This window comes from Armigeres subalbatus, chromosome 2 (genome assembly GCF_024139115.2).
Source record: "Armigeres subalbatus isolate Guangzhou_Male chromosome 2, GZ_Asu_2, whole genome shotgun sequence".
In the NCBI taxonomy this organism is placed as follows: domain Eukaryota; kingdom Metazoa; phylum Arthropoda; class Insecta; order Diptera; family Culicidae; genus Armigeres; species Armigeres subalbatus.
In genome coordinates this window covers 264445807-264517895 of record NC_085140.1, presented here as the reverse complement: position 1 = coordinate 264517895, position 72089 = coordinate 264445807, and the positions used below count along the sequence as shown (strand labels likewise).

Below are 72089 nucleotides of genomic sequence, written 5' to 3'. Positions count from 1 at the left end.
TCTTTCTTCCTTCTTCCTACTTCTTCTTCCTTCATCCTTTTCCTTCTTCCTTTTCCTTCTTCCTTTTTCCTTCTTCTCTTCCTTTTTCCTTCTTCCTTCTTCATTCTTCTTCTTTTCTACCTTTTTTCTTCTTCCTTTTCTCTCTTCCTTCTTCATCTTCCTTTTCCTTCTCCTTCTTCTTTTTCCGTCTTCCTTCTTCCTTTCTCCTTCTTGCTTCTTCTCTTCCTCTCTCCTTCTTCCTTTTCCTTCTTCGTTCTTCCTTTTCCTTATCCCTTCTTCCTTCTTCATTCTTCCTTCTTCCTTCTTCCTTCTTCCTTCTTCCTTCTTCCTTCTTCCTTCTTCCTTCTTCCTTCTTCCTTCTTCCTTCTTTCTTTCTTCCTTTTCCTTCTTTCTTCTTCCATCCTCCTTTCTTCTTCCTTTCTTCTTTCTTCTTCCTTTCTTCCTTCTTCCTTCTTCCTTCTTCCTTCTTCTTCTTCCTTCTTCTTCCTTTTTCTTCTTCTTTCTTCCTTCTTCCTTCTTCCATCTTCCTTCTTCCTTCTTCCTTGTTCCATCTTGCTTCTTCTTCTTCCTTTTCCTTCTTCCTTCATTCATCTTCCATCTTTCTTCTTCCTTCTTCCTTCTTCTTTCTTCCTCCTTCCTTCTTCTTTCTCCTCCTCCTTCCTCCTTCTTCCTTCTTCCTTCTTCCATTCTTCTTCTTCTTTTCTTCCTTTTACTTTTCCTTCTTCCTTCATTCATCTTCCTACTTTTTTCTTCCTTCTTCCTTCTTGTTTCTTCCTCCTTCCTTCTTTCTTTCTCCTTCTTCCTTCTTGCTTTTTTCTTCTTCTCTTTCCATTCTTTTACCTCTCTTCTTCTGTCTTCTTCCTTCTTCTTTCTTCTTTCTTCTCTCTCGTCTTCCTTCTTTCTTATGCTTTCTTCTTCCATCTTCCTTCTTCCATCTTCCTTTTTCCTTCTTCCTTTTCCTTCTTCCTTTTGCTTCTTCCTTTCCTTCTTCCTTCCTTCCTACTTCATCACTCACACCCTCTCTCCCCAGTTCTATTCGGCCTAATGGCCATTCTTATGACCGTTCCCTAATGGAATTCCAATAGACCTTCGGCCTAATGACCTTCGGCCTAATGACCCAGCATCTTGGCAATCCTCCAGGCCATCTGCGAGTTGTGGGGCCATGGATGTGGTGGGTTTGACAGTGGCCTGTTAAATTCCTATAAAAAGCTGCATGTATCGCAAGTAGGCCCCATCAAAGCGACCGTGTGCTGCCCAGCGCACAAGCCCAAGTCCTGGTGTTAGGTGGAACGCTACAGCCCTGACACGACGGCCTTCCGACGAGACAGGAGGTGCCCATCGCCTTTAAAAACAACTATTACGAACGACATAGAAGATAATACGACTCGATATAATCGCAAAGACCTAGGCGACGAATAAAGGATCCCGATTGAAGCTTAACACAGAACCTGCAAGTCGTTAGTTTTCGCAGTTTGCGACAGGATGATCTACGATTAATTACATCCCCGCAACTTCGACGTCGGTGCTGCAGGAGATTTTGGACTGGACAGAAGTGTGGAAAAGCGGGCATCGAGCGGCTTCTCTACCGAAAGCTGTGGCACCACTAAACGAGCTGGAACCGGCTTATAGTGCTGGGTAAGATGCGCCATCACGTGATTGAGTGGCAGCAATCAAGCAGGATGTGCAGCTGAGGATTAAGACGTCTTCAACTATAGCATCATCAACGTGTACTGGCACACGAAGGAGACCGATAACGAGAAAGAAGCGTTCTACGTTCGCTGGAGCATATACGATGGATGCCACTGCGAGACGTCAAAATCGTCATCGGTGACATGAACGCACAGGTAGGAAGGAGGAAATGTATAGACCGGTCATCGGACCGGATAGTCTGCACATCGTATCGAATGACAACGGCCAACGATGCATAAACTTCGCAGCCTTCCGCGGAATGGTAGTCCAGCACCTTCTTTCCCGCAAAATATCCAAGGCCACATGGAGATCACTAACCAAGAAACGGAAACCAATCGACCACGTTCTAATCGACGGATTCTTTCTGACATCACGAACGTCCGCACTTCACGCAGTGCGAATATTGAATCCACCACTACCTCGTTGCAGTATGCTGCGCTCAAATCCTTGACGGTGTACAACACGCGTCGAGTCGGACACCGCGGCTTAACATTGGCGGCTACAAGACGGTAGACTAGCTCACAAAGTGGCAATCCCAAGAAGAGCAGCTAGGCGCAGCGTCTCTGAAGATGGTGAGAGATATTCGATCCGTCATTGGTAGACACAACCGCGCACTGGCACGGTGCCCCGGATCAGAGAAACGACTGGTGTGACGGCGAAGTGAGCAGTTGGTGAAAAGAAGAATGCAGTATGCGAGATTGCTGTATCACCACACGAGGGCGAACGAGGACGACGATAAACAGGCGCGGAACAGAAAAACTCGATTTTCGGAGGAAAAGGCGTTAAGAGGATCGAGAACGAAGAGACGGAGCAACTGTACCGCGCTAATAACACACGAAAGTTCTATGAGAAGTTGAACCGTAAGGGCAATTAAAAAATTAAAACTGATATCCCGCAAAATGACGTTTGTTAACTGGTTTCGCAAATTATTTGTTGATTTTCAGAATTTTAACAAAATCCAGCAAAATCATGTTTGCTGGGACATGGCTGTTCGACTCGGTAAAGTTCATCAAATTGCTGAGATGCGGTAAAAAATTAGCATGTGTTAGAAGATGACGAGTTCTGCGGCCATAGTAAAACTAGTCCAAAATGATGTATATACGAAAAGTGTCAAAATAATAGATCGGATGGTAAGAAAACCGAAATTGTCCACATTTTGATGAAATCTAACATTTCGGCGATGCAACACCTAGTGGGACTAACCTGCAATGTAGTATGCGTCTCCACGCACTGCCCAATGTTCATATCAGAATACTGATTCGCCGACGCGTGGTACGTTTTTTCTCTAGACCTGCCAGCTAAAAGGCGTTTTGCCTCACGAGTTTTACGGATACGAAATATCACCACTTTTTCAATATGAATAATAAAATATTATTGAGATTTTCTACAATTTCAAGATGGTATATCAAGCAATATTGTTTAATTGTTGCATGAGATCAAAATACTCAAGAAAATCGCAACAGCTAAGATTTTAAAGAGTTTTGACAGCAGCAAAAAAGGTTTGAGTTCGTGAACCAGCAAAAATACCGGATTTAATTCATGGATTCGACACCAGTCACGTTTTCCAGAACGTTCCAGAAAACGTGACTTTGATCCGAATCCGTTTGTTCACGAAAATACAGCGTGAACTTGTTAGTTCACGAATTCATGAACGCTTTTTTTTGCGTGTATTGATACCGTCCTGTACAGGCTGCCCATAACTACAATCAAAACGTTTTCGTTTGAAGGTGGTTTGGTCGTCACCCTTATTTCAACATTATATTTCTTTTTCGTCAAATTATTTTCTCAATCATTATCGCTGTTGCCCAGTTCTGACTTGTTCCGACAGTCAATTATAGAATTTCAAGCCAACTGCCTGTAACCTATGCCCCAGTATCAACCTAATTTTAAATTCTGGTTCGAGTGGCTCATTCTGTTAAGCAGTCAAAACCTTCCTATCAGATCGGATTTAGTGCCAGTGACCAAACTCTCGAAAAGATTATTGTTCTTAGCCATTCCACTTTGACTCGGCTTTATCGAAGCCTTGCAGACAAGCGGAGAGTTTTCGTTCTTTAACAGACTCAGCCGTTTTAGCACAGCTGCAGTGGGCCTCGAACGTAGGAGCCTCACCGTTCGTCGATTGCCAATCTCAAATCCATTGACCGCATGAGATAAGAAAGCTTGCAGAAACAACTTTTACGATCTCTTTCGAGGTTCACAGTTGGTTGATGGTTGAAATGCGAATCAGAACCTGATATATGTATAGTGCCGTTTCATGACGGAAATATAGGAAATCCTCAAGAATTTCGGGAAATGATTGTGGTCAGTTGCTTTATTCAATGCCTTCATCCTATCAAAACAAAAATAAGAAGCAAAAGGATTCGGTTTTATTGTGAATTTCCTAAGAAGTGAGCTTGTTGGCAAATCTAACTAACTAAATCGATGTGCTCTTGCTTGAGAATAAATGACAATAAATAAATGAATAGCTCTCATAATTCAAAGCCAATGAACGTGTTTTAAAAGCTTGTTATGATTCGAAAGAAGTCTAGAATATAATCTAGATCTAGGTGCGAGGAATTAATTTTAGACAGAACGTTTTTCCAAAATGTCCAATTCCTTGTGATTGATAGACTTTAATTTGACATTTTAGAGTTCTCTAGACAAGCAATTCCAGAGTAAAACCGATTTACTACTGACCAGAACTCTATTGTTTCAAGAATTCTTTAGAATTCACTTCTGACATTTATTTTTCATAAATCCATATCTTGAATAACTCTTTATGAAATACAGCCAGATTTTTCCTAATATGCATGATTTTTATTGAAAATTATTTCATGAATTATCTGTATACAATCGGAAATACATTCCTCTAAAATTTCTCCAGATTCCTCCGGAATTTCTAGCAAGAGTCCCTAACGGAATTTTCAAAGGCATCCCTGACATTCTCAAATTTTGAATTTCTTTTGTACATTCCTCAAAGACCTCTTTCGATCCATCTATGGATTTTAAATCGAAATAAACTCAGATATATCCAGAAATTTCTTTGAAAAAAAGGATAATATAGAAAATTTAAAAATTTGTTCGGAAATATTTACGAAATTTTTAAGGAATTTCTTCAGGCATTCTTTTTGACATTACTTTGGAAATTCATTGAAGAGTTTACTTGAAAAACCTAAGGGTATGCGATAACACACTTTTTCTTAACGAAACGAAACGAAACGAAAATTCAAATGTCTATGTTGATTCGAAACGAAAAATGAAATACAGATTTACTTTTGAGACTTCGAAACGATACGAAAGCAAGGTCCATTTAATTGAATTTTTCGAAAGAAACAAAATTTTTTTCTCCGCGGAATTTTTATTGAATTGGTTTTAAATAATAAAGTACCTACGCAATTTTGATTTTATTTTTCGAAGTCAAATATCTGTTTTTGACCAGTAGAGTATAGTAACAGAAGGAGCATGATGTGATAATCGCCGCGATCTTTATAAACCTTTGGCGATAAGGCAATACCTAGCATTTGTATCGCTTTCAAAGAAATTCATCGTGGAGCGTGTTCCAAGTCTGATCAGATTTACATTCGATCACATTAGACATTCCTCGATGAGATCCAATATCTTGCGTTTTCAGGGCAACTCACTCAATATGGAAGCAAACATCATGAAATACTAAAATAACAGTTGACCTTTGCTTCTATCGAGTGGTGTGCCCTTGAAAAGCGAGTACTTTTGAATTTGATTAGAGCAGTGTCCTAACACTCTAAGCCAAACGTCCAAATATCGAGTCGGATCACTTTTATAAAATAAGATATCCCAAAATGGAGTTTTCAGTTAAACATGTCTAAACACTGTAAACGTTTTATAGAAGAAAACTGAATTGGAGAACTGTTACGTTTTCCATCTAACTGAAATATATTCATCTCATCGCAAACAAAGAAATACAGCACAATTTCGTCGCTCCAGTCTGCTAACACGCGAGCTCACGGTGTAAAAAAATAAAATAAAAACAAGCCAAATTCCTTTTCAGCTTTGTTTTTGATGGATGGAAAAGGAGCTATGGATGAAGTGCGAACCGTTCCCTGTATTTGTTGATTCAGAATGGGTTCATTATATAGCTTAGGTTAGCTTAGCTTTGACTGACTGTACATATAAATGGTTGTTACTCCGTGAGATCAGAATGGTAAATTGCACTTCGATCCAAGTGAATAGTGGTTGGGATTTACCATCTATTCTCGAAGGCACGTTTCAGCAACTCGCAAATCAGAAACAAATATTTTAAGGAATGTATTCAAGTAAGACGAGTTTACTCTTCATTTATCTACTTGTTTTGTTATCTTGCAGGATGTTGATCGAACTGCGTGGTCGTCTTCAGTGTTCTCGTACTTGACCTCGACTTGACGAGACACTAAAGACAACCACACAGTTGTGGTCGAAATACGTATATCCAAAGATAACAAAACATAGTGGAATTAAATGGAGTCTAAACTCGTCTTTCACGTTGAGCTCGCAATGTTGATCAATAACGGCGCCGCAAGTTCTTACAATCAGTTGGGAGAGGAGTGAATGTTATGTGTTTTTTTGTTGCTACTAGAGACCGAGAAACACCTGCAACTCAAAATTACCACGGGAAGAAAGGTGTTAGTTGGAGGAAGTTAGATCAGGACCTACCATGGAAAGTTATGTGACCTATGCAACTTCTACACCATATACGAATTATTTATATTATATATTAATATTATTATTGTATTAGCATTTCTTAATTTGTTCAATTGCTCATCCTTTCTATGAACAATCAATCGCTCTAAGTAAGGATTGTTCATTTAATTACGGATTAGGAATTACGGCACGTTTATCATTTCCTTAACGTGAGAAAGTAAAAGAAACAGGATATCAAAATGAAAAAGAATATTGTATTAAAGGCTGTTCAACCACATTGATAGTAAAAAATGAAGTTACGAATTAAAGTATGCTCTTCTTCATAAGTTTCGTTTCTCAGTTCTATAAACATGGATCAATCGACAAAGTCACAAGTTCAAACATCGTTCTTTTCCATCGATTTTATTTATTTTTTTACTCTTGTAGATTTACTTTTGAGAGTCTTCGTCCATGGGTAGCCAGGATTTCGAGAAGGAACTTTTTAGTCTTCTAAATCGAGTTTTATAATAGTTCAAAAACAGATGATTATTAACATACGAAAAAAATCAAACCAAATCGAAACAATAATGATTAAAACAATAATGGATTTAAAATGCGTGATTTATTGCTCATCAGATATTTTTAAATAAAGTGAGAAAATTAACGAACTTAGTATTCAGAAAGAATATGAAATCGGCTATAAAATTATTATAAAATCCTGCATTCTTCCTTAAGTTTAAGAAAACTAGAACCATACATCTGAATTTCTAAACAACATCCTCTAAAATAATATTTATTATAAAATAGGCAGAAAGATCAATTGCAAGCTTTCTCCAGAATTCTTCGACAATTGCTCCTGGCGTTTCATCCGAAATTCTAACAGGGATTCTTTAGGAATGCCTCCAAACTTATTCGGCAGTGTCGTGAATTCCACCTAAATTTTGCGGAATTGATCCGAAAACTCCACCATTATTTACTCCAAGAAAATCTTCACGAACTTCTTTATAAGTTCTGCAGAATTCTCAAAATTCAAATAATTTCGTGCTGTTTCCATATAAGAATAAGAATATTCGTGGAAATTCCAGAATTGCCAGTAAACATTCTCAGAATTTCACGAAAATCTTCGAATTCTTGTAAATTCCATAAAATTTTTCTGTGAATTGTTCCGATTAATTTCATAGTAATAATATAAAGAATTTCTCCAGGAATTCCAGAAATTTATACAGAAATTATACCGAAAATGAAATCAATAATGGAATTCCTAGATTAATTCGCAATGAAATCCTGAAAGAATTCCGGTGGAAACAAGATTTACACTGGGAGATCCTCCAGATTTTCTCCGAAATTCCTCCTGAGTTCTTCCAGGTTCCAAGGCATTTCCACCAAGAATTTCTCTAGGATTATTCCGGTAGTTCTATCGCAGTTCCTCTAAAATTCTTCCGAATTTCGCAGAATTGAATTTATTTAGGCTTCTTCATGAATTTATATAGATTTTCCACAGAAGCTCTCGAGATTTTCTCTGCGAGCTCCTCAGGAAATTCTCCGGAGGTCCTCTGATGATGATGATGGTCCAGCCACAACCCCAACAAAGGTTACAGCATGACGAGATTTGTCTATAAGAAATCTCTTGTTTCGAGAATGCTTCTGGTAGTTTCCTGGGGTTCCTTTGAAAATTCTCCCAGGAGTTTCTTCAGAAATTTCTTCCAGAAAATTCCTTCGAGAGTTCTTCCGGAATTCCACCAGAATTCATCCGGGAGTTTCTCCGGAAATTCGTCCGGGAGTTCTTATGGAGCTCCTCTGAACAGTTCCTTCGGAATTCCTCCGAGTTTCACCGGCAGTTTCTCCGGTGTTTTTGAAGAGGAACCCGAGGAACTCCAGATACCTGGGGAACTCCTGGGGATTTTCTATAGGAATTTCCAGAGAAATTATCAGAGGAATTCCTAGGAACTGCCGTGGAACTTCTGGAGGAGTTATTGAAATACAGGAAGAATTTCCGAGGAAATCTGGAGAAACTCTCATAAGAATTCTAGGATGAACTCCCAAAGGAACTTTCGTAAGAATTCCAGGAGGAACTCCTGAAGAATTCTTAAAAGAACCTCCGGAGGAATTCTCCTAGGAACTTCTGGAAGAACTTGTAGATAAACGCCTAAAGAAATGCCAAATGAATTCCTGGAAGAAACTCATTGAATTCGAAGGAACTACTGGTGGAACTTCAGAGGAACATCCGGAATACTATGAGGAAGAGAAAAATATTTCTAAAGGAACTTCGAAATTCCATTTCCCGTGAAATTCCTACCAAATATCGTCCAGGAATTTCGTGAAGTTCCTGGAGGTATTAACGGAGAATTTCTTGGAAAACTCCTGGAAGAACTCCCGAGGAACTCCACGCATTCGAGTAATCTTCACATGGAAGTCCTGAAATAATTCTTGAGAAGTTCCTAAAGTAAATCCTGAGTGAAGTCCGGAAGGAATTCTAGAACACTTCATGAAAATCTCGGAGAAATTCAAGGAATTCTGAAAAGTATCTGAAGAAACTCCGAAAAATACCTGTGAGATTTACTGTGAAATTTTCTTACCAGTACTAGGAGAAACCCATGAAGACATTTCTAGAGGATTACTTGGATATTCTGAGTAATTGCGAAAAGAATTCCAGATTGGAATGCTAGATGATTTCTGCTATTGAATGTTAAGTCTTCCCGGAAAATTTCCTGGAAGTAATCCCGAGGAATTAAAGGAAGAGTCTGAGAGGAATGCACTAGAAAATCTAGAAGAATTTCGAAGGAATTCTTATAGATTTACAAGTGAAATTATGAGCTAAATCGGAGGATTTCGCTCAAATTTTGAAGAAACTTTTGGTAGAATTTGGAAGAAATTCGTATGTATTCGATTGAGCTCTGAATGACCTAGAAATGCCGGATTCTTCTATGAAGAGAAATAGCGAAGAAATATCGTAAGTAAATCTTGAAAGAAGAAAAGAAATCTTCAGAATTTCTCTGAATTTCCTAAAAAATTAGTGGGGGTTTTAGATAAGGAGAATTAAATTACATGGAAGGATTTTCGAACGATTTTCAGAGGAATTTGTGGATAACTTTCCGAGGAATTCAAGTTCAGGGTTCTAGGACGATTTCAAGGAGAATTTTAGCAAATGTTTGAGTTGTTTTGAACTTCCATATATTATGGATCCTGGATGCCCTAATAAGTTTTGGGAATCTTTTGAATTTCAACCACCTATTTCTGTATATGATTGGATCGTAAAGTGCACATGTTTGAGGAATTCATTACAGTACCCGTTCAATCTTTCCACAATTTAGGGGGCGACGCCCACCCTCTTTTTTCAGTAAGGTGGGATCTGCATCCAGACACCGGTGGCTACCGGCGAACGGGTTTAGCATTGCCGACCGTAAAACCACTGTTCACAGACCCTGAGTCTCCCGGAACAGTCTTTCGGCATTATTCTGGAGGGTCCGTGCACATGCACGCCCACATACTAGCTTCAAATCACAACTGCCACCACTAGTTCCTCTACCATAACTAGCTACCCACTAGTTCCACTACTTTAACCAACTACCCTTCTCACCCGAGACATTATCTACCCACTAGTCGGCGCTATCTCGACTGCTGTCGCGCGCCAATTTCGCTGCAAGATGCTGAAATCTGAGTGGTAGCGGCGAGACCGTCTTCCACTTTTCAACCTCTTGACACATCCTCTGGATAGATTATCGGAGTAGTGTCCTCTGCACACCCTCAGCATTCCGCTCCCTAACATCGACGAAACGGGAGGACATAGATGTAAGTGCTCGACCCTAGCAGTCCGGGCAGACGGAGAGTCTCATGCCCAAACCTATGTAGTAGGTACTCACTAAAGCAGCCATGGCCTGACAGGAACTGTCAGAGGAAGTGAACTTCCCATGCCTCCTATTAACCCATCTTGATACGCTAGGTATCAGCCGATAGGTCCACCTACCCTTAGAAAGTAATCCAGTCCGTTGCCTCTGATAGTCAAAGTGACTCTAATGGCTTTACGGCTCCTCTTTCCAATGCATGTCGAAACTCTCCTCATCTTCCGTGATGACTAATAATGGGTAATATACACGCAATCACAAGCGGCATCCCGTGATACCGTGCGGTAGGCACTTATCAATCTGAGACACGCTAGCCGTGCACTCTCCAGCTTCTGCAGGTTACGTTCGACGCTGCTGCCGAGGCCCAGCTGGCCGCCGTATCTAGATGATACTGCAACCCGTAATAACCTGCGTCTGCTGGGACCACTATTGGACATCATCCTGATAATGCCACAATAGCTGTCGAAGCTCTCCTGCAGGCGTAATCATGCACTGCCGAAGTTCAGTCTATCGTCATCAGCACCCTGAGGAGCTTCACCTCCGCTTGAAATGATCTCACAGTCGCCCACGCGAGCCACTGCCTCCGTCGACTTACGGTTGTTAACAATAACCAACTCTGTTTTGTGATGAGCTAGCCCCAGCTGCCTTGATCTCATCATTCATCTCTACTATAGCGATCGCGTGGGCCGCTGTAGTTCTCCCCGCTACGCCCTGGTACAGAAGCACCTAGCGGCGATGCTGAAGCAATTTGAGATAATGCTGAAGGAGAATGAAACAACACGAATGGAGGTTAAAGAGCAACAGAAGAAATGATCGAAGCTAAAAGTGAGCGACGCATGTTACAGAGTTGGAACAGTGACAACAGATGTCAAATGCAGGCGGTAGGATGGAGTTATTGGCTATCAGGTTGGTGCTGTTGGAAAGATCGTAAGCTGACTGCCAGCCAAGTTCGCAGATGCAGCTTAAAAGTCGAATTACTGATAATCAACAAGGGCTGGTAAAAGTATACCTACCACAAATGTCTTGGTAAGGAACTGCTACAATGGTCGAAGGCCTCGACCGACAGCAAGTGGTCATCTGTTGGTGTACCTTTCTAAGCCAAAGTCAATTTCAACACGTCAAGCAAAATAAGGAACTTACATTGTTCTCGGAACCGAGGAATGGATGCTTTCCGCTATCGAGCTTCGAGAATTCAAATCAGAGTATGCAGATACAGTGACGAAGAAAATATATTACGTCTGCAACGGAGTCTGAAGGGAAGGCTGGGAAGCGTCAAACGTATTACATCCCTAAATTTATCCGGGTAATATCGACACTGAAAACTCTCTTGTAAGGGGAAATTATAGTTCACTCGTTGGTGAACAAGATCCGTTAAATGCCATTACCAAAGGCCGAGAGATTGCAATCGTTGATTGATTTTGGAGTAGCAGTTCAGAGCGTCTGAGGTACTATCACTGCGTCAGGATAAGACGAGTATATGTGCATTGTGGCTTTACTTCAATAACCAACAAAAAATCTGACGCCATCTTTACTGTTTTCAGCTCGTTGAGAGCCTTCTTTACCTTGTGCAGCTTTGGTGGTTCCACAGCTTGACCGTCGCCGACTTTGCCCATCCTTAATATATATTTTCATTTTCACTGTTCAACAAATCTTCGAAGGCTCCTCCCACCTGGCTGCCACCATCGTCTTGTCTGTCAGCAAATTACCCTCTCGGTCATCGCATAGGGGGAGAAGACTGTCATCGAGAGAAAAAGTAGAATCATGGAAATTTCACACGGTGGTATAAGAAATGAAGTAGGTGTATTTGTTATAAAACAAAAATTAAGAACGTTTCTCAATAAAATCTTGGTTACGGGGTTAGAATTTTAGAAGCACAGAAAATAGACATGATATCTCGATTTTATTTTTTCGAATAAGCAGTTAATGCTAAGATTGTTGAATTTCTAACCCAAAACTAAACATTGTTTGACAAAAAAATCATAACGTTCTAGAGACATTTTAATTTCTCATTTTCATCATGCCATGTCAAATTTCCATGGTTCTACTTTTCTCTAAAATTTCAGGTGGCAGCGCTGATGAAGGAGCCTCCCCAAGAGCACTTGCGCAGTCTGACAGTTGCGTAAACTCCGACATATCGTTGTATCCATGTTTTATATCCAGCTATCCACTCTTTTCGTGTTGCCTTTTTTCGATTCTCTTCTTTATCTTTATTGTTATTTTGTTTATTGTATATTGTTTTATTGCATCAACAGGCTACATTTGCCCCATGATGTAGAGTATTTGAAAAACAGTGAACATCAAAGGATGGTGTCAAGGGATAATACAAAAAGTATAAAACATTTAAACAAGCATAGTCATTGTCTTCGTCTGTTTATGTCTGCGAAGAACGATGAAAAAAACATGCTCCGTGTGGCGTGGAAATCGATTTTTTTAAAGAATTGCATCGGCAAATATTTCATGTTTCTGTCAAACAAATTCTTCTACTAACTTCCTAAGAAATCCCTTCCATAACTTTTACCCTTCTCTAGCTCGCGGACTTTTCAATAGCAAGTGACCCTCGAACTGGGTGTCAAGGTCGGCTTATCCTAATCGAAGGGGCTTCTGCAACAACGTGCAGTTTATAGTCACCTTTCTCGTGTTAGTATGAATTATTGTAGATGAAAACTGTGGATTTATTTAATATACTATTTCTGAAGTGGGTGGAAATTAATTTAAAACTATTGATTTTCAGGGTTGTGGGTGGTTTAGTGAAATTGTGGGATGAGGGACGTACCGGTACTGTGTGTTGAATTCGCGTTGTTGGTGTTCTCGAGACGATGGACGTACGCTCGCTCGAAGATCTGTAGCCGTTCGGTTGGTGCCTCCGGGGTGTGTGTAGTAGTCGGATGGAGAATCTGGTGGATCGGATAGCAGATCGTCTTGGCTTGACCTCTTTATGGTTAGGGCACCGATTCGCCCGAGGAATCGCTCTTGACGAATTATGCCGCGCAGCCAGAGCGTTTCGATGTCCTTTACGGTTTAGGCGTAGTGGCCAGCTAGGGACCACTAGACGATCGTGCTTCACCAACCGTAGATTGGCACAAAATGACGTTTACCGTGAGGTATCCAAAAGGTCCTTGAGGTAACGGAAAGCTTTCATCAAATGCCGTACTGAACGCAACTAGTCATTAGTTTTACGTTAGTTTTGTTAATTTAGTCGGCTGTTACTAAACCATGCACGTACCTGATCGAACTTAATCATACAACGTATTTCAAACCACTCACCTATCACTAGGACACTTTGAAAATTCACTTTTTTCGATCCGAAGCACGAACGCCAGAACTAAAGTGAGGGATGGCGGAATCTGACTGCGCCTCAATCACTCCAAGATGGGATTTTCTTTCTTTATTACCACCTTTGTTCCTCGATTTGCGCGCCTGCATGTCGTGTTGTTGCACCCACCAATGTTCATCATGTCTCCTCTTTGTACCCATAATACACTGTTATGCTAACTCACTCCAATTAAATTTCATAAAATAATACTAACAATACCGGCTTTAGCACACGTAACTGAACGAAGTAATTGATGATCGTCATCGAATGACCGTATAAAGGGGATTTGATCTCCAGATTTCAAAGGGTACTCATTGGCCCCTTGCTGAAGAACTTACGTCTTTGATTAAAAAGTGCCGGACATTGGAATAATAAATGTTTGAGTCTCTTCTTTCTGCATGCCACAAAGCGACAAGCATCATCTATACTATTAAGGCACCCCCAGACCTAAGCGATTTCATCGCCGCGACGGCGACAACTAGCCGCCGCGATTTTATCGTTTGGTCGCTGCAGGTCTTCTTCTTCTTCTTATTGGCTTTACATCCAACACTGGGATAGAGCCGCCTCGCAGCTTAGTGTTTATTAAGCACTTCCACAGTTATTAACTGCGAGGTTTTAAAGCCAATTTTTGCATTCGTATATTATGTGACTAACACGATTATATTTTTATGCCAGGAAGTCGAGACAATTTCAATCCGAAAATTGCCTAGACCGGCACCGGGAATCAGACAGCCACCCTCAGCATGGTCTTGCTTTGTAGCCGCGCGTCTTACCGCACGGCTAAGGAAGACCCATGGTCGCTGCAGGTAATGTTTGATTTAAGCTTCCGTACCAACGGCGACAGAATCGCTGACGCCAAGAGATAGAATCGCGTCGCGACTGTCGCGTTGCCTGTGTTTGGGGAAACCTTTATACTAGTACAATCATAGATGATAGATATGATATCTAGACCAACATTTAAAAAGGGCGTGATTCTTTGTCCACATATAAAGCTATATATGCAAACAAAGAATCAGGAGGAATAATTTTTGGCTGTTACGCCCTTTTCAAATGTTAGTCTAGATATAATGTCACTGTACCCCGGAATTTTGGTTCAATGATTCTGTTAAACTTGTGATTACACCCAATATTTTTTTACACGATTAGTATTCTTTAATTTCCCGGTTTACCTGATTTTTCCCAGCCTTTTAAATACCACCTGATTTTTTTTTGATTTTTTGTGATTTTTTTCATGGGTTTAACTCATAGTTTCATTAACACCAAAAGTCGTAATCGACTAAAACCCACCCATGCAAAAAAAGAACTGCGTGTACACGAATCATTATACGGATAGGGCGAAAATTAACATAATAGGGAGCGGGACCATTTGGGCAGCACCCCTATTCCCGTCCACAACGTTAATAACTTGACCACGTTTCAACCAAATGGCTTGATTATTTGTACATCACTAGATATCAACAGGAACTAACCATGTACTAAAAAAACAAGTAATTCGTTTGTGATGCGCTCGAGTAATGAACGTTGCTGACGGGAATAGGGGGTACTGCCCAAATGGTTCTCTCTCTATGTAATACAAAATTAACCGAAACTAGAGGTGGTATCAAATGTAAGGGAGAATACATTTTATTTATTTATTATCAGACTAAGCCCGGAGTGGCCTGTGCAGTGCATAAAAGTCTTCTCCATTCCGCTCGGTTCATGGCTGCATTTCGCCAATTACGCAGCCTGCGGAGGGTCCACAAATCGTCTTCTACCTAATCGATCCACATTGCTCGTGCACCTGGCCTTCTTGTTCCCGTTGAATCATTGTCGAGAACCATTTTCACCGGTTTACTGCCCGACATTCTGGCTACGTGTCCGGCCCATCGCGAAGTCGTCCGATTTTCGCGGTGTGAACGATGGATGGTTCTCCCAACAGCTGATGCAACTCGTGGTTCATTCGCCTCCTCCACGTACCGTCCGCCATCTGCACCCACACCATAGATGGTACGCAACACTTTCCTTTCGAAAACTCCCAGTGCGCGTTGGTCCTCCACGAGCATCGTCCAGTCTCGTGTCCGTAGAGAACTACCCGGTCTTATAAGCGTTTTGTAGATAGTCAGTTTGGTACGGCGGCGAACTCTATTCGATCGGAGCGTCTTGCGGAGTCAAAGTACGTACGATTTCCAGCCACTATGCGCCTCCGAATTTCCCTGCTGGTATAGTTATCGGCGGTCACCAGTGAGCCCAAGTACACGAATTCTTCAACAACCTCGATTTCGTCACCACCGATAGAAACTCGTGGTGGGTGGCCCATTGACCTCTCTTGAGCCTCTTCCTATCATGTACTTCGTCTTCGATGTGTTGATGACTAGTCCAATCCGATTAGCATCGCTTTTCATTCTGATGTAGGTGTCATACATTGTATTAACGATTGACAAAACTCATAACTTAGCAATTTCACCCCCAAGCGTTCGGATCAAATTACTTATTTCAATGCTTGTGCAGAGCAAGCACATCGACTCTCCCATGCTCAATAAATTATATTTGTCACACGGATCAATACCCTCACGTTTAACCAGTGTAAGCAAAATTAAACCAAAATTGTATATGCGCAATGACGCGAAAATGTAGCAACACATAGCTTGTAATATAAAACACATTTGCACTCTGTAATAAACGTTGTGTTGGTGGTTGGCGTTCTTCGGAACCACATCGTTTTGTGATTAAGGATCCTATCTGCCCCGATTTTGGGTTAGGACACTGTTTTAAAAGAAACTCCCTTTAGGGTCAAGCGCAACGGATTGCGCAGTGTAAAAATCGTGCCACGAACCTGCCAAATTAAGAAGAGGCATGATATGGCGACCGGCCAGAGTTAGTGCAGTGCAACAGTTTACCGAGAATGAAGAAAAAACAGCCATTAAGAAATTGAAGAGATGGTTTGCGTGGAATTGAGTCGCAATCGTTGCAGCCAGTATTTAAGTGCTAGCACAGAGGTTTAAAACCATCGGCACGGTGCACAACAAAGAGAGGAAGACAATTCGTACACTGCTAGTGAAATGTGTAAAACAATACAAAATAATTGTATCGTGCTAGTAAAATGCGTGAACGATCATTACGATGCACGAGAAAAATAGTGAAGTGAAAATCAAACTGTTCGATACACGAGAAAGGATATGAAGAGAATGCAGATGCGAAGATCTGCAAGACAATCTGTACAGCAGACGAGCAAGGCGATGAAGAGAATGCAGATACCAAGATTCAGAAGATAATCTGGCAGCAGACGAGCAAGGCGATGAAGAGAATGCAGATACCAAGATTCGGAAGATAATCTGTACAGCAGACGAGCAAGGCGATGAAGAGAATGCAGATGCCAAAAACACCAGCCCGAGACCAGTGGGTGAAAATACAGCAGCTGGAGTTCTGGAAAATTCAGTAAGGTGAAGTACTCAAACTATTACATCGTGTTATTATTGTTATTATTATAATTATTGTGTATTAAATATTGTACATTTATATTACGTTAGAAACCAAATTCAAAAGTAGATCAAAAAGGCGAAAATAATATTAACATAGTTGAACACCTAGAACAAAATGAAAATTACCATGATAGTCACGAAATTAAACTTTGGCTAATCCTTGCAATTGTACTTATTCAACTCATTTTAGTCTTGAGAAAAACGTTGAAGAAACGCTGGCAGCGTAAAGGGTATGCCATGGGAAAAGCAGCATCTATCGCAAATATAGCTGATGTATAATATTTAATCTAGCTGAAATATTTATCAATGTCGACTTTACAAGACGACATTGGCTTACTGAACACACTTCTAAATAATTTAAAAAAATCCATTAATAAAATTTCACAGTTACCACTCTTCAGGCTAAATTAAACTACGCAAACGAGTTATATAACCAAATTGAAAGGGGGTTACTAGAAGAAGAAGATACTATACCGGATACGGAATTAACCTTTTAATTAAAGCATCTCGAAATTCCAATATCTGAAATTCGAAATATTCTTAAACTCAAATTTGAACAATTAAACACTAAACCACAAGTCACAATGCCGTTTGATTATAAAGTAGCTACATCTATCGTACAGCCATACGATGGAACGGCTGACAGTATCGATGCTTTTTGATTCCGCAAATCTTTTGAAGGATCTAACGGAGCGAACCAACAAGCAACAGCAGCAAGATTTTGAAGACACGTCTTACAGGAAAGCCAGATTAGGTCTACCCGAAAGATTGGCAACGATTGACGATATTATTGCTGACGTTAAAACAAGATGTGAGGATAAAACCACACCGGAGAATATTTTGGCCAAGCTGAAGGCAGTGAAGCAAAAAGACACTGCAGAAAAGATTCTGCGACGAGGTGGAAAGACTTACCATAAAATTGAAGGCTGTCTACCTTAATAGTGGAATTCCTGATACAGTATCAACAGCAATGTCAACAAAAGCTGGAGTAGATACCTTAATTAATGGTATTGGTTCGGCTGAGACAAAAGCTCATTCTTAAAGCAGGTACATTTAAGGACATGAAGGAAGCCACGCAAAAGGTTTTTGGAAAATACCAAACACTTCATATCAATCTGCTCAATTGTTAACATTCAAAAGCAGACAAACGCAACATAACTACAAAGGCCGCTTCAATAGCAACCGAAACGACACAACTCGTTTCTTTAAAGAGGTCAGTATAACGCTCAAATCCAAACTACCATGGAAATAATTTGCAATTCAGGAATAGTTTTCCTCATAATACGAATAACTATTATCAAAATAGAGGACGTGGCGGAAGGTACCATACAAATTCTCGAAGGCAAATCTTTGCAACTGATGCAATACGTGTTCATAACACCTTAATTCCAAATTCCATATCCCAAGATGCAGGACCACAATCTCCTTACACCTCCTGTACCAACCAATTTTCATCAACTGGATCTTTCACGTAATATACAAAGTATTAATAACGATAATTTTTAGATCAACATATGATGCAGGTAAACCCGCATCGTCTAACATAATTTACTTAACAAATGTAAACGCTGTAAATTTTATTACTTTAGATGTACATATGACCAATTCAAAATGTACATTAATAATTGATAGATGGAGCCGACGTTTCACTTTTTAAAAGTGGGAAAATATCTGTTAACCAACCTATTGATAGAAATATTAAATATAAACTCTCAGGTATAACTAATGGAATATCTGAAACCATTGCCGAAACTACTACTAACTTACGATTCAATGACTGTCTTCAAATAAGTCATAATTTTCAGATAGTTGGTAATGATTTCCCAATACCAACAGACGGTATTTTGGGACGGGATTTTCTTATCAAACACAGATGTACTATAGACTATGAATATTGGCTATTAAATTTCAATTACCAAAATCATGTTGTTTCAATACCAATCGAGATAGTTTCCAAAACACCATTATTCTCCCACCGAGGTGTGAAGTAGTACGCAGAATACCAAACTTCAAAGTTACTTCTGATTCTATAGTATTTTCACAGGAAATTTTACCTGGAATATTTTGTGGAAATACAATAGTATCTCCAACGAATGCTATGATAAAATTTATCAACACAACTGACAAACAAGCACAAATACAGAACTTTCAACCCGTTGTCGACGAACTTTGTAATTATGAACAAATCGCGACGAAACCCAATTTAAATAATGAACAGAAACCAAAATTGCTTTCTAAAATAGATTTTTCAAACGTTCCCCACTTTGTACAGAAACCTTTGAAAAATTAATCGAACAAAATTCAGACATCTTCTGTATGTCAGATGAGAAATTGAGCACAAACAATTTTATACTCAAAATATTCATAACGGACCCCGTTCCAGTTTATATCCCGAATTATAAGAATATTTATTCACAAAATGATGAAAAAAAAAAACAAGTTCAAAGATGCTGAAGGACGATATTATAGAACCATCAGTATCGCCGTATATCAGTCAATTTTACTTGTTCCAAAAAAATCGGACAACAATAGCAAAAAATGGAGACTGGTCGTTGATTTTCGCCAGTTGAATAAAAAATCTTGGCAGATAAATTTCATTGCCAAGAATTGATACAATTCTTGATCAATTAGGAAATGCTGAATATTTTCAACACTGGATCTAATGTCTGGTTTCACCAGATTCCATTGGATCCGGAAGTAAAAAATACACAGCTTTCCACTTCATCTGGACACTTCAATTTTAAGCGATTACCTTTCGGGTTAAACATTAGCCCTAATAGCTTCCAGCGAATGATGAACATCGCTATGGCAGGATTATATCCTGATTGTGCCTTTATATATATTGACGATATAATTATTATAGGTTGTTCAGTAAATCATCATCTGAACAATTTACAAAAGGTTTTCGAGCGCTTGAGGTACTATAATCCAAGCTCAACCCTGAAAAATGCAACTTTTTCGAAGAGAAGTTCTTTATCTAGGACATCGTATTACAGATAAAGGGATTTTACCAGACAATAGCAAATTCCAAGTCATCAAAGATTTCCCAGTACCTACAAATGCCGGATGAAATACGACGATTCGTCGCTTTTCTGTAATTATTACAGAAAGTTTGTGCCAAATTTTGCGAATATAGCAGAAGCCCTTGAACAATTTATTGAAAAAGGGTGTAAAATTTGCTTGGACACATTTACATCAAAACAGTTTGAAATTAAAACGATTACTGATATCTCCGACAATTTTGCGTTACCCAGACTTTTACGAAGAATTTATCCTTACTACGGATGCTTCTAACGTGGCGTGTGGAGCCATTCTTTCACAACAACATGACAACCATGATTTACCAATCGCCTACGCAAGCAAAAGCTTCACAAAAGGTGAAAGTAACAAACCAACAATTGAAAAAGAGCTAACAGCCATACATTTGGGCCATCAATCATTTTAAAGATTATTTACACGGGAAAAAGTTTATAGTTCGTACGGATCATAAGCCACTAGTATATCTATTCGGCATGAAGAATCATACTAGCAAATTAACACGAATGCGCTTAGATTTAGCAGAGTTCGATTTTGAAATTGAATATGTTTCAGGCAAAAGTAATGTAGAACAGACGCACTTTCGCGCATTCCTTCAAATTCAGATGAACTGAAAAAATTATCAGTTTTAACAGTCAATACTAGGGCAATGGCAAGAAAACAACACAGTTCACAATCAAATAGTAAACTAAGATCAGAAGAACCAAGTAATAAGATTGATCACCTTAATGCTTGGCAAACTGAAAATCCCTCTGAGACCAGAAAATCCTTCGCTTGGTTTGCGAAGTGCACCGAAACCAAGTAAGATTTAATGTATACAGCCATAATTATACAAAAATATTGGGAAGTATTGAAATTACTCTGAATAACGGAAGTCATGCGCTAGAGTATGCTCTTCTGAAAATTGAAGAGATTTTAATAAAATATAGAAGAGATAAATTGGCCATTTCACTCGAAGATAAACTTTTCAAAGAAATCAGCGCTAGTACATTCAAGGAAATCGCTAACAGAGCCATTTCCAAATGCGAAATAATATTATTCAATCCTCCAAAACTACTGACAACACAGAAAAAAATCAAAGAAGTTCTTCAGAATTTCCATATGACCCCGACGTCAGGTCATATTGGACAGCACAGAATGTATTTGAAAATAAGAGAAGTATACAAATGGAGAAACATGAAAGCAGATGTTGCAAATTTTGTCAAGTCTTGCAATATGTGCAAAATCAATAAAGTTCACCGACATACTAAAGAAAATCAAGTTATTACTACCACACCATCAAAACCTTTCGAAGTTCTTTCAGCGGATACAGTTGGACCGTTCATAAGAACGAGAAACGGTAACCAGTATATTCTAACACTACAATGCAATCTAACCAAATACGTAGTTTGTATTCCAATACCTACAAAAGAAGCAGCAATAATAGCAAAGGCGCTTGTCGAACATTTTATTCTAATTTACGGAAATATTTTGGAATTTAGAACAGATCAAGGCACAGAGTATAACAACGAAGTCCTTGATCAAATTTGCCAACTTTTATCTATAAAACAAAAGTTTTCAACAGCGTATCACCCACAGACAATTGGAGCATTGGAGAGAAATCATAGATGCTTGAACGAGTATCTGCGATGTTTTACCAATGATCACAAAGATGACTTCAGGATGATTGGATTCAATTTTATACATTCAGCTACAACACAACACCCCATATCGAGCACAGTTTTACACCGTTTGAATTAGTATTTGGACATAAAGCAAATTTACCAATTGATTTTCGAAAAACGTCAAACCATGAGCCGATTTATAACCTTGAGGAATATTACAACGAATTAAAATTTAAACTGAATATAACAAACAAATTGGCTAGAGACAATTTGCTAGAGCGAAAAGAAAGTAGACAAAAAGTAGTAAACTAGAAAATTAATCCAATAGATCTGAGAATCGGAGACCACATTTATAATACAAACGAAAATCGTAAAAAATTAGACCCATTCTATCTAGGCCCATATATTGTAAAAGAAATCAACAGCCCAAATTGTACTATTGTTAATGAAAACACAAACAAACAAACAGTAATTCATAAAAATAGAATTGTAAAAGCATAAAGAATAAACTCGCAAAAACAAAAAAAAAAGAGAAGAGAAAAAAAAATCGAAGAATTGCCAAAATTTTGTCAAAAATAAAATAATTTCATTTCACTTCAATTATTTTTTTTTTGTAAAAAGGGGAGGTGTCATATACATTGTATTAACGATTGACAAAACTCATAACTTAGCAATTTCACCCCAAGCGTTCGGATCAAATTACTTATTTCAATGCTTGTGCAGAGCAAGCACATCGACTCTCCCATGCTCAATAAATTATATTTGTCACACGGATCAATACCCTCACGTTTAACCAGTGTAAGCAAAATTAAACCACTTTGTATATGCGCAATGACGCGAAAATGTAGCAACACATAGCTTGTAATATAAAACACATTTGGACTCTGTAATAAACGTTCTGTTCGTAGTTAGCGTTCTTCGGAACCACATCGTTTTGTGATTAGTGATCCTATCTGCCCCGATTTTGGGTTAGGACACTGTTTTTAAAAGAAACTCCCTTGAGGTCAAGCGCAACGGATTGCGCAGTGTAAAAATCGTGCCACGAACCTGCCAAATTAAGAAGAGGCATGATATAGGCTTCTTCCATCCTCTCAAAGTTACGTGCCATGTTATCAATGTCGTCGGCGAACGGCGAAACCAAATAACTGGACGGACTTCGTGAAAATTGTACCACTCGTGTCAATCCCTGCCCTTCGTATTGATCCCTCCATAGTGATGTTCTCAGGGACTCAGTTTATCCGGAAATCCGTTTTCGTGCATTACCTGCCATAGCTGGTCCCGATCGATTGTACCATATGCGGCTTTGAAGTCGATAAATAGCTGATGTTTGGGCACGTTGTATTCGCGTCATTTCTACAATACCAGACATGGCGAATACATGGTCTGTGGTAGAGAGTTCACCCATAAATCCCGCCAAGTACTGCCCCACGAACTCTCTTGCAATTGGTGTAAGTCGGCGGCATAAAATTTGGGAGAGTACCTTGTAGGCGGCGTTCAGCAATGAGATTGCGCGGTAGTTGCTACAATCCAGCTTATCGCCCTTTTTGTAGATGGGACACACGACACCTTCCATCCACTCCTGCGGCAGAACAACATCCTCCCAAACCTTGGTAATCACCCAGTGCAGCGCTCTAGCCAGTGCCTCACCACCGTGTATAAACAGCTCTCTTGGTAGTTGGTCAACTCCAGGGGCTTTGTTGTTTTTCAGCCGGCCGATCTCCTCCTGGATTCCCTGGAGATTCGGAGCCGGAAGTCGCATGTCCTGCGCGCGTGTTCCTAGGTTCATTACCATACCGCCACCGTTGTCTGCCATATCGCCATTCAGGTGCTCTTCGTAGTGCTGCCGCCACCTTTGGATCACCTCAAGCTCGTTTGTAAAAGGTTCCCGTTTATGTCCTTACACATATCGGGCTCTGGCACGTGGCCCTTACGTGAACGGTTCAACTTCTCATAGAACTTGCGTGCGTTATTAGCGCGGTACAGTTCTACGTACGATCTTCCTGCTGGCGCTTTTTCATCCGGAAAATCGAGTTTTGTCTGTTCCGCGCCCGTTTGTATCGTGCCTCGTTCGTCCTCGTGCGGTGTTGCACCATTCTCTCCCATGCTGCATTCTTCTCCTCAACTAACTGCTCTCATTCGCCGTCATACCAGTCGTTTCTCTGATCCGGAGCCACCGTGCCTAGTGCGGCGGTTGCAGTGCTTCCAATTGTGGATCGAATATCTCTCCAGCCATCTTCAAGAGATGCTGCGCCTAGCTGCTCTTCCGTTGGGAGTGCCGCTTCCAGCTGCTGCGCGTAGTCTTGGGCTAGTCTACCGTCTTGTAGCCGCCCAATGTTAAGCCGCGACGGACGACTCCGACGCGTGTTGATCACCGTCGAGAGTTTTGAGCGCAGACATACTGCAACGAGGTAGTGGTCGGATTCAATATTCGCACTGCGGTAAGTGCGTACGTTCGTGATGTCGGAGAAGAATTTACCGTCGATTAGAACGTGGTCGATTTGGCTTTCCGTTACTTGATTAGGGTGATTTCCATGTGGCCTTGTGGATATTCTTGCGGGGAAGAAAGTGCTTCGGACTACCATTCCGCGGGAGGCTGCAAAGTTTATGCATCGTTGGCCGTTGTCGTTCGATACGGTATGCAGACTATCCGGTCCGATGACCGGTCTATACATTTCCTCCCTTCCTACCTGAGCGTTCATGTCACCGATGACGATTTTGACGTCCCACAGTGGGTATCCATCGTATGTCTGCTCCAACTGTGCGTAGAACGCTTCTTTCTGGTCTTCGGGACTCCCTTCGTGTGGGCAGTGCACGTTGATGATGCTATAGTTGAAGAAACGGCCTTTTATCCTCAGCTTGCACATCCTTGCGTTGATTGGATGCCACCCAATCACGCATTGGCGCATCTTTCCCAGCACTATGAAGCCGGATCCCAGCTCGTTGGTGGTGCCATATCTTTGGTAGAAGGTAGCTGCTCGTTGCCCGCTTTTCCACACTTTCTGTCCTGTCCAGCAGATTTCCTGCAGCGCTACGACATCGAAGTTGCGGGGATGTAATTTATCGTGGATTATCCTGTCGCAACCTGCGAAGCCTAGCGACTTGCAGTTCCATGTTCCAAGCTTCCAATCGTGATCCTTTATTCGTCGCCTAGGTAGTTGCCGATTGTATCGAGTCGTATTATCTTCTATGTCGTTCGTAATAGTTGTTTTTAAAGGCGGCTTATTGGGCCTGCGCAAACCTCCTGTCTCGTCGGAGGGCCGTCGTGTCAGGGCTGTTTAGCGTCCCACCTAACACCAGGACTTGGGCTTGTGCGCTTTGAGCGGCACACTGTCGCTTTAGCGGAGCCTACTTGCGGATACTTGCGGCTTTTTATAGAGGGTTTAACAGGGCCCACTCTCAAACTCCACCACATCCTAGGCAGGCGCCACAACTCCCAGATGGCCTGGGGAGGGATCGTCAAGCCCTTGGACATAGTCCCTGCTGCCCCCTGGAGAATACATATATTATATATAAATAGCTGACCCGGCGAAATTTGCCTCGCCAAAAATTGATCAATTTTCTAATACAATTTGTTGCGTACACAATTTATCTAGAAAACAATTTGGTTCTTCTGAATGATTTTCATTTTTTTACAGCTTATCATAACATTTTTCCTACTAATTAAGTAAGCAAACAAAAAATAGCACTTATCGATCTTTCCGTTATCGAATGACTAGTTGAACGATCGGGCGATCTAGTCCGGGTTTTATTTTCAATCTGTCAACCATTTAGTTAGTTTATTGCATCATCGCACCGCACCTAGAGTGCGATTTCATTTTGTGCTTGATGGCTTGCTTTAGAACTCATGAAACCGTTGCATTATTACAATTCTTCATCTTTCCCTGTCAAATTGATCAACTCTTAGTATATAAAAAGACAGCTGATCCCCAGATTAACCGATCAGTGAAGAAATTTTGAAAATCGGTCCATCCGTTCCACAATGGTCGGATTTGTCAAATTTCACGACATAAATCGATAACTCGAAAACCATCAGTGCTAGAGTTTTGACGTCTTCAGAAGAAATGATCTACAAGAAGAGATCTATTTTTGGTGTAGGTTGTCATTAGGGTGGCCTTTCGGTGATTTTTTTTTCGGAAATGCATTTTTTTACCCTTTTGAGTTAGGAGTTAATATAATTCTACAAAGTTGTAGAGAATTAAATTCTAAGCATTTTTGCTTAATAAACATTTATTTTATCTCATATAGGTGATGTTTTATGACAAAATTGCTAAATTTAGATAGGGTGGTCCCGAAAAAAATAGTTTTTAGCTTGCACTTTCATCAATTCAGAATATTTTCGAAAACTGTCTTAGCATCGCTTCACGGTCTTTGGATGGCGCATCTTTTGGTTACATAGCTTCATTTTCAAGCATATTATAAGCGTTTTTTCATGAAAAAGTGATATTTTTCTGAGCATTCTACTGCAGCTAGTAGCAAATATTAGCAAAAATTTCAATAGTAATCTGAAAGTATACACGCAGGCCCATCAAATTCATGGTATTTCATTTGTCCATGTTTGTCCACTTTTGTTTGATCATCATATTAGATTTTGTATGAAAAATCAGCTATTCCATGGGAAACACATATACCATATCTCTGATTTTCGCAATATTTAGTAGAATGATTCTTTTTCGAATATAAATAAACTCACTTTTTAATTTTGTCCGATTTCGATCCAGGGTGGTCGAAAAAATCATAATTTTGGAAAAAATATTTTTTTGAAACATAATTTTTGAACAACTGGACCAATTATCAATGTTCATGGAATCACATGTAGTTATTGGCGACCTTCACTTAGAAACTATGAAAATGAAATTATTTTGCGAATAAGCCAAGAAAAACCAACTTGAATTTTATGGTTTTGTGTTTCGTCACAAAAGTAGCGCTCTTAAGCATTTATTTCATTAGAACACCTTGAAAATCGTTCCAGTAGTTAAAATATCAAAATGATTTTTTCGACTTCTTTTCCAAACGAGTTGATTTAAATATTTTAGATAAATAACGATTCTTTGTGGGCCTTGTGGCTGTGTGGTTAGCGCCGCCAATCGTCTAGAGGCATGGACTATGGAGCGTGGGCTCGATTCCCGCCTCGGTAAGAAGGAAACTTTTCGTGATCGAAAAATTCTCCACCGGTCCACTGGGTATTATGTGTTCTGTCAGTTGTCTAGGTGTTAAGTGTTCAGTCTGTACGACCTCCGATCGAAGACGGTGTTCTTGTCTTTTATTCTACCAAATATTGTGAAAATCCAAAAGATGATGTATGTGATTCACCCTAATTTTTCGTTCAAAAATAATACTATCGTCAAACAAAAGTGGACAAAGATGGACAAATGAAATACCATGGATTTTATGGGCCTGAATGTATACTTTCAGATTACGATTGAAATTTTTGCTAATATTTGCTACTAGCTGCAGTAGAATGCTCAGAAAAATATCACTTTTTCATGAAAAAACGCTTATAATATGCTTGAAATTGAAGCTATCAACCATCTTATGTAACCAAAAGATGCGCCATCCAAAGACCGTAAAGCGATGCCAAGACAGTTTTTGAGAATATTCTGAATTGATGAATGTGGAAGCTAAAAACTTTATTTTCGGGACCACCCTATCTAAATTTAGCAATTTTGTCATAAAACATCACCTATATGAGATAAAATAAATGTTTATTAAGCAAAAATGCTTAGAATTTAATTCTCTACAACTTTGTAGAATTATATGAACTCCTAACTCCAAAGGGTAAAAAATTCACCGAAGGGCCACCCTAATGACAACTTACACCAAAAATAGATCTCTTCTTGTAGATGTAGATCATTTCTTCTGAAGACGTCAAAATTCTAACACTGATGGTTTTCGAGTTGTCGATTTATGTCATGAAATTTGACGATTTCGACCATTGTGCGTTCGTGAGTTATATTGCCTCAAAGGAAATGTAAACTCATTTTTATATATAGAAGATAGAAGCAGAAAAGATAATACAGATGTTTAAGATTGGAAATTCCCATACAAAATGTACGAAAAACCATTTCATCGAAGAGATTGGGTTTTGATTTTAAAATTTTGCTAGTTTTATCGTGAACAGAAAACGAAAACGTAACAAATTTGCAAAAATTTGTTTTATATCTATAGTATAGGCACAGATATTTATATGGTATATTTAAGCTAGAACAAATTTTATTGAAAATCTTGTGTAAGCTTTTGAACTGGCTCACTACCGCCATCTACTCAACTGATTGCGGAAGTACATACGGACGCAACTAATGAATCGCCTGCTTTGAGCGTGCTTACAGCGGCACACTAGGAGTTAACTTTCTGAAATCAGTATGGCGAAAGGCATCTAAGGTTCGATTTTTCAAAATTAAGCACCTTCATCAAAAAAATATTTGGTAGGCGTAATAACGGACACCTTACTACATAACCGGTACCAAATAGTTTATCATGAAAAGTTCATAGTTTTGAGAAAACCCGCGTTAGATGACTTTCGCCATACAAATTTCTGGCGGTTAACTCATGCTGGCTATTTTGCGCATATACTATAGTGCCTGGATGTGACTGCGGCGGGTAGAAAATCAGCCACTGCCAATAATTCATTAGCAACCATCGAACGCGTTTGACAGCTGCATATGGAATGCGTTTTAAACTAAAAGTATCACCGCCCAGTAAACACAAGATCGTATATCATAGCGTATAGGTGTACAAAGTGGAGGCCATATACGTGCATTTTGCACGCAATCAAATGGAGAAATGCGCCTATATCGCCTCCACCTTGTACACTTATTCGCCAGCATATGCGATTTTGTGTTATTGCCGCGTCATCTCCAAGTGATTGCTAATCGTATTCCTATTGTTGCATACATTTGAATCAACGGTTGCGCATGTTCACACACGTATCGAATACCAGCCTCAAAATCTGTTATATGTGGTATACTGCCGTCATACGCATATCCGTCCCATGTTTGCTGGGATTTCCTATGTACATGGGACAATTATGCGTAGAACGGCAGTATAGGTGATGTGACTTGCCAATTTCCTCAAGTCAGCCATCTTGGACTTTTGTATGGAATAAAAACAGATTTTGTTTACATTTTGCACTGAAAATGAATTCTCCTCCCGTGCTGGTTTTTCCCATCTACTAACGAAGTGATGTAACTTCTACAATCTACATATCGCCACACACCATTTTCTAGTTTCCCTCCCACTATTGAACGGAGCACTTTTTGCTCGAAAACCTCGAAAGCTCTCCGATCCGCCTCTTCTAATGTCCATGCTTCATGTTCATAAAGAGCCACTGCACAATGGTCCGATTCAGTTATTTAGCAGGAAAAAACTATTTTCCTCCGTTTTCGTTCTATTTAGACACTAGGTGTCTTCAGTGAAGTTGTTTATAATAAAATATTGCTTCTTCGGACAAAAAGTTCGATAGGGTGGTCCTTATCGTTTATCAAAACTGAAATTAAAATTTTTTATTTCGGGTTTTTTTGTGGATGACCTCTTCAGCAAACTTGCAGTAAATATTATTTGATGCAACTTTACCGAAGACACCTTGTGTCTAGCACATAAACTGAGTTCAGTAAATGAAATTTTCGATTTTAACCTAGGGTGGCCCCAAAAAATCAGTTCTATTCTAACTTTTTTGTTTTGAGTTTTACGAGAATGCGGTCTTCAGAAGAAATGAAGAGCAAGTGATGGTGCATATTTTTGCTGAACACATCATGTTTATAAGTCTTACCAGTTAAAAGTTATATGCAATTTATACCAAAAAACTATGCAATCTCAAAATGCCTATATCTCATGGAGATGGTTTGATTAAATTTTTTTGAAGGTGTTATCTGAAAGGGCACATATATAGCAACTTTTACTGCAAAAATTACGGGAACGTATTTCTTTTAAATTGAATAAATCTACTTTGAAAATTTCTTCGAAAAAATTTAAATTTACTAGTACTTCACTATACATTAAAATTATGAGTAGATTACCCTCGGCAAAAGTTCAAATTTAAACTAAAAATACATATCCGATTATTATTATTTAATCAGACTAAGGCCGAAGTGGCCTGTGCAGTATACAAGAGTCTTCTCCATTCGGCTCGGTCCATGGCTACACGTCGCCAGCCACGCAGTCTACGGAGTCATCTTCCACCTGATCGATCCACCTTGCCCGCTGCGCACCTCGCCTTCTTGTGTCCGTCGGATCGTTGTCGAGAACCATTTTCACCGGGTTACTGTCTGACATTCTGGCTACGTGCCCGGCCCACAGCAGTCGTCCGATTTTCGCGACTTTGTATCGAAGTATCGCAAGTTTTTCTATCGGATTTTTCGAAAGAAAAGTGCTGCGTACCATCTATGGTGTGGTGCAGATGGCGGACGGTACGTGGAGGAGGCGAATGAACCACGAGTTTCATGCCCGAGCAGAGAATGAAAACAAACTGAAAACTTATTTTGATATTGATACTTTCATTTGCAATATCAAATTTTGGTGACCCTGTGGTCGAGTTAACAGTAATCACATCAAAAGTTGAGAACTTAATGTTGTATCCAAATAAGCAAAATGATAACAATTTTTGATATCACGGAAAACAAAGCAAAACTTATTTTGATATTGGGCATATTTTCTACGGTTTACATAATGAGTTTTCATTATGATAATGACTATATCGAGCAAAAACAATAAAAAATCTCAATTTGATATTATTTTGATTCATGAATCATATAGTGATATCAAAATACTGATATCTTCTCAGTTACTCGTTTGATTGAACACATATTATGCGATATCAAGATTTACAAACTAGATTAGTTATCATTTAGTAATTTGCTATAAGTCTTGATATCAGGAAATCGATATCGAAAATGATATCGTGCAGGAGATATTATAATTTATCTTTTTAATCCGTAAGAAAAATCTTCATATACCGTTTGACGGAAAATAATTTCTATTCATATAGAAGATAGGGATCGTACTTTTAATATGTACGATATTTTTTAGGATTTTTCAACCGCCCTTTCCCAATGTTAGATTTCCTTCAATAACCTTTTTTGCAAATAACTTTTCATTCATAAAAACGTAAAAATGACAGACCTCTCTTCCCTCTTTAAGGGTCTGTCTCATTTGGAGAATTAAAATTAAAAGTGACAGTTCGAAAATTAGAAAATCTCAAGGCCATAAAAATGGCTGATGCTACCCAGCAATTCCAATAAGACATCGATGCAAAATTATTCGATATCTGTGAAAGGTAATATTGCTCTGCGAGCAGGATTTTTCGATAGTTATAGAAATGCCACTTTTGAGTTTAATTTCAGTTAATAAGTGTACAGCCTCAAATATGTTTTCATGCGGTTTATAGAATACGGACTCTCTTCTTCTTCTTCTTCTTCTTCGTCATTGGCATTACATCCTCCCTGGGACATTGCCGCCTCGCAGCTTAGTGTTCATTTAGCACTTCCACAGTTATTAACTGCGAGGTTTCTAAGCCAAGTTACCATTTCTGCATTCGTATATCATGAGGCTAACACGATGATACTTTTATGCCCAAGGAAGTCGAGACGATTTCCAATCCGAAAATTGTCTAGACCGGCACCGGGAATCGAACCCAGCCACCCTCAGCATGGTCTTGCTTTGTAGCCGCGCATCTTACCGCACGGCTAAGGATAAGGTGTCCTTATCCGAAGAGGCTTATTATAAAAAATCAGTATCTCTAAAACACTCGAAAGTATAGGTTTTCCTGTTTCACGTTCTATCGGGGGTCATTTTTCCACACATTTTTGAGGAATTAAATCTGATAGCCGATGAGATTTCTATGAAGTTTGCACCAAAAATAGTGAAAAAATTAAAAATTGTTATAGATCCCCCGATCGAACATTTTAGTTTACCCACTATATGGAGGAGGAGAGCGTATACTTTCGCGTGTTGGGTGTTTCAGAGATACTGATTTTTGAAAAATAATATTTCCCCATAGAGACTCCGTGACTCTATTTATTATTTTCAGTTATCAAAATAATATCAAAATATGATATTTGCTAGAGTACTCTGCAATTCTATATCAAAATATGTTATAGTTATGATATCAAAAACTCAATTTGTTATCACTTTGATAATATTTTGATAGCCGACTCTGCTCGGGTGAGCTGCTGGGAGAACCATCCATCGTTCACACCGCGAAAATCGGACGACTGCGGTGGGCCGGGCACGTAGCCAGAATGTCGGACAGTAACCCGGTGAATATGGTTCTCGATCCGACGGGCACAAGAAGGCGAGGTGCGCAGCGGCAAGGTGGATCGATCAGGTGGAAGATGACTCCGTAGACTGCGTGGCTGGCGACGTGTAGCCATGGACCGAGCCGAATGGAGAAGATTCTTGTATACTCCACAGGCCACTTCGGGCTTAGTCTGATTAAATAATAATAATCAGATATGTATTTTTAGTTTAAATTTGAACTTTTGCCGAAGGTAATTTACTCATAATTTTAATATATAGTGAAATACAAGTAAATTTAAATTTTTTCGAAGAAATTTTCAAAGTCGATTTATTCAATTTAAAAAAAATACGTTCCCGTAATTTTTGCAGTAAAAGTTACTATATATGTGCCCTTTCAGATAACACCTTCAAAAAAAATTAATCGAACCATCTCCATGAGATATAGGCATTTTGAGATTGCATAGTTTTTTGGTATAAATTGCATATAACTTTTAAATGGTAAGACTTATAAACATGATGTGTTCAGCAAAAATATGCACCATCACTTGCTCTTCATTTCTTCTGAAGACCGCATTCTCGTAAAACTCAAAACAAAAAAGTTAGAATAGAAAAACTGATTTTTTTGGGGCCACCCTAGGTTAAAACCGAAAATTTCATTTACTGAACTCAATTTATGTGCTAGACACAAGTCTTCGGCAAAGTTGCATCAAATAATGTTTACTGCAAGTTTGCTGAAGAGGTCATCCACAAAAAAAATCGAAATAAAAAAGTTTAATTTTAGTTTTGAGAAATGATAAGGACCACCCTATCGAACTTTTTGTCCGAAGAAGCAATATTTTATTATAAACAACTTCACTGAAGACACCAAGTGTCTAAATAGAACGAAAACGGAGGAAAATAGTTTTTTCCTGCTAAATAACTGAATCGGACCATTGTGCACTGGTAGAATCAGAGTTTTGTATACAGCAAATTTCGTTTTCGTCTGCATGTTGCGGGACCTAAGCTAGTTACGTAATCCGTAAAAGGCCCTATTCGCAGCAGCAATACGTCTGTTCACTTCACGGGAAACGTCATTGTCATATGTCACAAGCGTTCCAAGGTAAACAAATTCTTCAAAAACTTTAAACACATCCCCATCAAGCATTACCTCTGCACCAACACCACTAGGTCTTCCCCTACCTGCCACCATGTACTTTGGCTTGGTAGGGTTAATGGTTAAGCCTATCCTCGCCGTCTACCTCTTCAGTGGGACAAAAGCCTCCACTACTGCTCTGCGATCGATTCCAATGAGGTCGATGGCGTCCGCAAATTCCAGGAGCATATGCGATTTTGTGATGTTAGTTCCGTTCCTCTGCACGCCAGATCTCGTAATAGCGCATTCGAGTGCAATGTTGAACAATAAACTCGACCCGGCTTCAATCCGTCTAAGGTCACAAACGAGGTTGACACTTCGTCTGCAATCCGAATACTTGATTTCGAGCCATCCAACGTTGCACGTATCAGTCTAATCAGTTTCGCCGGAAAACCATGTTCGGACATTATCTGCCACAGCTCATTTCTTTTCACTGACTCATACGCTGCTTTGAAATCAATTAACAGATGGTGAGTCTGCAAGTTGTACTCCTGGAATTTATCAAGGATCATCCGCAGGCTAAACATCTGATCCGTCGTTGATCGACCCTCACGAAAACCTGCCTGGTAATCGCCGACGAAGGACTCATCATGCGGTCTCAGTCTGTTAAACAGGATACGCGACAGGATTTTGTACGCCGAGTTCAGAAGGGTGATCCCTCTGTAATTGGCACACTCTAGTCTTTGCCCTTTCTTATAGATTGGGTATATGAGGCCATCCAGGCCATCCGGCAGGCAGTTCTTCATCCTCCCATATTTTCTGGATAATGTGGTGGATTGATTAATGCAGCTGCTCACTTCTGTGTTTGAGAAGCTCGACCGGGATTTCTTCCTTCCAGGCAGCTTCATGGTTTTTCAGCCTTCAAAACCTCGTCCAGCGTTGGTGGTTCCACAGCTTGACCGTCGCTGACTATGTCCATCCTGCTCCTTGATACACCTTCATTTTCACCGTTCAACAAATCTTCGAAGTGTGCTCCATCCGCTCGTCAAGCTTCTGATGGTACTGTTCAGCAACTCCTTCAACTGACAAGCCTTGGATATTGGAACGCATCGTTATGTTGTTTCGTGAATTCGTGACGCTGGAAAATCGCGCCCGAATTTTTGCAAATACGAGGTAGTGATCCGAGTCAATGTTTGGACCTCTGAAGGACCTTAGGGATCGTACACATATTTAGTAAGCACTTATGGGGAGAGGGGGGTCTGTCGTTTTCTTACGCACCATATAAATTAAAAGTCATTTGTATGAAAAACAAAATCTTAGATGGGGGGAGGGGGGTTCGAAAATCCCAGAAAAATTGCTTACGTAATATGATTAATTGTTGCTTTCAACTGTGATTGATTATTGACGACGGTATGTTTTGGCTCTTTCAGTCTTTATGATAAGCTAAAACGGGTTTTGCGTCAACTATCCGACGTTTCGGTGTTTATTACACCTTCTTCAGGGATTTCTAAAATTTTGAATGTTTTACGGAAATTTAATGGACCAGTCTAAAAGGTGTGTATGTGTTGTTTGACTTACAGAGGCTGCGTTTTGTTGTACTTATGTGTGTCATGTCCGACATATTGCTGTCTAAGAGTTCTAGTAATGGCGTCCAACTACGGCGTGTGATTAAAATTGTATGTTAGATTTTAACATTTTTAACACTTACTGCATGTGTTTCAATTTTTGTGCACTCCACTGTTCTATTGAAATATTTCCACGAAAAGCTTTCTTGCTTTCGCACCTACGCTTTCGATAAAAGCTGTGGCAATATTTCATCGCCCGCGCACTTCAAGCAGCATTGCCACATGTACATGTTTTTCTGTATTTTACAGATTTTTGAGGCATTCTTGGAAAATTTTCAGATTTTACAGATTTCTTGAAGATTTTAGTATTTTAGCACCAAAAATTATTGTAAATTATTTTAATGCTAATCTAAAACTATCTTATTAAGAACCATTTTAAAATTAACTAAATTTCAATTTAAAAACACAGAATGTGGTCTCTAGTAGGTTTTGTTCTTAATTGACAATTCATGCAGATCAATGATTTTGAAACTCGATCAGATTATGTTCCGGAAAATGTTCAGATTATATTTTAATACATGTGGTCTTAGAAAATGCTCTAAAATAATACTAAAAAATCAGGTCTCACTATCATAGATCATATCTGAAATGCTTTGAAACAGTTTATCAGTGCTTCTTTTCTGTATGGCTGAATATTAGTCTAATAAAGTTGTTCTGCATATGGCTATATTGGATCCGTGGCATACGTTATTCGTAAATATGCCACGTAAGTGATCAAATATTAAACCTTGAAAAAGCAAACCTTGTTGCTTGTATTCCTTTATTTGGAAAGAAATGTGCAAAAAATTGCTAAATATTGACATGTCTGACTTGTAGTTCCGTTCCGGACTTTATCTTTTCAAAACTTACTTTATTAAAGACGAACAGGCTTCGGAATTCTCACTCATATCAATAAAAACAAAGGATTGATCGAAACAGCGGAGTGCAATTTTTGCATATTCTCCTTTGAGCAAGTGTTCTCACACAATATTTTATCCGGATAGAAAGACGGGCGATAAACTCGCGAGCTCCGGCTTGCTGGATAATTTTATTTTGGGCCACCAAATTCTCTACCTCACTACTTCTCCAGATAAGTTTTAAAAGCATAGGGTAAATGATATATTTTGGACATGTACATATTTTGGACAAGCCTGAGCTTCTTCGATCAATTTTAGATAATGTGTAGGAAAATTTTTATCGAAAGTATGATCATTGCATACTTTTACCTCGACTCTAGCGGCTCCTGATGAGAATTCACAAATCAACTATTATTTATCTTTAAAATTATCTTAAATGTAAAGCTTTCTACCAAAGTGCCTGCTGGATGCCAGTATGCAGGAGAACATGCATTATAAGACTCTTCGTAACATGCACCTGAAACACGTTTAAATTGGTTCAAACGGCAATCTTAAGGTCCTGCGGCCAAAGTTTGATTGTAATTGAGATACTAACATATTCCAATCGCTTAACATGAACTTGAGACGGATGAAAAAGGAGTGACCAAAATGAAGTAATGTTTTTATGCATCAGACATTTATTGGTCACCCCATGTACAGTACATGGATGAACCATTAATTGCCAACTTTCAGGCTGTTTTCAATGATATCGATAAGATTGCGAAACAATGTTAATTTCTGGTTTAATCTATGTCAGTTAAGCAAATAAATGCATTTAAATGAATGTGGATAGGGTTTCTTACCCCATTCCCGGCCTAACATGCGCACGACTGCATTATTTAATTGATATTTATGACTAGGAGCTACTTTTCCTGAAATTTGTGGGCCATGTAATATTGCGATGGGGTTCACCTCTGCTTAAAAAATAGTTATTCTTGCTAAAAACCGCTCGAAAAAGCTTTTATTTGATTTAAATTAACATTGTGCAGCACTCATTTCAGTCATAGGCGATTGCTTATCTGGCATACCCCAAATCTCTTCGGCATATGCAATATTTTACTCAATCTCTCAACATCTTACTCTCAATCTCTCTCTCAGGACGGTAGAAAATGAGACGTAAACAAAAATATGCACGTTCCACGATACCGTGATGCCAGATGGTATTATTCATAATAATTTTAATTGGTTGAGAAGATATATGCACTCATCCAAATTCCTTCCAAATACTTGAAAAAATATTGCTTTTAGTCTTTGAAATTTAGATAATTATAAATAACATAAAAGCGTCAACGTTTTAGACAGTTTTCCTATTAACGACGAAGGATTATCTTCATACTAAAATAAGACTCATGGCCTTTTGGCAGCACTGTACAGCTAGAAGTTCTTGGGCCGAGGTGATTTTTTGTTAGGTTTGAGGATACATTTTTAAATGTATTCTAATATGTTTATATAAAATCTAGTGATACGAACAATTAGAAAAGATTGAAGTGCGTGATATTAGCATTTTTGTGTGGTGATAAACAGCCTAAAGCAATAGTTGTTTCGAGCACTGTGAAGATTTTCAGGTAGGTGTTTATTTGATGATACCGTTTTGTAAAAGAGGAAAGAATCACTCCGGCTCAGTGGTGTTGCAACGAAGAGCAAAAGTTTGAAATCTACATTTTTTCTACATGAAATAAATGGTTGAAAAATATTGAGTATTGTGCGCGATAAATAGGAGACATTTTAAAAAATATCAATCATAAACCTACGGCTACCAAACAGTATAAATAATTAGTTTTTTGTCCTGTGAGCCGTGAATGGGGTCCATAGGCCCAAGTAGTGATTTACCCTACGTGTAGGTAAGTCATACCATTGAGATCTGTAGGTGGCCATTTTTAAATTAGGAGAAAATGACTCTGTCCAAAATATATGCATTTTCCGTGTCGAAATTATATATTTGATGTCCAAAAAGAAAACATTTCAGTTCGCAGTATAACACAGTTTACACCTAGTAAACGTAATTTACTCAAAAATTGGGCAATGGAGACACAAGACTAATCATAGGTTATGTATTTGGATGAACCTAGTGGTTTTCAATGGATCAATCAAGGTAACTCATTTTGCACTCACCGCATCAAAACAACGGCGGCACTGTATACGCATAGTTCTATTCATGTGTGTTTGACAGAACATGTCTACGGTGGCGCGATCTGTTCATTTCATAGCGGCAGTTTTTGCTTATTGATTGGTCCATTGTTTTATACTATTCAATCTCTATATATTTTCTAATGAATGTCCTGCGCTTGTCCAAGATACATCATTTACCCTATTCACAAAAATGTAGGTCCGCGACGCGATTCGAACCCAAAACAATTTTAAAATGTGTTAAGCGCCCACTATAACCACTCCACTACACGAATCGATTGAAAGCAAATAGAAAAACTGCTGTCTTGAACCTACTACTTATCGTGGCGCATTGTCGTATGCAATCAGTTCGGAGAAGCAAAGTAAGCAGCATTTGATTTTCGCGAAACATGGGAAGAGGGATAACAATTTTTCGCACCACCGCTTGTGCCGGAGTTTATCGCACTGTAATTTATCCGGATAAAATGGATGGTGGAGCGATCTGTTGTCGCGTGAGTGAGTGAGAAATCCGAACCCCGAAGACGAAAATGATTTGGTTCAGATGAGTACAGATTTGCAATACAGATTTTTTGACTTGAGATACAGATATAAAGATTTTCTGGGGCAAAAATACAGATTTAAATGTGGCAACCCTGACTTCAAGTAGTTTTTATAAACTGGGTTTACAATATTAGTGTGTTTGGTTTTGGCTTTTTGCGATATGGTACACTCCAACTTTCACCTACTCAGTGACTGAGTAAAATTGTATTACCATCTCTCTTCTTAACACGGAAATTGAGTAAAATTTCCGTGGGAAGAAAAGAGAAGGCAATACAATTTTATTCAGTTACTGAGTAGATGAATGTTAGTGTGTATCACATGTTTTGTGTTAGTGTGTGTGTTCGTTTTGTTGGTATCTGCGTTGTTTATATGCATGTAAGATTGGATATATTGCACTCAGGTCATATGTGTCAGTGCGTCTTGTGGGGTTTGCGTAAAATCCCTTCAGCGTGTTATAATAGATTCACACATCAGTGTGTCAATCGACGAGCAGCAAGCCATGATTTTGTCTCTTCCAGTCAGACCTCCGCTCCGCGGCGTGCACACGCATCCACGGGGAGTCGCCGTCATAACTTCGTTCCGACCATTTAGAGCTATACATTTTGGCGATCCTGCCAGTCGATTTTTTATACTGTCGCTGATTTCATGAGGTGAGTTGAATTCAAGTGGTTAAATTGTGACGAGTGCTATATTTCAGTTTGCAAAATCAAAAGACGCGTCTCGAAGACCGTCGAGAAATGGTTTGTGGTTTGCTAAGCAACAAGACGCGTCTCGAAGACCGTCGGAAAATGGTTTGTGGTTTGCTAAATCCCAAGACGCGTCGTCGGAAATTTGTGTTGGCCCGTCTGAAAGACCGCTGGAAAAATGGTATGTGGTTTGAAGAATATTAAAGCCTCGCCTGGAAGACCGTAAGAAATCGGTTTGCGGTTTGCAAAAATTACAATGCGCGTCTGGAAGATCAGTGGAAATGGTTTGTGGTTTAGGAAACTATAAGGCGTGTCTGAAAGGTGGCCGAGAAAAATGTATTGTAGTTTGTGAAACTACAAGGTGGGTATGAAAGACCAACGTAAAATGGTTTACGAACTAGAAAATTTCAAAGTCCAGCTAGCATTGATTTTGATTAAAACAAATTTAAACTACATGAAGCCACTTGGCAACGTACATGAGACTACCAGTCGAGCTATTATATAACGAAATCTGAGAGAAATGGAGAAATATTCAATGCTGTACTGTTCGAAACTGTTCGGAAAGCCAAATATATTATCTAGATGTTTATCTTGGAATGTACTGGCTTAGTAGCCATAGCGGGATTACCGGTAAAGTCAGATATCTTGGAATTTGAAAAATTAATAAGTTTGCCGGATTTTACAAAGCTATTCGAAAGTTCGAATACATTATGCGTAAGATTAGTTTGGAGTTGACTAGCAATACTAGTTGATGGCAAATGGTTGATGGTGTACTGTACGCGAAACTAAAAGTTGGATAAAATGTACGCATTTGGAATAGATTTGAATTGGATTCGGATTAGGTTTGGATTTGGATTGGATTTGGATTGGATTTGGATTGGATTTGGATTGGATTTGGATTGGATTTGGATTGGATTTGGATTGGATTTGGATTGGATTTGGATTTGGATTGGATTTGGATTGGATTTGGATTGGATTTGGATTTGGATTGGATTTGGATTGGATTTGGTTTGGATTTGGATTGGATTTGGATTGGATTTGGATTGGATTTGGATTGGATTTGGATTGGATTTGGATTGGATTTGGATTTGATTTGGATTGGATTTAGATTTGATTTAGATTGGATTTGGGTTGGATTTGGATTTGATATGCATTGTGTTTAGATTGGATTTGGATTGAGTTTGGATTTAAATTATATTTGGCTTGGACAAGCATTGGATTTTATTTGGATTAAATTTAGATTAGCATGAATTTTCTTGTCATTATTAGGTTGTTCTTGATTCTTATTAGTAATGAAGTTCAACCCCGCTTACACACTTAGTTCAGCTCGGCATTTTTTTATTTTTTTGCCGAGATCCGCACAGCCGAGCGCTCGGTTCGTGACTTTCTGCTGATATCTCAGCTGAAAAAGCAATTTGTTTACTGCGGCACTCAAAGGAGCCACCGTAATCATACGTTCATTCAGCCGTTATTTCAGCTAACGAACTTTAACCGAGATTTGCACAGCCGATATCGGTGGAAAATTTTGAGTGTGTAGATTTGGATTGCATTTGGGTAAGATTTGGAATGTTTTTTTGGAAGAAATTGTCATTGTATTTGACAAACAAAAGCAGGCCACTGGCTTCGTAAATTTGTTGCTCTCTAATCATCCAACGAAAGTATGAATTACGTTTTATCTTTCGCGGTCCACAGTTTGGGAACCCACACTCTGAATCATTGTTCTGGTATTAAAACCATGATGTTGAGTCAAGTTTATTTTGGTGTGCAGTTTTCAATGGAGTTAACAGGTTGCTCAATTGCAACCGATGTTTCATCGCATTTAAATAACCCAGAAGAAAAACAAGCATTCTATAATAGAACATTTTTTTTGCGTTTTGAATGAGAGAAGAAGGAAAATGTGGGGTTTGAGTAAAATGCCTTCAGCGTGTTATTATAGATTCACACATCAGCGTGTCAATCGGCGAGCAGCAAACCATGATTTTGCCTCTTCCAGTCAGATCTCCGCGGCGTGCACACGCATCCACGGGGAGTCGTTTAGAACTTCGTTCCGGCCATTTAGAGCTACACACGTCTGTTTATACTATTTTCATTATTTGCAATGTGGCATATTTCTAGGATAGGGAATGTGTACTGCTTGTTATGTTGGTCGATTATTTTAATGTTTTCGAAGTTGGAACGGTGGTTTGTTCAATACTGTGTTCTAGTAGTGCTGTTTTTTGACTGAGGAGTATCATTTGTGGATCTGTTTGATTAACATTATTATCAATTAATTTGTCTAGAGTGTTATAAAGTATTTTGTGCCCACTCATTCGTATTTTTAGTTTGTTGGTAGTCATGCCTATGTAGCATGCATTGCAATCTTTGCACGGAATGTTGTAGATGATGTTCGTCTGTTGATCGGGTGGTGTTGGGTCCTTGATTTTACTGAAGAGTTGATTGACTGTTCTGTTTTAATGTTGTAGCTTGCAAGTTTTATATTTGTGTAGTCCTTTTTCAGGTGCTTGTCGATTTTATGCGATAGGCCCGGTATGTATGCCAGCGAACGTAAGGTATGTTTCAGCTGATCTTGGTTGAGTATTGTTGCTGCGTTCTGTTGTTGATTCATGCGGTTCTGGAGACGATGACGGAGATTAACTGGGTAGTGATTTAATTTCAGCTGTTCATCAATGAGCATTTTGTTTCCCTGTTTGTCTTAGGCTTGTTGACAGTTTGTTGACTCTATTGATCAAGTTTTTGGCCACATTCAACTTCATGCTCATTGGAAGAAACGAGAGAAGATCGAGGAATCTTCCACTTGCTATCGGTTTGGAATACCATTCTGTTTTAACTACTTGGTCTTCATGGCGATTCAATACCATGTCCAAATAGGGTAATCTTGACGCAAAACCCGTTTTAGCTTATCATAAGAGCCGAAAAATACCGTCGTCAATTACCTAATAAGTGTACGACCCCTTACATCTAAAACATCCGCGAAATGTCGTCCGTGTCGATCAGCACGTGGTCCATCTGTGAGCAAGTGTCTCCAATAAGATGTTGCCAGGTGTATTTGCGGATATTGTTACGTGCGAAGTAGGTACTACTGATTGCCATCCCTCTAGCAGCAGAAACGGTTACAAGTCACATACCATTATCGTTTATAGCGTAATGAAGGCTTTCTGTACCAATGACAGGGTGAAAGAAACTCTCTTCCGATCTGCGCATTTACATCCCTGACGACAATCTTTACATCGTGTGTTGGGCACTCTCCGTAGGCCTTATCCAGACTCTCATAGAACTCATAATTCACGTAATCAGGCTTATCGTTCGTTGGGGCATAGATGCTGATCAGGCTATAGTTGAAGAATTTGCCCTTGAAAATGAAGCCTCCAGAGAGCAATTATTGGATACCCTTGTGGCCCGAGGTAAACAACCCTTCAGGGAAGTAAGAGGTGTATTGGGAGATCGCTATGTGGATTATATCCAGGCCATCTATGCCTTTCTTCACTCGGTTGATATTAAAGTCTAATGCCCGTGTTTTTCTCTTTCTCAGTTTTTTCTCCGTTCGATTCTGTTTTTCTGTTCCGTGTACCACAAAGCCCTGGCCGTCCGAAAGATGCTCCATGCCGAACAAAAATCGAGCACGACGCCACGCAAAACCGTTTCCAACGTCAAATGCCCGGATTTATTTATTTATTTATTATCAGACTAAGGCCGGAGTGGCCTGTGCTGCACATAAAAGTCTTCTCCATTCAGCTCGGTCCATGGCTGCACTTCGTCAACCACGCAGTCTGCGGAGGGTCCGCAAATCGTCCTCCAACTTGATCGATCCACCTTACTCGACCTGCACCTTGCCTTCTTGTTCCCGTCGGATCGTTGTCGAGAACCATTTTCATCGGATTACTGTCCGACATTCTGGCTACGTGCCCGGCCCACCGCATTATTCCGATTTTCGCGGTGTGAACGATGGATGGTTCTCCCAACAGCTGATGCAACTCGTGGTTCATTCGCCTCCTCCACGTACCGTCCGCCATCTGCACCCCACCATAGATGGTACGCAACACTTTCCTTTCAAAAACTCCCAGTGCGCGTTGGTCATCCACGAGCATCGTCCAGGTCTCGTGTCCGTAGAGAACTACCGGTCTTATAAGCGTTTTGTAGATAGTCAGTTTGGTACGGCGGCGAACTCTATTCGATCGGAGCGTCTTACGGAGTCCAAAGTACGTACGATTTCCAGCCACTATGCGCCTCCGAATTTCTCTGCTGGTATCGTTATCGGCGGTCACCAGTGAGCCCAAGTACACGAATTCTTCTACCACCTCGATTTCGTCACCACCGATAGAAACTCGTGGTGGGTGGCTTACATTGACCTCTCTTGAGCCTCTTCCTATCATGTACTTCGTTTTCGACGTGTTGATGACTAGTCCAATCCGTTTAGCTTCGCTTTTCAGCCTGATGTAGGCTTCCTCCATCCTCTCAAAGTTACGTGCCATGACATCAATGTCGTCGGCGAAACCAAATAACTGGACGGACTTCGTAAAAATCGTACCACTCGTGTCAATACCTGCCCTTCGTATTACTCCCTCCAAAGCGATGTTGAATAGCAGACACGAGACACCATCACCTTGCCGTAACCCTCTACGCGTTTCGAAGGGACTCGAGAATGCCCCTGAAACTCGAACTACGCACATCACCCGATCCATCGTCGCCTTGATCAACCGTATCAGTTTATCAGGAAATCCGTTTTCGTGCATTAGCTGCCATAGCTGGTCTCGATCGATTGTATCATATGCGGCTTTGAAGTCGATAAATAGATGATGTGTGGGCACGTTGTATTCGCGGCATTTCTGCAATACCTGACGTATGGCGAACACCTGGTCTGTGGTAGAGCGTTCACCCACAAATCCCGCCTGGTACTGCCCCACGAACTCTCTTGCAATTGGTGTTAGTCGACGGCATGAAATTTGGGAGAGTGCCTTGTAGGCGGCGTTCAGCAATGTGATTGCGTGGTAGTTGCTACAATCCAGCTTATCGCCCTTTTTGTAGATGGGACACACGACACCTTCCATCCACTCCTGCGGCAGAACCTCATCCTCCCAGACCTTGGTAATCACCCAGTGCAGCGCTCTAGCCAGTGCCTCACCACCGTGTTTAAACAGCTCTCCTGGTAGTTGGTTAACCAAAGGGGTGTTGTTGATTTTAGCCGGTCAATCTCCTCCTGGATTTCCTGGAGATTCGGAGCCGGAAGTCGCATGTCCTGCGCGCGTGCTCCTAGGTTCTTTACCATACCGCCACCGTTGTCTGCCATATCGCCATTCAGGTGCTCTTCGTAGTGCTGTCGCCACCTTTGGATCACCTCACGCTCGTTTGTAAGAAGGTTCCCGTTTATGTCCTTACACATATCGGGCTCTGGCACGTGGCCATTACGTGAACGGTTCAACTTCTCATAGAACTTTCGTGCGTTATTAGCGCGGTACAGTTCCTCCGTCTCTTCACGGTCTCGATCTTCCTGCTGGCGCTTTTTCCTCCGGAAAATCTGTTCCGCGTCCGTTTGTATCGTGCCTCGTTCGCCCTCGTGCGGTGTTGCAGCAATCTCTCCCATGCTGCATTCTTCTCCTCAACTAACTGCTCACATTCGCCATCATACCAGTCGTTTCTCTGATCCGGAGCCACCATGCCTAGTGCGGCAGTTGCGGTGCTTCCAATGGCGGATCGAATATCTCTCCAGCCATCTTCAAGAGATGCTGCGCATAGCTGCTCTTCCATTGGGAGTGCCGCTTCCAGCTGCTGCGCGTAGTCTTGGGCTAGTCTGCCGTCTTGTAACCGCCCAATGTTTAGCCGCGGCGGACGCCTCCGACGCGTGTTGTACACCGTCGAGAGTTTTGAGCGCAGACAAACTGCCGTTGCAGGTTGTGGTCGGATTCAATATTCGCACTGCGGTAAGTGCGTACGTTCGTGATGTCGGTGAAGAATTTACCGTCGATTAGAACGTGGTCGATTTAGTTTTCCGTTACTTGATTAGGTGATCTCCATGTGGCCTTGTGGATATTCTTCCGGGGGAAGAAAGTGCTTCTGACTACCATTCCGCGGGAGGCTGCAAAATTTATGTATCGTTGGCCGTTGTCGTTCGATACGGTATGCAGACTATCCGGTCCGATGACCGGTCTATACATTTCCTCCCTTCCTACCTGAGCGTTCATGTCACCGATGACGATTTTGACGTCCCGCAGTGGGCAGTCTGCTCCAGCTGCGCATAGAACGCTTCTTTCTCGTCGTCGGATCTCCCTTCGTGTGGGCAGTGCACGTTGATGATGCTATAGTTGAAGAAACGACCTTTTATCCTCAGCTTGCACATCCTTGCGTTGATTGGCTGCCACCCTATCACGCGTTGGAAAAATGCCCGGATGAGCAGTTGGAATAACCTGAACCCAAATTCCTACCCCGTCCGTCCTGAATTAAGTAATTTATAACCTTGAGTCACCACGAGTATTATGGACTACGTCCCCGTTCCCTACTAAAGTTAATGATAAGATTGTAAAAATATCATACTTAAGAATAGTGGCTCCGCAAAGTGTCACACACGACTGAACCTACCAAATAAATGTAATGGTTAAAAAAAAAGAATTCGCTCTTCATTCTCATCACGCAAATGCGGTCGTTGATCGGCTTTCACCGGATAACACGCTTAATCTGCATTCCGATCACCATGATGCCAACTCCTCCAATTCCGTAAGACGATGGGTTGATTATGATAAATAATTTATTAATTATTAATAAATTTTGAAACACTTTAGTAGACAACCTTATTTGGATGAATCCAATACAGCATTTGAAGAAATTACGGGGAAAACACTACCTTCTGTCCAAAAAGTTCATACAAACTCTTCCAGACATTGGTATGAGAGATGACTCACTAGTACTAGGAATAGTCGAACTTGGGGTGATAGGGCCCTCAACAAGAATTGATGCCAATTTTACCTGACCAATGCCTGCTTTACACAGTTGAAACTGCAGCACTAGCCGTCACCACGAGGAATGCTGAAGATACGTCGGTCATATTCAGTGACTCGGCCAATTGTCCAGAAGCATTGCTGGAAACCGGGAAATCAAAACACCCACACATTCAACAAAATGAACGAGAAGTGAAGAGAAAAGATCTGCACTACTGCCGGATCCCCGAGCACTCAACCATTCCTGGAAACGACAGTGCAGATGAGGCCGCAAAATAGGGTCGCCTCAACAATGGACTGACGGATGTTGTATCCAGGCAATATATGCCTTAAGTGGAAGGATAGTTGCAACAGGAAGGATTAAATCATTCGAAAGAGACTACGTCTTGGTCATTGTTGGCTAACTAAATACCATATCTTTGAAAAACGAGAACCAGACCGATGCGACATGTGCAACAAAAACGTAACGTTCATCATATCCTAGCAGCTTGTCCAAACTTTGATCTGCAGAGGAACGGAATAGGATTCCCTATCGAAATGAATAATTTACTAAAAACAATAAGAAAACAGAAAAAAATGTCAAAAAAAATGTTCATGAAATTAGAATGTATAATTAATTATGGAGTAAAACTCGACGATATTTTAAGAGATGAATATTCAGGTTGGGTAAAATTTCAATAAACAAAAAAAAAGGTTTGTAATAATTAAAATTGGATATTGATCTGTTATTATTCAGTTCATGATTAGATTTAGATTGGTTTTCCTAATCATACATAGAACGGTTTAAACATAAATTTCTCAAATGTTCAATTGTGGAAATAAAGTTCAAGTGCACGTGAATTGCTAACATAGTTAATTTTTAATATTGTTCGAATACACACATAATGTCACCATCATGAAATCATTGTATAAAATTAATATTTATTCAATTAACCTTGGTCTTCCGGTGGATACGCTGTCCGAAAATTGATTGCTGTATTTTAATTGTAACGCCGGAAAACATCACCCTGCCACGCAATCATCCGATAATCCAATTTAGTGGAGCACACCGAGATGTCCAAATTGGATTAATATTATCAGATAGGTACTCATGGCTGCAATCATCTGCAAGAAAGAACGGGGAAATTGTGTTTCAATAATTGACGGCACCTACTGGACGGCTCCTGGACAAAGAAAACGCATTTATTCCATTAAATTACCCCGTAAAACAGAGATAAATCGACATCGAACAGGCCCAGGCAATTGAAGCGTTGGTCCAGCAAATTAAATCGAATCGACGGATTCTGTAACAGCGAAAGAAGGACGCAAAAAAAGTGTTACTCATCAGCAGTGTCATTGAAAGTGGATTAAAATTCGTTACCACTGTTATGCTGTTTCCTGCTTCATCGGTTTCGTTAGAAAGGACGGTGATCATCAGCTGCCTGGTGCTGCGGACCTATACGGTTTTGAAGGTGGCAACGACGAGTAGGAAAAGCTTGTTAGTAACACCAATCAATCAATGGGATAGCCATTTTGAAATTTAGGACTGGAGATATATTTTTTATAGCGTGCATAAAAATAAAAACACAAATAGCTGATTTACTGAATAGTTCCGATAAACATCGGATTAGCAAAACTTACCTCGTCTGTGGTGACATGGCTATGAAAGCATAAAACAAAAAGTTCCAGCATAAAACTTCCAGCATAGAGCACGGTCAACAGTAAATCTTTATCGCAGTTCACGTCCTTACATCCATCGATTTTCCTGCCAGCATTGTTCAACACACGGACAATATAAAAGTGGGCAATCAATTTTTCATCGAGTAGATATAGGGAAAAAGGAAAAGGTATAAAAGGCTTGGCAATGATTCGCTGTTCGTCGGGCTGCATAAATAGAGATAAACAGTAATCGATGTTTATATCTCGGATGAACCGGGAAGGCAATAAAATTCACATAAAACATAAATTCGAAAGCAAGCCATATAATTAGCTTTTAAGTATGATATATTTAATTTTAATTGATCATAACCCATTCCAAGACAGTACACGAAACAGATTGTTTTACTGCGTGAATTTAAGTATACGGAGGCAGCAAAGTTCATGTATTTAAACCCAAGTTTTAACAATTTGTAATAATTAACGGCATTACACAAATTTTACAGGACTAGAAGGTTTACTCAACGTAACTCTTTTCCTTAGAATCATTGAAATTATTTGCTCAATTTTTGTCAAAATGTCACCACATTTAAACCTAGTAGAACTAGGCTTCGTCACGTCATTCAGGATCAACTGCTGCAATAACTAGTCTCAATATAGCGCATCATTGTCACCAAGCATTATGGGATTGTGGGAATAAAATTGAAATCGAGAACGGATGCGGCAATAGGTGCTTTATGTGTATCGTACGATAGTAAAAATCGAATTACCTCACCCATATCATGCAGGCCACGTAGCTCATCTCCACCACTGTGACGAAGTGGTACAGAATAAAGATTAAATTTCGTACCCCAAACGACCGGTTTGTCAGTCGGATCGTCTGCCGGAGTTTGAGATAGATTTCATAAATGTGTCTCAGCTGATTGGTCCTCGTTTGGCGTGGCTTCGGATGATGGTTTTCCAATTTGTTCGCCCTGCTTTGATTGGTGACATCCTTCAGTGGGTGTCGTGCAGTGTCTGCTTCCTTTGCGCTGCATGCCTGAGCAGTGGGTCCCTTCGGATGGTGGATCCCCAGCAATCGATCCACATTTTGCCAATTTGCTTTCCATTTCGGTTGTTCGTTGTCGTTTGCCAATGTTCCGACTCCGGATAGTGCTTGTTTCAGTGCTTTATAGCGATCTTTGATCAGCTGCACATAGGAAATGTACTGCTGTTTACTGATGAGGCTCACCAGCTGGGGTATGAGACGTGTCAAAATGAAATCATTCGTCAGTTTGACGTTCTCCATGCGGCTGCTCGTCGAGTAGAAGAGTATATTGATGGAACACTTTATTGTGACTGAAGCGATGAGCAACACTGTCATGTGCCTAAAAGATATGATTCGGTCATAAGCATCATTAGTATATCATTGTTATCTTCGAAATGCAACTCAATTTAAGCCAGTATTTTTTTATTTTTCTAAAATATTATATCCTGTACAAGGAATATATCTAGTGCCGTACCAGCCAGTACACATATGATCATGACCTTACTGGCTGGAGTGGCGTTTGTCGTAGCCAAGCAAATCCGTCTTCCGTCTTCCTTTTACCAATGAAAACAAGCGCAGGACACTGAAGGATAATTCGAATGTTCACGCCTCAAAAAATGGAACACTGAATGATGCTCGTTTATTTTCACCGTTCGAATAATCTAGAATTCTCTGTCAGCCTACTGAGATTGAATCTCAAATTTCTTCTCATTAGCTTCTTAGTATGCTGGCATTTCAAATGCCTACTACGATTGAATTTCAAATTAGTTATCATTTTTTTCTATTATTGTCATTTTTAAATATTTTAGTTTAATTCATTATTTTTATCATGAAATAAGAAATACGTTCCACCTTATCAATTATTGTAACCAACGGCTTATTTATTTATTTATTCAGACTAAGGCCGAAGTGGCCTGTGCGGTATATAGAAGTCTTTTCCATTCGGCTCGGTCCATGGCTATACGTCGCCAACCACGCACTCTACGGAGGGTCCGCAAGTCATCTTCCACCTGATCGATCCACCTTGCCCGCTGCGCACCTCGCCTTCTTGTGCCCGTCGGATCGTTGTCGAGAACCATTTTCACCGGGTTACTGTCCGACATTCTGGCTACGTGCCCGGCCCACCGCAATCGTCCGATTTTCGCGGTGTGAGCGATGGATGGTTCTCCCAACAGCTGTACAACTCGTGGTTTATTTGCCTCCTCCACGTACCGTTCGCCATCTGCACCCCATCATAGATGGTATGCAGCACTTTCCTTTCGAAAACTAAAAGTGCGCGTTGGTCCTCCACGAGCATCGTCCAGGTCTCGTGTCCGTAGAGGACTACCGGTCTAATAAGCGTTTTGTAGATTGTCAGTTTGGTACGGCGGCGAGCTCTATTCGATCGGAGCGTCTTGTGGAGTACAAAGTACGTACGATTTCCAGCCACTATGCGTCTCCGAATTTCTCTGCTGGTGTCTTTTTCGGCAGTCACCAGTGAGCCCAAGTACACCAATTCTTCTACCACCTCGATTTCGTCACTACCGATGCAAACTCGCGGTGGGTGGCTCACATTGTCTTCTCTTGAACCTCTTCGTATCATGTACTTCATCTTCGACGTGTTAATGACTAGTCCGATCCGATTAGCTTCCCTCTTCAGTCTGATGGAGGCTTCCTTCATCTTCTCAAAGTTACGTGCCATAATATCTATGTCGTCGACGGAGTGCCAGCGAAGGACTCTAAGTGAAACTGTGCACCATGGTCCACCGGAAATTTAGGGGGTTTGGTGTCAGGCCCTGCAAGCCAGCCTCAAAAATAAAAAAAAACTCACGCAACGAACAATCAACAAGGGAGTACGGACCGGAACAATCGGCGAAGACCACTGCGGCGAAAAGGGACTAGCAATTGGAAACTCGGCTCGTGGAACTGCAAATCTATCAACTTCATCGCATACTCGCCGATGGGCTGACCGTGGATTCGGCATCGTAGCGCTGCAGGAGGTTTGTTGGAAGGGATCCATGGTGCGAACGTTTAGAGGTATTCATACCATCTACCAGAGCTGCAGCAACACACACGAGCTGGGAACAGCTTTCATAGTGATGGCCGATATGCGATATGATTATAAGGACGCATTCTACGCGCAGCTGGAACGTGAGTATGACAGCTGCCCAAGCCACGACGTCCAAATCATCATAGGAGATTTGAACGCTCAGGTTGGCCAAGAGGAGGAGTTTAGACTGACTATTGGAAAGTTCAGCGCTCACCGGCTGACGAACGAAAACGGCCTACGACTAATTGATTTCGCCGCCTCCAAGAATATGGCCATTCGCAGCACCTACTTCCAACACAGCCTCCCGTATCGGTACACCTGGAGATCACCACTGCAGACGGAATCACAAATCGACCAAGTTCTGATTGATGGACGGCACTTCTCCGACATTATCGACGTCAGGACATATCGTGGCGCTAACATCGACTCTGACCACTATCTGGTGATGGTTAAGCTGCGCCCAAAACTATCCGTCATCAACAATGTTCGGTACCGACGACCGCCGCGGTACGACCTAGAGCGACTGAAGCAACCTGATGTCGCCACTGCATACGCGCAGCATCTCGAGGCAACGTTGCCGGAAGAGGGTGAGCTCGATGGGCCCCTCTTGAGGACTGCTGGAATACAGTCAAAGCAGCCATTAACGACGCAGCGGAGAACAACGTCGGGTATATGGGTCGAGGTCGACGGAACGATTGGTTCGACGAAGAGTGCAGACAGATTCTGGAGGAGAAGGACGCAGCGCGGGCGATCGCGCTGCAGCAAGGTACCCGGCAGAACGTGGAACGTTATAGACGGAAGCGGAGACAGCAGACCCGCCTTTTTCAGGAGAAGAAACGCCGCCTGGAAGAAGCGGAGTGCGAGGAGATGGAACAGCTGTGCCGTTCTCAAGATACACGCAAGTTCTATCAGAAGCTCAACGCATCCCGCAAAGGCTTCGTGCCGCGAGCCGAAATGTGCCGGGATAAGGATGGGAGCATCTTGACGTGTGGTGATCGAAACACAGCAGCACTACGAGGAACATCTGAATGGCGCTGAGAGTACAGGCAGTGAAAGTCAAGGCAGCGGAGGAGATGACTACGTCAGTTCAGCGGACGATGGAAGCCAACCAGCCCCCACCTTGAGGGAAGTTGAGGATGCCATTCAACAGCTAAAGACCAATAAAGCAGCTGGTAAGGATGGTATCGGAGCTGAGCTCATCAAGATGGCCCCGGAAAAGCTGGCCACTTGCCTGCACAAACTGATAGTCAGAATCTGGGAAACTGAACAGCTACCGGAGGAAGGAAGGGGTTATATGCCACATCTACAAGAAAGGCGACAAGCTATGGAGTGTGAGAACTTTCGAGCGATCACCATCCTTAATGCCGCCTACAAAGTGATATCCCAGATCATCTTCCGTCGTCTGTCACCATTAGTGAACGAGTTCGTGGGAAGTTATCAAGCCAGCTTCGTTGACGGCCGCTCGACAACGGACCAGATCTTTACTGTACGGCAAATCCTTCAAAAATGCCGTGAATACCAGGTCCTAACGTACCATCTGCTCGTTGATTTCAAGGCGGCATACGACAGTATAGACCGCGTAGAGCTATGGAAAAATTTGGACGAGAACAGCTTCCCTGGAAAGCTTACCAGACTGATCAAAGCAACGGTGGATGGTGTGCAAAACTGTGTGAAGATTTCGGGCGAACACTCCAGTTCGTTCGAATCGCGCCGGGGACTAAGTCAAGGTGATGGACTTTCGTGCCTGTTGTTCAACATTGCGCTGGAAGGTGTCATGCGGAGAGCCGGGTGTAACAGCTGGGGTACGATTTTCAACAGATCCAGTCAATTTATTTGCAACGCGGATGACATGGACATTGTCGGCCGAACATTTGCAAAGGTGGCAGAACTGTACACCCGCCTGAAACGTGAAGCATCAAAAGTTGGAATGGTGGTGAATGCGTCAAAGACAAAGTACATGCTTGTGGGCGGAACCGAGCGCGACAGGGCTCGCCTGGGAAGCTGTGTTACGATAGACGGGATACCTTCGAGGTGGTCGAGGAATTCGTCTACCTCGGATCCTTGCTAACGGCTGACAACAACGTTAGTCGTGAAATACGAAGGCGCATCATCTGTGGAAGTCGGGCCTACTACGGGCTCCAGAAGAAACTGCGGACGAAAAAGATTCGCCACCGCACCAAATGTGTCATGTACAAGACGCTTATAAGCCGGTTGTCCTCTACGGATATGAAACATGGACATTGGACAATGCTCGAGGAGGACTTGCAAGCACTCGGAGTATTCGAGAGACGGTTGCTTAGGACCATCTTTGGCGGTGTGCAAGAAGACGGTGTGTGGCGGCGAAGAATGAACCATGAGCTCGCCCAACTCTACGGCGAACCCAGTATCCAGAAGGTAGCTAAAGCCGGAAGGGTACGATGGGCAGGACATGTTGCAAGAATGCCGGACAGCAACCCTGCAAAGATGGAGTTCGCATCCGATCCGGCAGGCACGAGACGGCGTGGAGCGCAGCGAGCGAGATGGGCAGACCAGGTGCAACACGACTTGGCGAGCGTGGGGCGTATCCGAGGATGGAGAGATGCGGCCTCGAACCGTGGCGGATGGAGAGATGCGAATTGTGGCGTCAAATTGTTGATTCTGTGTTATCTGTTTAGATGTAAACTAAATAAATGAAAAAGAAACTTATTGAAAATTGTACCACTCGTGTTAATCCCTGCTCTTCGTATTACCCCTTCCAAAGCGATATTGAATAGCAGACACGAAAGACCATCACCTTGCCGTAACCCTTAAGGTGATTATAGAATGAAGCCCGTGGTGAATTTCAAATTCACGTCACGTTTATTAAAATTTATTTTTAAAAGCCCAAATCTGGCGTATTAGTTTTCGTACAGTGCTGAAACTCAAATTATGATTGTTCAGCATAACTAATCAAACGATCTAGGGAGAACGGTCCAAAATGCACCCCCTAAGCTTTTTCGATGGTTTCGCCCATATAAACATAAAAACCCAACCATTTCAACGTATAGATGCAAAATTTACAAACCCAGCTACATTTCACAATGATCTCCTATTCAAAACAATTAGGTTTTCATGACTTTCTAACGTATTTAAAAAATGTTTTAAAAATAGGCCTGGGGCAAAACGCCCGAATGGTGGTCTAAAATGACTCAATTGCATGTAAAATGATGGTGAACGCATGGTTGTTTGTTTTTTCTTAATGGATTGAACTACAATCTTACGGATGTGGTGGAAGAATAGCAAAACATTAAATTTGAGTGAATATGAAGGGATTTTGCTAAATTTTTCCAATGTAGCTCAATGATGGATAACTAATCATGAATTGTAATGGTAATATTCGTTCATAAATGTATTACAACAGATTATATGAACGATTTTATGAGTAAGGCCATTTTGCCCCAGGGGTGCATTTTGAACCGTTCTCCCTACCGCTATTTCAGCCCCATACGCGTTATGGTTCTTTCATCTCGTGCTCTTGAAAAAAATATTGGAAAAGCACGTGGCTTACAAAATGTCCGATTTCTGGCTTCATTATATAATCACCTTAATTCCCATAAAGTGATATTTCTCTGAAAGCACTTATGTTCCCATAGAATAGTATTGAAGTACTGAAATTCCAGTTATTCAGTGGCCACCCGTTATATTTGATATTATGCTACTGCTACATCTACCTTTTAGTGCTCTATTCGATTTTTTCGATCGATCGATAATCACCGAAATGGACTCCAGTGTACTTGTTTTGCAAAATCATGAAGTTTGATATGTCGCAAGATGGGCTCTAATATTGATCGAAAATTGGCCACTTCCCCAAGGGAACCAGGCTCTGGAAGTACCCGGAGTGTGGCCAATTCGATCGAAAGTTGCCGAAATGAACTCCAGTGTATTTGTTTTGCAAAATCATGATGTTTGATATGTCGCAAGATGGGTTCCAAGATTGAACGAAAATTGGCCACTTCCCCAAGGGAACCAGGCTCTGGAAGTACCCGGAGGGTGGCCAATTCGATCGAAAGTCACCGAAATGTACTCCAGTGTACTTGTTTTACAAAATCATGAAGTTTGACATGTCGCACGATGGATTTTGAAGCCTATCTGCCAGTGACCATTTTTTCCGGGAGGGAGGTAACCCCAGTACTCCCCGGAATATATCCGGAACCATGGCCATTGCACAAAGATTGACCTCGTTTCCTAAAACTATAGGAATTTTGTGATCGATTCCAGAAGATTGCTTGAAAATCCGTTAGAAATTGGCTGAGCTGCGTGGTTTTGAATTTTGAGTTTTGTCGTAAAATGGGGGTTGGGGACGTACGTGTTAAACTTGATTGTATATGTCGTTTCACATCAATATGTGTATCCCTTGTACTGTGTCCGTCCAAACCATTGCTTCGGCAAAGTTAGTCAATCTAATTACTTGGAATGGGTGCACCCATTGGACGAAATGATTAAGGATGACCAATTAGCAACGTCAACTTCAATCATCATTTACTTACGCCAATCGAGCTGAATCCTTTCCGACTGTTCCGACTGTCTAATCAAGAACATAACTAAATTCCGCGCAAACAACCACCCCCCATAAAACACGCTTTCTATATATAGATTATACTTACGCCAGCCAAAGTCCACTCCGGGCCGCAATGTTTAATCGGCTCATCAAAAGATCATCAATCTCAAACAGCGTGTTAATGAGCTTCATTAGCGAGTGCTGATTGAAAAGCGCTGTACTGACTAATGCAACCACGAGGCAACATCCAGCGTACTGATTGGTCAGCTCAATTACCAGCCGGACCAAATCCTCCCATTGCATTTTCGAGGACAGCTCCAGCGTCGTGGAAACGTGATACACGGCATAGGCGGAACAGAACGCCAGGGCGTGCACAATTCCGATAATTGAAACTTCCAAGCTCCTCCGGGATGCAAATTTTTGTCGATTCGAATCGTTACGTAAAGTGGCTCCCATTATGCTGCTCTCGAGGGTGTTGTTTTGAGCGGTGATGTTGTTTCTGTTGCCGCCATTTGCCATAGTAATCCCGCTTCGGTAATGGTTGTTCGCACAGATGTTGTTATAACGATGGACGCGGTTTGCTGATGAATAAACAAATTAAACCAATGTGTATTATAGCGATTGAGTCATTTATAATCAGAATCGAACAGCCATGATTCAAATTGAGATTTAATGTGACATCACCCCGGAATCCTCCAGGAACATAGAAAACTCTGTGACTTCTATAATATGCAGATTTTATAAATATTACAAAAGTTTCAACACTTATATATTCCATTTGTAAAAACTACACTGCCGTCATACACATTATTGTCTCATTTTGCTGGGATACGGGACAGTTATGCGCATAACGGTAGTGGTAGTAAAGTCTCATAGACTTAAAAATTTCACACCTCTAAATGCATTTATACTGGCCGGTCGATAACTGCAACACATTTTAGTCGTTGAGCGTACTTTACTTAAGAGTTGTCACTGCTTCGACAATTCCTGATGGCAATGTTTTATTTACGCTTCTATTCCAACGGCGACATAATGACAAGCGCCAAGCGATAGAATCGCGTCGCATGTGTTTGGAGGAACCTTGGAGGTTCTTGGCACAAAGACTAATTTATTTTATTTCAAATGACTAAAATAGACTGAATTTCACTATGTCTTGATTAAATTTATTCAATCGGAATAGAATCAGAACTTTCTCAAATTCCATCTGAATTCATCTCTTTATTTCACTTGTAATATGAGATTTGCATTGATTGTTTTTTTCGGCGAGTGAAGACATCACATTGATTTTCCAGACTATCCGGACGCTTCAGCCGATTTACTGGCCTTCGACCATCTTCTGCGGACAAATCTTCCGGTCACTTCTTCATGAATAGACAGCGTAATGCGCTTCCAAGTATAGATTCCATTTCGAGCTTATTTGCTCCGTGAAGGAAATGCTAAAAATATTATAATAGCTTTGTTTTTACGTAGGATTTTACAATAAAATTAACTCACAACACACAACCGCAATACAATCCATTTGTTTTCAATATTTCACTTGATTCTGTGTCTATAAGTCCAATATGAGAAGTTCTATGAGAAATTGGCCCCTCATCACTTCATCAGGTACCACGTCAGAATAATGATAACAGAGAGCTCGGTACAAAGTTCAACGACAAATGGTAAAATGGATTACAGTAAAAAAATATACAAATTTCGATGAAAACCAAGGAGCTCGGTAATATTCATGTTTGACGTTTAATTTTAAAGAGGGATCAGTTAGCAATATTACCGATGTCAGTAGTTTCTGAATATTTAACTGAGCTTACGGTATAAAATTATTTTAACAGAATGAACGAATCAACGATGTGTACACAAACTCGTCGCATACATCATTATCATAAGTAACGATTGTTCCAAAATATATGAATTCGTCGACAACTTCATATCGCTTTCCAACCTTAGATACTTAGATTTGAAAGTTTTTATGATTAGTTCTGTTCTATCCAACTTTCCACTCTTGCCATAATGGCGGATGCTATAAAGTTTTTGACATTAACTGGCCACTGAACTGAAATTTTCGTTGAAGCAAGCTATAATGTTCTTCATCACCAATGACAGCCAAAAATTTGTTGTTTTCTAACAACATAAAAACTTATATATGAAAACATGTCTTTAAAACATAAAAAAAATACATTGCAAACGAGATTGAGGAGTGTTATCCATTGATACTTGGCACAATCAAGTATTCGTTCTTTAATCGACATATAAAAGATACAATACAAACACAAGCAGCTCTAAAAAAACCTCAAGTAATTGCAAGTTTTCATCAGAAAAACTGAATTGCCGATAACTAGTCCCAACTTCACAGGAGCTATCCGCCAACATGAGCACTATATCAGAGTAAACCGTCAGAAGGTGACTACTAAAAGTTAATCACAAGAAAACGATGAGAGATAGGCTGTATAACGTTTGACAGGTGTTTCAATATCCTGTATTTAAGAGATAGTCGTGGAACATTTGAAGTTATGTTGCAACATCATTTGAAATTGTGTAGGTGTTCGATTCCAAGCCAACTTAGGTGTTCCATCCTCAAGTAGTGTCCAACGTACCCGTACTCCAACCGGTAATGATTAAAAAGGGACTGTTTCGTTCCCACTTTCATCAGAAGCCAACCACAAGAACTGCTACCTAAGTGGCCAAAGTATGCTTGTATGAACTGTATCCGGCTTAAGGTGTTTACTCGCATTTTTCCTACTTCTAATTGAAAAACAAAACACTTCATCGAACCTGCACAGAGCAAAAGTGTTCCTTCTTCGGAGGCCTCGAACGAAAATAAAAATGACACACTCGACATTTCAATTAAGTAGCATCAGAGGAAAAACAAAACTCGTATTTCATTTCAGTCAATTCAACATAGGGTAGACCGTTGCGCAGGATTTTGATTTTGTTTGTCATATGTATCATCACGTACTCTACACTAAAAACTATTGAAAAATTTTTAATTAGAGGTGTAGAAGAAGAAGAAGAAGATCTCCTCATGCGATTATACATTTCAGCTCGCAACTCGATTTATGCAATTGCACAACATGTGACTACCGCGAGTGTTGCAATATAAGATTGCAATGATTTTTGTCTGAAATTGGAAAAATTTGTATTGGACATTTGTTGCAATGTCTCAATATTAGAAATTCTATGAAGTTCATTGGTACTATACTGTCGCTAACCGCAAGTCAGACTTATCTGTATATGGGCGCCATATACAGATCAGTCTGACTTGCGGTTAGCGGCAGTATACCACGGAGGCAACTTCAAAATCATTTTCAAAATTTTATTTTGCATCCCCTGAAGTGCCTTCTTTCTGGTATTGCAGCAACTAGACCATATTTGCACAGCATACAACATGGCTGGTCTAAAACATTGTTTGTAAATCAAAAGTTTGTTCTTAAGACAAAGTTTTGATTTTCTGCTTATAAGTGGATATAGACACTTAATATATTTGTTACATTTGACTTGAAGGCCTTCAATGTTGTTTTAAAAAGTTAGTTTTTGATATAGCAGAAGTTCTAAATATTTAGCTTCGCTAGACCAATTAATTGGAACCCCCTTCATAGTGACAATATGTCTGATAGAAGGTTTCAAATAAGAAACTCTCGGCTTATGTGGGAAAATTATAAGCTGAGTTTTGGAAGCATTCGGGGAAATTTTCCATTTTTGCAAGTGGAGAAAATATCCAAAATTTTTTGCAATCTACTACAAATGACACGAAGGCTTCTCCATTTGGCTAAGAGGCCCGTGTTATCTGCAAACAAAGATTTTTGACACCCTGGTGGTAAATCAGGTATGTCAGAAGTAAAAATGTTATACCACGGTGTGCCTGTGACCGTTATTAACGAAAAAATGTCCATCCATTCTGAACTCGCCTTTCGAAAGATATAATATCCAGGCATCGGCTATGAAAATTTCAAAATATTTCATCTAGGGAATCGAAAGCTATAGCAGATACAAATTTAATGATTTTTGCGTTCGATATTTCACTAATATGCAACCATATATATCGTGAATTTCCTCCTGATTACATCAAAATAAATTATCATCAAATATGCAATGTGCAACCTCAATCAACTAAAACCTAAAAACCTTTTCTTTAAATAATAAAAAAATAGCAAAGGATGTTATAGATAACATTGTTCTAATATCAATGCCAAAATAGACAATACAACCACAATACACTATTCAAATTACAGAATTATTGCACTTCAATCTCCTAATCATACCAAAGTGTGAATATTGTCTATGACAGTTAGTAACTACACTCTGTATGACGACTCTTTTTTTTCCTAAGCAATGGAGAGGGAATCTGCTCAACAGACATCCTGGGTTGACCAGGAAGTGCGGGGTTAGGGACCACCTAAAACAGCAAACGAGGGAGGCAGGACTACATCCCCGACCCGCTAAACCGTTTCCATTGCCGCCAAGCCCTTAGTCCCTTCGGTACAACGAGAAAGTAATGCTTCATAGGGGGGCCAGCGCCAGCGCATTGCCGGCTTTCCAGGTGGCCTTACACGCCCTATGTCCTCGGAAGGTGGGAAGGGTAGACTTCGCGCCTGCTTCCCTCTGCACGACTGGTATCAAGAATGATGATGCCGCGTGCACCCCAAATTTACCTTTCTGCGATAGGGCCTATTCGCCAGCACACAGCGGGACTTGCCGACGCGGTGCCTACGCCTACCCCAGCCTTGACGAGGACCCCTTTCCGTCCTCGGGCTCGGAACCCGCCCGGTTGACCGACGCCGCGAAAGCGACGATACCATGTTGTTCTTCGCGCGGCCACTTGCTCGATAAAAGGATCGAGTTCGACCACAGGGCATGACCACCGGTATGACCCATGAAGCCGACTCCGAACCCTTGGACTACCTCTTGTTTGCGCCTAACTAGCCATCCTTGAGTCCACGTACCACCTTCTGTGTAGCTCCGAGACGATTTGGACGATAGCCGATAAAACGGCGTTCCAGTCAACTTCATCTTTACACATCCTCCGAACTAGGTTGTCCGGGGTAGTGTCCAAACCACATGTTGCAAGCATGTGGTCACGCATTGCGCGAAAACGTGGGCACACGAACAACACGTGTTCCGCCGTTTCCTCTAAACCTGCGCACACCAAACACTCGGGCGAGGCCGAGCATGCCAGCTGCGTTACTTGCACTGTGAATTTGCAGCACGCTTAAACGCCGGGCACTTCGAACCCCCCATGGGGTGCTTACTGTTCACAGCTTTGCTGGAACAAATCAAACATATGGGAGGGTTCGTGCAGCATTGTGCCTTATGTCCCTCCAATCCGCAGCGTCGACAGAGCTTGCTTCTGTCAGTGCCATTGCTTGTGCCCCAGTTCCAGGCACTTGAAGTAAACTTCGGGTTGCTCGTATATGCCCACAGGGCACACCGACCATCCCACCTTGACGCTCCCTAACTTGACTACTTTGGAGGCATCCGCTGCAGATAGCCGAACCAATGCTACCTGTGTCCATGCCGGACCTTTCCGTAGCCGAACGGCTGCGGTGGGCGTCTCCACTTCACACTGTCGCCGCAGTGCCATGACGAGTTCTTCGACTTCGGTGATCTCGTCCTGGTCTTTAACCCTTGGATTCACCTCCGTCGTGAGTGTCCTCACCTTGACCGTCTCGCCTAGGACTTTCTCCGCCAACTTCTTGTAGGCGGCGCCCTTTTGCGAGACGCCCCGCTTCAGCTCGAGGATCATCTCGCACGTCCGGGTGTGTTTTATTCGACGTACGTCGGCGCCGAGTTCACCGAGCTTGACGTCACTCCTCATCGCCTTCAAGACGTCCGAGTACTTAGCCTCGTCCGCCGTGATGACTAGGGCATCGTTTCCTCTTGTTCTTGACCAGGGTCCAGGAGACGTCATCCCCCTCTAATTCCCTGGTCTGGGGCGGCTGAGAGTTCTCAGCCTGCCGTAACCCCTGTAGCGACCCTAAACGCCATGCAATAATCATCATTTTTCATCTATATTTAAAGTATGTCATATAAACGAACGAAAGGAAAGATTGGACAGGTTGGAACCTGTACATTTATGTTTATCAAATAGCAACCGCTGTTGAAAATAAACAACGGATATTTAAGTATAAGCAAAACTTGGCGAATAAGCTGGCCTAGAAATAGTAGCTGACTCAATTGTTAAATAATTGTTTATTTAGAGAGTACGAATGCTCTCGGAGCAGAATGTCACATGAGAGTAAATGTAGGTAGCACGCAACATTCTGCAACATTATTGAAAATGAGAGGAAAATTGTAAACAATAGCCAGTAGTTATAAATAACGTTTTTGTAAATAAAGAAGAGAGTCGGATTTTGAACTTGGAGTTAGCAAGTCACATCAGAACTGTTCTAGTGTTTTATTTTTCAAATTGTGATGACTGTTTTCCCGAAAACTAACCGCTCGAGCTTGCGCACCCCTTACCACCGTCTTTCCTGGGTGAACGGACCTTTCCAGGTCCTTCCTCCCACGGTTTGGGAGGTACCTGGCCGGGGTTCAGCTTCCCAGCCCCACTACCCTTGTTTGGGGTAGTAACCCTCCGCGTTTTGGAGCGGCCCCCAGGGAGCTCATCCCCTGGAGACTGTCTCCCCCGTTTTTGTGTCTGCTCCGTTGGAGCAGTGACCCCCGACGTGCCCACCGTCTTCGCTGGCACGCCCTCGGTCGATTCGACCTTGCCCGAGTCCGTGAATCCTTGGGCCTCAGTCTGGGTAGACCTCGAAACCACGGATTTCACGGGTTTACACTTGGCCGTCCCGACCGCCCTCTCCAGCTGGGCGTCCAACATCGACTTTCGAAGTTTCAGCAAGCTCCTCTTGAGGTCCTTACTGATATTATGCTTCGATGACACAAAGTCGATGATGGCATCCAGCTGTTCCGTCGCCACCTCGAAGGCCGAAAGCCCATCGCGTTTGCGGCTCATCGCCTTCACAAGCCATGGGCCGTGTATAACCTCTACCGGCGGAACCTGGGAGATGGTTAAGTGACCCACGCTTACGCTGCGCACTGAGTTGCAGACTATTGCTTCTGGCCTCATAGGCGGAGACCTGAACAACCCATCTCTTGCGAAGGGGTTGTCGCCTACACTACTACCACTAATTGAAGAATTGACTTGGTTTTTCATTTCGGTCCCACGAGTTGCTCGGGAAAAAAAGGTCCACCACGCCAGAGCCCAGCATGATGCGGTAAGGGACAATTATTGTGGAGGGTGCCCAGGTACCCCACAGGCTCCGTTAAAGGCCTAGCTCATTATTTCACCCCCCTGGCCATGCATCCCCTCGGCACGGGTCGCTTAACGCCTTGGGATTAGGGGTTAGGGACGATGGTCCCTTTGGACCAATGAGAGATTTTAAAAGACTGAAACTATTTAAGAAAAATTTTACAGTCATGAGACGAGTTTAGTACAGTTCCATTTAATTTCACCAAATCGTATTACCCTTATATATACGTATTTCGACCTCAACTGTAAGGTCGTCTTCAGTGTCTCGTACTTCACTTGACTCAAGTCTGTTGACTTGTAAGGTCGTCTTTAGTGTCTCGACTTGAGTCGAGGCAAGTACGAGGTTTTGGGTTATAGTTGATTGAGGTTGCAAATTGTATATTCGATGATAATTTATTTGGATGTAATCAGAAGAAAATTCACGGTATATATGGTTGCATATTAGTGAAATATCGAACGCAAAAATCATTAAATTTGTTACTGCTATAACCCCCCAGTATGCTGCCTTGGGGAACACCAGCCCTTACAGGTAATCTATCAGGTTTAGAATTCTGACTATTTTAAAGGGTGTACGGAATCAAATTGCACCATTTTCAAAAGTCGATAACATTTCACCTACTGGGCTGATTACAATGAAATTTTGGGAAAGACGGCTTCAGCATGTGTTATTCACACTGCGTGAATTTCATTATGAAACTTCCAGTAGTTTCGGAAATACAGACGAAGGAACAGGACGTGTGAAAATAAATCTTGCGCATTCACCTCCATATTCCACATCTTATAAAAAGATGCTAGTAATCCAATTTTTTGCCTTGACCCCGATTGATTATTACGGAACATAAAATGTTAATTTGGCCTTTCGCGTCAACATTTCGTATTGGTTTCTAACTCCAACGTTAACATTTTCGTTTATCCGACTAATACAGGTAAACTTTTCAAAAAACTTTCTGTTTTGTCGCTTCTATAGTAAACAACCAAAATCAAAAAAATAAGAAAAGCGCTGCAATCTAATTTTGGACTGATATTTGTCAGATTTTGAGAGAGCATCAATCTCATTGTTCAGGCCGGTTCACACTGCAGCACTTTTTTGATTTTTTGTTTTCGATTTTTGTAATAGTTAGAAGCGTCAAAAAATATGATTTCTTTGGGAAAGTTGACTTTAATTAAGTTAAATAATCGACTGCGACAATAAAATTAGTTAATATTTTTGTTGGGATAGATTTCAGGATGAAAAATGTTAGTGAAGGACTTTTACAAAATCTTATGAGTTCATGTAAGAAAAAAGTTTCAGCATTTGGATGTAATTACAGTGAAACAGTGATACATAGTCAAAGCTTCTATATTGTATTTCAGTCCCTGAAAATTTCATGACAATCGGTTGATAGACTAATTTTTGGCGAGTAGTTCAAAGTGGTGCAATTTGATTCCGTACACCCTTTAGATCAGTTTAGTAATGTACAGAGGAAATTTTACAAACAAACCTTCATGCCAAACACTGTTAAATGCTTTCTCTATATCAGGAAGAGCAACTCCAGTCGAATATCCTTCCATAGTGTTTGAATGCCCATAACGAAAACTAAATTGCTCAGCTGCAAAAATAGAATGGTCATAATATGAACCATCATTCTATTTAAAATTATCTTTTCAAACAGTTATTGAAGAAAGCAAACTGATTGGGCGATAACTAGAAGCCTCAGCTGGATTTTTGTCCGGCTTCAAAATTGGAACAACTTTGGCGGTTTTCCATTTATTTGGGAAGTATGCCATTCGAAAACATTTGTAAAATAAATTAACCAAAATGGATAAAGAGCTCGCAGGAAGTTTTTTGATAAGTATGTAGAAAATACCATCATCACCCGGGGCTTTTTTATTGTAAAATTTTCTAGTAATAGATCTCACTTTATCCAAATTAGTTCTCTTGATTGAGAATGTCTTCGAAGCTCCGTGTAACCTGATCCTCAATTGAACTAGTGAGACCTAGACTAAAATTATGGGCACCCTCGAACTGCTGAGCAAGTTTTTGAGCCTTTTCGTCATTTGTTTATAAAATTTTATTCCCCTCTTCAAGCGCTGGAATTGGCTTTTGAGGTTTTTTTTAAAGAATTTTCGTTCATTTCCAAAATGGTTTCGAGCTGGGATCCAACTTCGAGACATTATTCTCAAAGTATAAGTATTAAGGTATTTCTCAGAACAGCAAAACATTTTTGAATTTCATTTATCAAATCTCGCCAAATTGACGAAGTGTGTCATTTTTGTTTTCGTTCGAGCTTTCCCAAGAAAGAACACTTTTACTCTGTGCTGTGTTCGATTGAGTGTTTTGTTTTTCAGCCAAAGAGAAGCAACGAGAAATATATTTTAATACTAGCGAAAGAAACCCAGCTTTGCCCGGGTGTTGCAAATGCCACAATGAACTATTTGCAGCGCCGCACTCTAGATTAATTTCCGTGCGATTGTCTTGCTTTCCTCAACAGCTCACCCAAAATAGTATTTCAATATTTTTTCACCTTTCCCCGTTAAATTCAGCCACTTTTTGTATATACAAACATTTCTGACACCAAAACGAATCGATTAGGGAAAAAATCTTGCGGTTAACCGGTTCGTGAGGTAAATCGTCAGGAAGGAAATCTTAACTCATTTTCATTTAAATTGATTTTCAAAGTTTTAGCCAAGCAATCTATTCAAGATTACAAAGCTACACTTTCCTATATGAAGGTTCTACTAAATAAGTATAAACTGAACAATACAATGTCGAAAGGCGGTTGGTTAATATAATTTTTTTTTTGGGAATGGGAATGTTAAACTAAATTCCGGTGAGGGCTATAAATTTCACACATGGTGCTTTCTTAAGATTACAGAACAAGATTCAGATATATCTGCTAACACAGGATACTTTACTAACTGGCGCAAATTTGCGAAATAATTCAATTGTCGCAAAAATTCGTCACGCACATACAATAGTTACACATAAAACCAGGGAAAAGGGATACAGCCGAGCATTGAGTTCTGCCTAGCCTAGTAACAGCAACATATTTTCTCTATAACTTTTTTTCGTTTCATAATAATTGTATGGAAGTGCTAATGACTCACAACGTCAAGTTCATGTTGGAATGGCATCTTTGATTTTGTGTTGGATGCCACCCGTTCGGGTGGAATGAAACTACTTTTCTTACCGCTGGTATCAACCTGAAAAATGATAATAAGAATTGACCGATATTCTCCGGAGAAAATTATTCAAATGCAAAATGCAACCCGATTAGCAAAATGTATTGCTTTTCTCTGTGTAAGCTTCAAACTTAACCTTCCTACATTACTAAAAAATGCCCATACCCAAAATTATCGTCAGGTCATAAATTTTCTGAAAACGACTTCAGATTACTGATCAGCCACACAGCCACTGTAATCGTCGGAGAAAGGATCGTCACTTGGCCATTTTTATATGGACGAAAAGTGCACACGAATATCGGGCAAGAACGTTTTCATTGCAGTTTTCTATCAAAAATATGCCCAATACTATTTCGGAGATGATGAATAATTACCTGGTTGGCTACAGCGTCGATACACCTATGTCTGGCGTATTGTTGAGCTCCGTAATCGTCGGTATTGGGCGATGTTCCTCCAGTTTCCTCGAACGTTTAGGGTTCCCAGGTCCGATTCCACCGCGTGTAGCCAGCGTGTTTGTGGCCTTCCACGCAGTCATCGGCTTCTACCTGGTTCTATGTCGAATATTGTTTTCGCTATTCTTTCTTCCAACATTCGCACTAAGAGACCACCCCACTGAAGTCTGCCGTATTTTATACGATTCACAATATTTTTTCTTTGTATGTAGGGGGGATGTGATGTCAATGAAGAAGAAGCACGTTGTTCAGTTCGCATAGCGGGCTGAGAGATGGGCTTGTTAGCCACCAACATCATATGCCGCAAATCATCGTTGGAAGCGATCGACGCTTTGATGACATGAATATAACCAACACCAGCAGCATCGACACTACGTCCATCCAACCAGCGAAGGAGCGCCCGACTCCGACGACGAACGAGCAAGTGAATATCAGTGTTTGACCTGGCTAAAGGTCTGTGAGTAATATATGTAGTGTGATTTATACCTGACAAAGGGTAAAGTGATAAACTGTTGTAAGACCCGGCAAACGGTCTAATTCATTGTAATAATGAGTGTAGAGAAAATGCAATAAATATGAAGTGTAAAGTGAATTTCTTCCGTGGTTTCGTTTCAATGTCCTGAAGTCCGCCCACATAGTACAATGGTGCTCTATGATGAGCACTACCCATCCCGAAGAGTGTTTATTGAGTGAAATTGAGGTGCTGCCAATCGAGCGAGACTGATCCAGTCCACCACCATCGAGGTGAAGTCACAGGGACTGGGAAGGAGCTTCCAACTGGCTCCGTCGCTGCGGGACGCGAGCAACAATCCATATCCGCAGATCTGCTTCCACAACCCGCCATCCCAAGAATTACCTATACAGTCCATTTTTGAAAGATTCAACACATGGTCTTCAGGGACCAAAATGGACATAATAGGTTGCTATCGGTTTTGTTCATAGCATTATTGGCATGGTAGACTAATTGTTCTGCAAAGATGTAATCATGCACATGGCCTTTAAGGGTATGTTTGGACCCCATGGGTTGCTATTGGTTTCATGCCAAGCGTAAGTGACCTGGTAGATCAAGGCTCTGAAATCCAGAACAGTATGGAGAACGTAGAACATCTGTAGAACTATTATCTGCATTCATTATTCTCCATCTCTGAAATAGTATTGGATGCTTTTTTTGAGAAAAATAGCAATAAAATCGCTCATGCGCTATATTCGTTTGCAATTTTCGTCCATATAAAAGTGGCCAACCGACGATCTTTTCTTCGACGATTACAGAATGTTTCTGAAAATTCATGAGCTGACGATTATTTTGGTTACATACTCATGTGAATTTGGCAGAGAAATGCCTGAGAGGGTCAATATGACCCGAACACCGTAAGTGTGAGTTTTATTTTGGAGCCTTTCAGGGACGTCGTACAAAGTAGGTTAGCGTTCAGGAACATACTTTTCCACGAAATAGGAAACGTCAAGAAATTTCAGACCTTCACATTGTTGCTTAAAAATTTATTACAATTCGAAAGTGCGATTCGGGTTATATTGACCCGAATACGAGATGAAGGTTAAAAGAAATGAAACTGATGTCAAAAAGCATAAGACCTACTTGCTTGCAGTGCAAATATGAGGGAGGTTCATATTCAATCAAAATGGTTTGTTTCATGACTAGATTAGATTTCAATGCAAATCATAATTTGTTGTTTCTAAATAAATTCATTCATGTGAACACCAAGCTTTCAGCCTTGATGAACCAATATCCTTATTATAGCATTATACATTATAAGAAATGTTTTGCATGCATACCTACCATTTCCAAAAGCAATCGAATTGCCTCCAGGGCCGTTATTCTCCCGGTGCAGGCCACGGTGCGGGCGAGATTCTCGGTCATCGTTGTCATAATCGTCATTCGAATGGTTGTCATCCTTGCTGTCGCTTTGATAAACCCAACCAGGACTGTATGTAAATGCGTTGAGGCAAAATAATTTCCCAACCAAATATAATGGGATTATGGCGAAGCGCAAATTAATTTCTGGCATGTCGATCGTCCAGAGTCCTACAGGCCCGGGCGCCAGTTACGCTTGGTATGAACCGAAAATCGAGTGAGACAAACACGCCGCACTATAAAAGAGTGGGTGTTTCAATTATGTCCGAAGGACCACCCAGGCGTTGATGATGCTGACGCGTGCTGGCTGTGGCTGGGTGTTGTTTTAGTCTGCAATGTTCGGAGAAGTATTTTGATACACAAAAATCAATTAATGGCAAGGCGACAGATTATTTTCAGCTGAAATATGCGTACAAAGCAACGAGATGATTTACGGCGAAAAGGTCAGATAGGTATTTCGGAAATAGTATTTTACACTGGAATTGTGTGGCGAACAAGTTCTATTTAGATTTGCAAGCAACTGTGTATTATGATATTAATTTCTGATGATTTCCATTAACGGAGCAGTGATTTAATATCAGAGACTGTTAGTTTCGTTATTAGAATAATCGGAATAACCTCAGAAAAAAACTTTGAACGACTATTCAATTTGACGGAGCCTAGTCGCACTGAGTGGGAATCAGAGGGACCTAGTATTCAACCAGGCTCAGTCATATTCTATACAGATGGATCAAAATTGAATAATAGTGTAGGAGCTGGCCTAACAGGCCCTGGAGTAAATATATCTGTTTCAATGGGTAAATGGCCAACCGTGTTTCAAGCAGAAATACAGGCAATTATTGAGTGCACTACCGTTTGCTTACGACGTAACTACAGATATGCAAATATATGTATTTTTTCTGACAGTTTAGCTGCGCTAAAAGCGCTGAAATCAGTGACTTGCTCATCAAGATTAGTTTGGGAATGCATTCAATCACTCCAACAGGTAGCTCAAAATAATACATTGAATTTATTTTGGGTTCCTGGGCACTGTGGAATTGAAGGTAATGAAAAAGCTGACTTGTTAGCAAGAGAAGGATCTTCCAAACTATTTGTCGGTCCAGAACCATTCTGTGGCATTTCGGAATGTACTCTTAAAATGGAACTAAAGAACTGGGAAAAACTGAAAATAAATGAAATCTGGAATAATACAAGGACAGCACGACAATCAAGGAGATTCATAACTCCAAATGCAACAATAACTAAAAGGTTTTGAGCTTATTAAAAAAGACTTATGTACATTCAGTGGGCTAATAACAGGTCACTGTACCAGTAAATACTATTTAAAACAACTTGGGGAGCTGGAAGACGATATCTGTCGTTTCTGTAACTTTGAGATTGAAACTTCGGAACATTTACTTTGTGATTGTACAGCACTTTTTCATAGAAGAAGAAACATTTTTGAGAAGGGTTTTATTGAACCCTCGGATGTTTGGAAAACTTCTCCCAACAAGGCAATAAACTTCATTCGTTTAATTATACCTTACTGGGATAATAATCATAGTCAGTAAGTTCAAATTCAACAGTGTTCAATAGTGTTTTAGACTATCTGACTTCTACTATAGACGAATTTCGCGCCAACTCGACCAGCGGTTGGCAGCACCATCTCAGAATCGAATGAAACTTGGTGGGCATAAAGATACGGTATTTCTAAGCCACTCTGCATACTTAGTTTTTCAAAAATTGTCAAGAGTAACATTTGATAAGGGCCTAATTTTTTTCATTTTTTTTTTAAATCGATGTAACTCTAATATTACAGGAACTTCAAAAAAGTGTTGTATGGCGGACTGTCGTGTAATTCCCAGGAGTTTTTTGCAAAAATATCCAAAAAATAAAAAAACAGTTTCTACACTGAAAAAAAAAAGTTTTTAAAATTAAAATCGATATTACGAAAAAACCTCATCTCAGAAATCGATGAAATTTTTTCTGCAGATAGGTATTTTAATTATCTAACTTTTCTGGGAATAATGTTCCTGTGACATATTTAAGGAAAAAAAGTTTTTCTAACAAAAACTTTTTTCATGTCCAAATTGAGTGAAAATTTATCAGCGTGTTTTAGACATAGCGCCAATTATAGGTTCAGCAGCCTATCATCAACCAACGACACATTTTGGAAGTATAAAAATTTGTTTGCAATTTAGCATAATCTAACATTAATGTGGACCAACATTTGAAAAGGGCGTATATTTTCCTAGATTGCTTATATCAATGTTACACACAAATGACCAGATTTACAAAATGGTGATGTTTGATGGACTATTGTAAATTTGTCTGAACTATGAAGTCTGAAACATAAAAGAGCGTTTCGTTCACCGAGAAAATAAATTAATGAATGTAAAGATTAAAATTGGTTTAGCAAAAACAAATTGGGGGGATCTCCGGAAAACGCACATTTAAAGAATAATAAATTTTCCGCATTTTTTTAATTTTTTCTTCAATTTTATTTGTTACTACATTTTATTCTTATTTCTACTTGAATACTCATTAATTTATAAACTTAGTAAAACAATTCAAAGACTTTTGGGTCTTCATCTGAGTTGGAATATTTTTAGCCAGGATTTTATTATGACCGATTGGTAGTTCATCAAACTCTTGTTGAGTACCGTCGTCGGGGGTGACAATGGGTCAAATGGAGGTGTTTCAACTACTTAGAATGCTTGTAGAATGGATGTATCTGAGGACAAGAAGACAAAAATATAAGAGACCTTTTAGAACGATTTAGCTCTATGCCCTTCATGCTCGCGGTGAGAGCGATGAGCCATTCTCACCCCCAGACCCATTGCCACCCCCGATGGCGGTATTGCTCATACGTGATATAACAGAAATGTAATATAGTGATATTTTTGTTTTCAAAACGTGCCCATTCGCCCATTCGTACAACTCCCGAGGAGTCTTGATAGTATTTCCATAATCTTTGGCAAGAGTTGCTCGTTTTGCCATTCGTTTGAGAGTGCCACCAATAGCTTCGCAAGGGCCTTTACCGTGCGATGTTGTAAAAAAGTGCCATTCTGCTTCTAAGCCATGTTTTGAATTTAAATTACACAGACTTGCAAAGTTCCATTTATTTTTATAATTTGCTGCAGCTCACCCAGACACAAAAGTAAATTTTGTATAACCGATCTACTGTTTCAAAAAGTCAATTAATTTTGAAATGAATAAGTGAACAGCTTTTGTGTCATGGGTCATTGCTTCTGATTAATAAAGCTAACGTTTTCTTATTAACCGTATCTTTAAAAGTAAAATTCGAATGGATGTATTGTTGCCTGGGAATTATTCCAACCTTGAGGAGCATTTTGGATAATGAATGAAAAATTTTCAGAGAAAGCTAACAGTACAAGTGTATTGCTGTTTGCAAATAATGTCATAAGTTATAAGTTTATCATTTTTTTCAATAAAATACGATACAAAATCATCTACTCTACAGGGTTTATAACGGTTTCTAAATTAAACCGTTCAGTGGTTAGCCTTTGATGAAAACAACATCTTCTTTTCCACTATTACAATTAAATATCACTTCAGTTTCGTTTCGGCAACATTGCCCGTTTTCAAAGAAATTATTTTTTTGTAATTGTTTTCAAGTTACTTCGATACAAAAAGTCAAATAAAACATAAACCTTTTTCAAATGTTGGTCCACAATTATGTTAGATTATGCTAAATTGCTTCCCAAACAAATTTTTATACGTCCAAAATGTGTGGTTGGTTGATGATAGGCTGCTGAACCTATAATTGGCGCTGTAGGCATAAAACACGCTGATAAATTTTCACTCAATATGGACATGAAAAAAGTTTTTGTTAGAAAAACTTTTTTTCCTTAAATATGTCACAGGAACATTATTCCCAGAAAAGTTAGATAATTAAAATACCTATCTGAAGAAAAAATTTCATCGATTTCTGAGATGAGGTTTTTTTGTAATATCGATTTTAATTTTTAAAACTAATTTTTTTCAGTGTAGAAAACGGTATTTTATTTTTTGGATATTTTTCCAAAAAACTTCTGGGAATTTCACAACAGTCCGCCATACAACACTTTTTTGTAGGTCTTGTCATTTTAGAGTTACATCGATTTATAAAAAATCCATGAAATTTAGGCCCTCATCAAATGTTACTCTTGACAATTTTTGAAAAACTAAGTAAAAACTCTGGCTTAGAAATACCGTATCTTCATGCCCACCAAGTTTTATTCGATTCTGAGATGGTACTGCCAGCCCCATAGAAGGGTTGGCGCGAAATTCGTCATATACATTAAAAAGGGGCCCGCCACAATAGATCAAATATCTGGTCGCAGTGGATATTGTACCCGACAGGAAAAAAAAAACCTCAGAAAAAATATTTTAAGATCTTTTCAGTGGAATGTATTTAACCGTCCAAGACGATTTTATTACTTTCCATTTAATCCCACTACGTTTTGTTATCGTTACATTTACATATTTCGACCTCAACTGTGAGGCCGTCTTCAAAATACGTATCTGCAAAGA

General features: G+C 40.5%; 1 protein-coding gene across 1 annotated transcript; it reads right to left on the bottom strand.

Annotated features, from left to right (window-relative positions):
* Positions 1-46537: 46537 nt before the first annotated feature.
* Positions 46538-67899, bottom strand: LOC134216279 (uncharacterized). Its single transcript, XM_062695212.1, has 7 exons — positions 67500-67899; positions 54951-55425; positions 48043-48639; positions 47258-47381; positions 46998-47072; positions 46837-46920; positions 46538-46741 (listed from the first exon to the last, which is right to left on the bottom strand). Exons 1-7 carry the CDS (start codon positions 67726-67728, stop codon positions 46673-46675), a joined length of 1653 nt encoding a protein of 550 aa, XP_062551196.1. The 5' UTR covers positions 67729-67899; the 3' UTR covers positions 46538-46672.
* Between the last annotated feature and the right edge of the window lie 4190 nt (positions 67900-72089).

Excerpts from the sequence above, each read along its gene's own strand:
- LOC134216279 (XM_062695212.1), bottom strand. The coding sequence starts at position 67,728 with ATGCCAGAAATTAATTTGCGCTTCGCCATAATCCCATTATATTTGGTT. Across the intron at positions 47,382-48,042 it reads GCCTGCATGATATGGGTGAG|GAAAATCGATGGATGTAAGG; the intron begins GTAATTCGATTT and ends CAATGCTGGCAG. Across the intron at positions 46,921-46,997 it reads CAGGAAACAGCATAACAGTG|AATCCGTCGATTCGATTTAA; the intron begins GTAACGAATTTT and ends TCGCTGTTACAG.